This window comes from Thamnophis sirtalis, unplaced genomic scaffold (assembly GCF_051295495.1).
Source record: "Thamnophis sirtalis isolate CommonGarterSnake01/CBP01778 unplaced genomic scaffold, rThaSir2_p1.2 scaffold_1, whole genome shotgun sequence".
NCBI lineage: Eukaryota > Metazoa > Chordata > Lepidosauria > Squamata > Natricidae > Thamnophis > Thamnophis sirtalis.
This window is the reverse complement of record NW_028261381.1, coordinates 178,909,452-178,981,540: the sequence shown is the minus strand read 5'-3', so window position 1 is coordinate 178,981,540 and position 72,089 is coordinate 178,909,452. Positions and strand designations below refer to the sequence as shown.

Sequence of the window (72,089 nt, the reverse complement as noted above, 5' to 3'; positions counted from 1 at the left end):
TAATACAGAGATCCAGACCCTTCCCACTCTCTCGGCCTTCCAAAAGGCTACTAAAACCTGGCTTTTCCGGCAGGCCTGGGGCTGTTGACCTCATGAATGAGGTCCAACCCCACCTAGATTGAGTGCATGAAGTATTTTTTACTCTGCTTTTCTTCTCTATTTTTTTAACTTTTATCTTTTTTAGAGATGTATTCTGTAAACCGCCCGGAGTCCTTCGGGATTCGGCAGCATATAAATTCATTAAATTTGAATTTGAATTTTGATTCATACAGGGACTGGGAACTTTTGTTGTGAGTTTGGAACTTTTTTGTATTTGATGTGATTTATTCAAAGTAGAGAAATAAGTGAGGGCCATTTTCTTTTACTATTGGGAAATCAAGTGAAATGACTACTCACAAAATTCCTGTTAATCATCAATAATCACCCACACTTTCAATTTTGATAGATACCAATTGTCCCCAGTGAGGCCCCATGATCAACTTGGAAATTAGCTTTGATATCAAAGTTGTGGATAATAATTTGCTTTGCTTATTTTAATCAAAACAATCTTAACAATGTTTTGGGTTGAGTTCTCTATCAGGGTTTTTAACTATGTTTATAGAATTGTGTCATCAGCATATCAAAAGTTGGTAATGTTTCTTCCTTCAGTCTTTACTCTGATTTTTTATTCTTCAATTTCCAGCTTCCTCATGACCACTTTGACTTACAGGTTCATCAGGCATAATCACTTCAACATAAAATTGGAACACAACCTTGCCATGTTCCCTTCTCTGTCTTGAATAAACAGTGTGGTTATCAGGTCCATTATTGTGTCCTGCTATTATGTTCAAAAGGAAGGGGGGCTTGTTGCCTTTCTTCACATGTTTTTGCTTTTGCTGTAACCACTTGGGAATGAGGGAGGGGGATTGTCTTTGTAGACAGAGCAGACTCCCTCTCAGCCAATTCCAGCCTGGTTCCAAGGCCATCGTGCCCTGAAAGTGAACTATTATCTGCCTAATACCTCAGCATTCTCAAAACAATCTTGCATCATCATATTGGCTGCCAATGTCCTGGTCTTGGTGTTTGGGGTTTGGGGAAATGGAAGAATTGCTTTGTGCTTTGTGTGGGACCTTCGGATTCTTCAGATACTTTTCTGCAACCACTTTCTCTCAGTAAAATTTCTTTTGATTTAATGGAGTCAAGAGTTTTGCTTTCTAGATGGACCAACTGCGGAAGGTCCTTGCAATGGTATTTGCACAATGACTTTCCAATTTTTGTGCAGAATTGCACCAAGTTGACCAAATGTGTTAGCACCCCCAGACCTTTAAGGGGTCTCCACCACATGTCACAATCAACACAATTGAAGACTTTCCTGCAGATGTGGATATTCTTTTGATATTCTTGAGATTTTCCCATGAGCATAGATTTGCAATATGGTCATGGTTGTCATGACCACTTCTGAAGCCAGCTGGAAAATCTGGTAATTCCATTTCATTGGTCAATGCCAAACATTATTGTACGTTCTTAAGGAGCCTCTTCCAAATGTGAGGATCAGGATAATTGTGTGGTAATTGCAGCAGTCCTTGGAGTTGGCTTTTTTGGCCCTGGAATGGACACTGGTTGAAAAAACAAGAAAGTCCAGTTGTCTCTTGAAAAAAGCACCTTTGGGAACACCATGTGGACTGAATATTAAGACTTATCCTGTCCCTGCTATTATTTATCCTGTTAATTACTTTGAGGCTAGGTAGATAGGTGTTCATTGGAATAGAGAGGTTCAATCTTGAGTAGAGAGAAAGCAAGACAAAGTTGTATGATATGTGTTTCATGAACTTTCAAGAATGGTTAAGGGTAGGGAGATACCCAACCCTACAGCATCCCACAGACTTGAGCTCAGAGGTCAGACTTCTCATTTCCTGCCACAGTGGGCACTGCAGTGGACAGCAGGGTCTCCAATCCCCAACCTTCATAGGTGGCTCAGTAAGGTACCCCACATGATGCCAAGAATTCCTTATGGATGATAATGATGAGGAGGATGTAAAATTGGTCATCATCATGTCTTAGGGCAAGATTTGGTCTGCTAAGGTGATGAGTGGGTATTACCCTTGTCAGTCAAGAAAAGATAATTCATGCTGGTTCAAACCACAAAGGGTGGTGACTAAATAATGGTATAGAACAGAATGGAGCATCTGAGAGGAGCTCTGGATCCCGTCTTTAAGAATTCCTCCAACAGTCAAAGTGATTGGATTTGAATTACATTTAAAATATTGATGACCCACTAAAATAAGAGATAGACTGAACAGAATACAACTAAGTCATAAAGAAAAGAGAAAAGTGTCTGCTTATTTTTTTTAAAAAAAAAACCATCTAGGTCTCCCACAACTGAAATGCATCTCCATTGCCTGGGTATAACAACTGTTCCATGTATATTAACAGAGTTGGAAGGTACCTTGTAGATCATCAAGTCCAACCCCCAACCCACCCAAGCAGGAGACCCTACACCATTTCTGACAAATGACAGTACAGTCTCCTCTTGAAAGACTCCAGTGATGAAGTTCCTACAACTTCTGAACGCAATTTCTGTTCCATGGGTTGATTGTTCTCACTGCCAGAAACATTTCTCCTTATTTCTAGGTTGAATATCGACCTGTTCAGTTTCCTTCCATTATTCCTTATCTGGCCTACAGGTGCCTTGGAAAATAGGTTGACACCCCCCCCCCCTGTCTGTGACAACCCCTCAAACACTGAAAGGCTGCTATCCTGTGTCCCCCTGGTCATTCTCTTCACCAGACTCGCCATGCACACTTTCTGCAACTATTCATCATATGTTTTAGCTTCCAGTCCCCCAATCCTCCTGGTTGCTCTTCTCTGCACCTTTTCTAGAGTCTCAACATTTTATAGTGTAGTGACCAAAAATGGATGCAACATTCTAGGTGTGGTCTTACTAAGGCTTCATAGAGTGAATCAATACCTCACTTGAGCTTGATTGTATCCCTCTCATAATGCAACATAGGACTGTGTTGGCTTTTTTGGCTGACACCACACACTGCTGGTTCATATAAACCATATAAACATTGGTATGATTGTTCACACTTCCTAGGATACAACTGACTGCCACTGTATCCCTTTAGTACCCATTCTATCTGAAGATCCTTTATCACAGGCCAAACTCCATCTTTTGTGCAGCTGTTCATGTTCATGTAGAACAAAACCTCAACTCCCAAGTCCATCTGTTCTGTGGATTAGCAAGAAGAGATGTGTTTGAACTATCTGCGGTGCAAACAATATCTATTGCTCAGTGGATAGGACTATTGCTTTTCCTTGCAATTATTGGAAGAACAGTAATTCTCATTGAATTCCCTGTGGATTTGAACTTACAGAAATCTTCCAAGGTAAAAACCTGCTTCAAAAATATGTTCAGAGTCTCCCAGTAGTGTTTGAGGGGGAGAACCTTGCTTGGTCTAACAAAGAGCTAACTCTGTGGTTTGTTGAGACTTGGCTACCCTTCGTGTCAAAACCAAACACAGGTAAGAGAAAGCATGACTGATTTAAGGGGACTTTATTGATTGATTGTTGAACTCATTTCAGAATGAGATAGATGGGAGTGAATAAAGGGATAAATTGCAAGTGAGTTACTACAAAGAGACACTAATCAGATAAAGGAACCAGATCAATTTGCCCTGAGACCTTCCATATGCCATGACCAATTTCTGCTCTGCTAAAGAATCCACTTGCTACCTACAAGTTTCTGCACAAATCATGGTTTCTCATCCAGGAGAGAAGCTGACAGTGTCTGGGCTTTCTTTCCTGCTGCTGCTCTTCTGCCTCCTGTCTCTAATTACTGCTAAGAAAATTATATGTGTGTTAAAAGACATCCAGATTCAGGATAAATGGGAACATTACAGGCCTGGCGATCTCATTATTGGTGGGAATTTTCCCCTGGTAGCTCTTCTAGCTTCCAGAGTTCCAAACTTTCAAAAGGCCCCATTCAAGCTTCCTGTCCCAACTGTGTAAGTCTCACCTAGAGGGGGAAAGATGAAGATGACGGCATTCATTATTGTCTTCTTTGTTTTGGATTCAGGACCTCCTTTCAGAAGTGCTAGAGTGCTCTCTCCCTCCCTCCCCCCCTCTCTCTTCTCCTTTCTCCAAAGCCATAGATGTTTAATCAAGGCAGGTTGATTTAAAGTCCTCAATTGAAGGAAATAAATAAATAATAAGTTACTCTTTCATATAAAGTGTAAAATGTAACACAAAGGTGTAAGACTCTTGGCGCTGTAAATTAAGCACAAATATAAGCAGTAAAGAATAATACAGAATGACTTGCTAAAATTCCTTTGACACTGAAATACAGACAAGCCCACCAATTGGTGAGATGGTAACATCCACCACCTAAATTGAAATAAAAAAGAAGCCCAGATAAGAAAGGGTCTGCAAGAAAAGTCATGCTGTCCCCTTGAAATGTGAATTAACCTCAAGGAATGATCTTGGAAATGGGGAAGGCTTCTTCTTAGGCATCAAGCGTAATGAAGCAGAAACATATAAATTGTATTACTTGAAATCTGTCCTTGCGCTCCTTGTACTCAAGACATTGGGAAGAGTCTGGGAGGCCACACTTGAAACTGCTTTTTCAATTTCTTTGCAATAAAACTTTTGAATTGTGAACCAGACTTGCCTTTTGAATTGTGAGTATAAGAATTGGGTTTTCATATCTCATATCAATGAAACTTTGGATTTGATGTTGCAAAGAAAACCAAAAACATGTCAAGGGAAACTCCACCAGAAAACACTAATTTCCTTGTAATGTTCAGGCCCCATCACTGGAGGCTTCTAAGGAGAGATTGGACAGCCCCTTCTCTGAAATGGGATAAGTCCCCTTGATCCTTGAGGAAGGGGGCTGGACTAGAAGATCTTTAGGTCCCTTCCAGCTTTGTTATTCTATGTTCTATGTTCTTTCATTATAGGCCCATACTCAAGAATTACCAGCATTACCTGGCTTTGATGTTTGCCGTTACACAAGTCAACAAGGATCCGGCTCTCCTCCCCAACATCACCCTTGGCTTTATCATCAACAACAATAACCAGATGCAGAGGAAGATTTTGTTTTACAGCCTTTCCATGCTCTCCACAAGAGGCCAAATGGTTCCAGGTTATAAATGTGACAGGCAGGACACTCTTCTCTCTGTCACCGGAGGTCTCAACCCCGAATCCTCAAGGCAGATGGCCTCCATCCTCAGCATCTTCAAGGTCCCACAGGTAAGGGGGGATTCACTGGATGCAGTATGGAGTAGACAAAGAACAGAATCACACAAAGAAACTAAAGAAATTGGGAGCGGGGAAACATTGTGAGTATGTGACATAGACAGTCTCTCCTATAGTTGAATTCATTTTTATTTTTTATGCATGAAGATACATTTTATACAACCCCAAAGAGATAATGAGATAAGGCTGAAATGCTGTAAAGAAATCTCTTCATAATTTATTCTTCATAAAAGTGTAGTGACCTTTTCAGTACAGTTTATTCCCTGTATCAGGTTGATGGTTTCCTCCCTTCTGTTACAACAAAGTTAAATATGTAACTGGTGGCTCTTCCCAAGAAGGGAGGAAGATGAAGACTGTCACTCAATGTGAGTCAGCCTGACTGGTGGGGCAATAACCACACAATGGTGGCCTCCAAAGTCAGCACAAACTTTACTTTGTCTATGAATGAAGAGTCTCGCTTTCTTCAGCTTGGTGTTGGAAATGAGCTCCCTCAGGAAGACCCAAGAGTTTATCCTTCCTTCTTCCAGATTAATCCCAAGGAATTTGCTCAGTGTTTGGGTTTAGTCCAGCTGCTCCTGCATTTCCAGTGGAACTGGGTTGGGCTTCTGGCCACCGAAAGTGAGAGCGGAGACCATTTCATCTCAACTCTGATGCCAATGCTAAAGGAGAAGGAGATCTGCCTGGCCTTCGCTGAAATGCTGGTATCAGATCATTATCTTTTAAAGATGAAATTTATGTCTTCTACAGAAATGTGGTTGGAAATTGAAGTTATTATACTGTTTGGAAACTCTGGTGCAATTGGAAATTTGTTGGTGTGGCTGTATCTGTACCAAGATGAACTTAAGATATCATTTCACAATGTTTGGATTCTAACTTCTCATTGGAAATTTGTCGCATTTGGAAATGCTCTCAAAGCTAGGAAGGTCTTGGATAGGGCACTGCATTTTAGGGACCACATCAGGAATGTTTCAGAATTCAGACATTTCCTCCTGTCTTTAGACCCTTTGAACCCACAAGGGAATGTATTTCTTCCATTATGGTGGGAATTGGTCTTTGGCTGCTATCTCCGTAAACCAGGAGAAATCCCCCCAAAAGGAAAGAAACAATGCACAGGCAAGGAGAATTTACAGAGTCTTGCAGCTTTCCTTTTTGAAACAGGCATGACAGGTGAAAGTTACAACATCTACAATGCCGTTTATGCTGTGGCACATGCGCTACATGCCATGCATGGATCAGGAACCCCACCAGCTGTGCGGATGATTGGAAAGAAGATATCAAATATCCAGACGTGGCAGGTAATCTCTGTGTCTGGTCCACAGATCCTTAGAGAGGAAGCTTCCCATCTCCGAACAAATTAAATATTTGGAAACTAGTCAAAGAGAGAAACTACCTGGAATTAAGGAGAAATTTCCCAACAATGAGAACAATTGACCACTGGAACAGAAGTTGCCTCCAGAGGTTCTGGGTGCTTCATCACTGGAGGTTTTTAAAAAGTAACAGGACAGCCACTTGTGTGAAATGGTATAGGATCTCCTGCCAGAGTAGAGGGATAGACTGGAAGACCCCCAAAGTCCCCTCCAGCTCTATTCTATTCTTAAGCATCAATTGTTTTAAAAAAGAGTCACATGAATTAAGCATAATGTTTTGTTGAAAAGGGGGAGGGAAAAGAGAAGTAAACAAAACCTGTTGTCCATGCATTCTACAGAGGAAAGACCTTCCAATAAGGTCCTGAAAGGTCTTCCTTGGTTGACTGAGTTTCAAAGGGTGATCATTCTAGGGGAGACACGTCGGCCGGGAGTAAGATTACAATCTGGGTGTCTTTATGAATGGTCCTTCAACAGGTCAATGGGCCTATTTGCAGAACCAGCTCAGTTCCCCTCAGAATGTAGCTTGAACCCAACCTCTAGAGAGATACTTTTAAACCTTGATTTATGGTTCTATGGCTAAGTGGCGCCACCTTGTTCAGTTTGTCATCTTACATGCTTGTGTGTGACAGGAGCCTCTGTCAACTTCAGCACACAAAGTAGAACCAAAGTGATCCTAATGAGTTCCTCATAACATTCTGCCTCAAAGGCTAAACATTGGACCTGTCTGGACACTGAAGAGACAACCCAGGGCAGGCACTTCCCTCCACTTGACCACGCTTGCATTATTGTTCTCTCTGACAATCAGCTAGAGAAAGTCAGCAGAATTGTTCATTATTGTGATGTAAGTTGTTTAATCACTCAGAAAAAAAAATGCAAATTGCCGTGTGCAAGTTGGGCCAAAGTAAACATTTAACAATATATACATCCAAGTATCACAGGAGCAATAAACTTTGGAATGTGGATTTAAAGTAATTTGCATATGATAAATCTTTAATTCTATTAAAATTGGAGTTGAAATACCATACTACAAATCTTCAATGATAAAAAAAAATCTTTTCTAATGTCCAGGGAGGAATCAAATAATTGTTGTCAGAGTTTGAAGTAATAGACCTGTACCAAGCAAAACTGAAGCATATGAATTCCTCAAAGAATAGCTTTATTGAATATCTCGTATTGGCACAAATTTGGTGAAAACCGACTCTGAAGCTTCCTGCAGTTTTTCACCGATTTGAAAGTAAATGTTTTCCCTCAACCCAAAACAATCAGTAACATAGTCCAATCAAAGCTCTGCCTGGTTGCCTGGTGACATCACTCCTCCTTCCTCTGGCCAGGTGTGAGAATGTCCTTGGTTCCCAAGAGAAAGTATTTTATTTTGGCTACAAAATCCCAGCTATCTCGAATTCACCCCTCCCTATCCCTCAGCTCCAGTGTGGCAACACTGAAGCTCCAAGATGGCTTTGGTCAGGTCAGCTTGGAGGTAGACAGTTGTTACTTCTGATTGCTTAGATCTCCACAGTGGGAGCACCTTTGGTGACCATCTCAGAATGATAGAAGCCACGCTTCCTGGGGGCGTGGCCTGTTGCCGAGGAGGGCTCAACCGAGCTCCTCTCAGGGATCTGGGCTGTATATCTAAATAAGATCATAGATATCACCCCTTTTTGGCTAAGGAAGGGGCAGGGAGTAGCTCTGTATGCTAGGGTCTATTCGTAATCCACAGCCTTTTCTTTTTTTTTTGGCTGTGGACAGAGATTAGATCCAGCGGGAGCGGAGCTTTTATCTCCAGCCAGTTCTTCTCAGCTGCCTTTTTTGGCAGCCCCAGACAGGCTAGCCCCCCCCCCCCCCCAGGACAAAGCAAAGCTTTTTTCAAGCTAGGTTAATACGGGCGGGTCCCACTCCTGTGAGATTTATGCTTTTATTACTATCTTAAATACCAGCACCATTCGTCTTAGAGACTTCTTTGTCTAAATGGACTTCAAAATGGCGATTTCCCCCCGTTGGTGATTGATAGCGGATGTACTTAGCCGGTTTTACCTTCCTGCAGACCGCTCCTTAACAAAATAAACTCTTTTTCTTTGGAAACAGAGGGGAGCAAAAGCGCTGCTTATCTGTTTATTTATTATGGCACCCAGGTCAAAGAAGCGTCTTGCTACAAATGTGCCTAAAGAATCTAAAGAATTTATATTGGAACCACAGCCTTTGTCTCCTATGCCCTCTACTGGAGAATTTTTAACACAGGAATATTTCTTTAAAATGTTTAATGATTTTAAAAAAGAAATTAAGGAATTTGTATTGGAACTATATGATGATTTAAAGTCTAAAATTAACCAAATGAAGGCGAATACGTTCGCAGCCGTGTCTGCCCTGTCAGATTATTCTGCTGAAATAGAGAATAAATTGGAAAGCTTGGAGAAGGCTAATTTTAATTTGACTACTAATATTCAAATATTACAACAAAAAATTAGAGACACTGAAGAACAGCTCATGATGATAAATTTTAATAGGAAGGCATTTGCAATAAGAGTTAGATGATTCCGTGAAAAGGAGCAAGAGAATCTGAAACAGACCTTTGCTGAAGCCTTCAGCCATGCGGTGGGAAGCCCGGGACTTAACTTTGATTGGCAGATTTGGAAAATCTATCGCCAGAACTCATTGGTAGTGGAACAGCGACAGCTCCCGAGGGACATAATTATATATTTCTCCACAAAAGAATCCAGAAATGCGATTGTGCAAAAGTTTCATAATAACAGTCTCCGAGTTGATGACCAGGACCTGATTGTCTTCAAAGATATTCCTTTCCAGATGTTGAGAGCAAGAAGGGACTACACCTTTTTAACTAAAGAGCTTAGGAGTCAACAGATTCGATACAGATGGGAGGCCCCTGCCGGCATTACGGTCACATTTGAGAATCAAAGATTTCGTCTTAACTCTGTTTCGGAGGCCCGAGATTTCTATCGTAGGACTTTGAAGGCGGGACTTCCTGACTCACTTGGAAGAGAGGAGAGACAAGCGGAAGGAGAAGGCAAACGGCAGGCCGCGTGGCTGCAAGATGGAGGGGGTAGCCTTTCCTCCCTCGGAGAAGCAGTAAAACGGAGATCGAGAATTTAGACATTTTAAAATATTTGCCAAAGTTGTGGACCGAATGGGGGTTTGCGACCTCTCTCCGGTAGAAAAAGCGGATTAATTCTTATTAGAAGGGAAAGTTGGGTGAAATTACTTTGAGCTAGATCTTAAACTAATGTCAGCATAAATTTGATAGTGGTAAACATCAGACAAGCAAGGGATGAGGGTAAAATATATGCGGAATGATTTACGTTGTTTAAAGCTTATTAGAAGAGGAAAAGCCGGTTGGGATTATCTTAAGATAGATGTAAAATGAATGCGGAATGAATTATGTTGTTTAAATTTTGTTAGAAGGGACTATTTTAAAACAGAAGGTTAACTGACTTTTGTTGAAAGTATTATTTGAATATGTGGAATGATCCATGCTATTTAATTCTTATTAGAAGGGAAAGTTGGTTGAAATTACTTTGAGCTAGATCTTAAACAAATGTCTGCATAAATTTGATAGTGGTAAATACCAGACAAGCAAGGGATGAGGGTAAAATGCATGTGGAATGATTTACGTTATTTAAATCTTATTAGAAGAGAAAGTCGGTTGGGATTATCTTAAGATAGAAACTGATTTTTGTGTAAAGTAATACTTGATCTACGCTGCTTAAACTTTACTAAGAAGGGGAAGCTTGGTTAGATTATTTTGAATTATTGTTTGAAAAGGAGGTTAAGAAAGATTATTTACGCTGTTTAAATTTTATTAGAAGGGAAAGTTTGATTATTCTTCTGTAAAGTAATATTTGAATATGTGGCATGAACCACGTTGCTTAAATTTTATCGGAAGGGATCAATTTTGGTTAGACTGTATATTGATGCCTACACAAATTTGTATAAATGTTTACCTGAATATAAGGTTTAGGAAGAGGAACGGGAGAGTCTACAGAAGGTTGGGGTAAATAACAAAGAAGTAAGAGACGAGAATAAAATATAGATAGAATGACTTATACTATTTAAGCATAGATAAAGATGGGTGGCTGAGATCAACACAAAGAGTGGTTTCTTTTTTTTCTTTATTTTCTTTTCTCTTTTTTTTTCTTTGTTTTCTTGTTTTTCTTTCTTTTGACATATTACTTTTATTTTTAATCCATATGTATACAAGATATTTTAGACAGAAGGTAGTGCCAGGTGTGGGCCCTGGGAAGTCGGGAGGATTAGGGATGGGGATTTGTGGGGGGGGGTGGGGGGCGTTAAAATAGTCTCAATAAGAACAAGAATGTATTTATATACGGTGGTTTTTTTTTCTTTTTTCTTTTCTCTCTTTTTTCTTTCTTTATATATATATATATATATATATATATATATATATATATATATATATATATATATATATATATATATATATATATATATATATATATATATATATATATATATATATATATATATATATATATATATATATATATATATATATATATATATATATATATATATATATATATATATATATATATATATATATATATATACTTAAAGTCACAACCCCTGGTATGCCCAAGTGTGGGAGGAAGGTCACACTTCCACTCTCTGTCATTAGGCTCGTCACAAGAGTCCATCCAGACAGAAACCCAATATTTTTACTGTTGCCTTTTGTTATATTTGTGTTTTTATTTGTGCTGATAAATAAATAAAGGAAGACTAGTATAGATCTATTTCAAGCTATTTAGCTCTCATCAGCTAGCCATATCCTTACTGGGATTCGAACCTGTGCTCTATTGCCTTCCCAGGCAGGGAGTTAACCATTTGAGCTACAGAGAACGACTCCTTATCAGCCAGCCAGGGTGGGAGGTATATACTTAAAGTCACAACCCCTGGTATGCCCAAGTGTGGGAGGAAGGTCACACTTCCACTCTCTGTCATTAGGCTCGTCACAAGAGTCCATCCAGACAGAAACCCAATATTTTTACTGTTGCCTTTTGTTATATTTGTGTTTTTATTTGTGCTGATAAATAAATAAAGGAAGACTAGTATAGATCTATTTCAAGCTATTTAGCTCTCATCAGCTAGCCATATCCTTACTGGGATTCGAACCTGTGCTCTATTGCCTTCCCAGGCAGGGAGTTAACCATTTGAGCTACAGAGAACGACTCCTTATCAGCCAGCCAGGGTGGGAGGTATATACTTAAAGTCACAACCCCTGGTATGCCCAAGTGTGGGAGGAAGGTCACACTTCCACTCTCTGTCATTAGGCTCGTCACAAGAGTCCATCCAGACAGAAACCCAATATTTTTACTGTTGCCTTTTGTTATATTTGTGTTTTTATTTGTGCTGATAAATAAATAAAGGAAGACTAGTATAGATCTATTTCAAGCTATTTAGCTCTCATCAGCTAGCCATATCCTTACTGGGATTCGAACCTGTGCTCTATTGCCTTCCCAGGCAGGGAGTTAACCATTTGAGCTACAGAGAACGACTCCTTATCAGCCAGCCAGGGTGGGAGGTATATACTTAAAGTCACAACCCCTGGTATGCCCAAGTGTGGGAGGAAGGTCACACTTCCACTCTCTGTCATTAGGCTCGTCACAAGAGTCCATCCAGACAGAAACCCAATATTTTTACTGTTGCCTTTTGTTATATTTGTGTTTTTATTTGTGCTGATAAATAAATAAAGGAAGACTAGTATAGATCTATTTCAAGCTATTTAGCTCTCATCAGCTAGCCATATCCTTACTGGGATTCGAACCTGTGCTCTATTGCCTTCCCAGGCAGGGAGTTAACCATTTGAGCTACAGAGAACGACTCCTTATCAGCCAGCCAGGGTGGGAGGTATATACTTAAAGTCACAACCCCTGGTATGCCCATACCAGGGGTTGTGACTTTAAGTATATACCTCCCACCCTGGCTGGCTGATAAGGAGTCGTTCTCTGTAGCTCAAATGGTTAACTCCCTGCCTGGGAAGGCAATAGAGCACAGGTTCGAATCCCAGTAAGGATATGGCTAGCTGATGAGAGCTAAATAGCTTGAAATAGATCTATACTAGTCTTCCTTTATTTATTTATCAGCACAAATAAAAACACAAATATAACAAAAGGCAACAGTAAAAATATTGGGTTTCTGTCTGGATGGACTCTTGTGACGAGCCTAATGACAGAGAGTGGAAGTGTGACCTTCCTCCCACACTTGGGCATACCAGGGGTTGTGACTTTAAGTATATACCTCCCACCCTGGCTGGCTGATAAGGAGTCGTTCTCTGTAGCTCAAATGGTTAACTCCCTGCCTGGGAAGGCAATAGAGCACAGGTTCGAATCCCAGTAAGGATATGGCTAGCTGATGAGAGCTAAATAGCTTGAAATAGATCTATACTAGTCTTCCTTTATTTATTTATCAGCACAAATAAAAACACAAATATAACAAAAGGCAACAGTAAAAATATTGGGTTTCTGTCTGGATGGACTCTTGTGACGAGCCTAATGACAGAGAGTGGAAGTGTGACCTTCCTCCCACACTTGGGCATACCAGGGGTTGTGACTTTAAGTATATACCTCCCACCCTGGCTGGCTGATAAGGAGTCGTTCTCTGTAGCTCAAATGGTTAACTCCCTGCCTGGGAAGGCAATAGAGCACAGGTTCGAATCCCAGTAAGGATATGGCTAGCTGATGAGAGCTAAATAGCTTGAAATAGATCTATACTAGTCTTCCTTTATTTATTTATCAGCACAAATAAAAACACAAATATAACAAAAGGCAACAGTAAAAATATTGGGTTTCTGTCTGGATGGACTCTTGTGACGAGCCTAATGACAGAGAGTGGAAGTGTGACCTTCCTCCCACACTTGGGCATACCAGGGGTTGTGACTTTAAGTATATACCTCCCACCCTGGCTGGCTGATAAGGAGTCGTTCTCTGTAGCTCAAATGGTTAACTCCCTGCCTGGGAAGGCAATAGAGCACAGGTTCGAATCCCAGTAAGGATATGGCTAGCTGATGAGAGCTAAATAGCTTGAAATAGATCTATACTAGTCTTCCTTTATTTATTTATCAGCACAAATAAAAACACAAATATAACAAAAGGCAACAGTAAAAATATTGGGTTTCTGTCTGGATGGACTCTTGTGACGAGCCTAATGACAGAGAGTGGAAGTGTGACCTTCCTCCCACACTTGGGCATACCAGGGGTTGTGACTTTAAGTATATACCTCCCACCCTGGCTGGCTGATAAGGAGTCGTTCTCTGTAGCTCAAATGGTTAACTCCCTGCCTGGGAAGGCAATAGAGCACAGGTTCGAATCCCAGTAAGGATATGGCTAGCTGATGAGAGCTAAATAGCTTGAAATAGATCTATACTAGTCTTCCTTTATTTATTTATCAGCACAAATAAAAACACAAATATAACAAAAGGCAACAGTAAAAATATTGGGTTTCTGTCTGGATGGACTCTTGTGACGAGCCTAATGACAGAGAGTGGAAGTGTGACCTTCCTCCCACACTTGGGCATACCAGGGGTTGTGACTTTAAGTATATACCTCCCACCCTGGCTGGCTGATAAGGAGTCGTTCTCTGTAGCTCAAATGGTTAACTCCCTGCCTGGGAAGGCAATAGAGCACAGGTTCGAATCCCAGTAAGGATATGGCTAGCTGATGAGAGCTAAATAGCTTGAAATAGATCTATACTAGTCTTCCTTTATTTATTTATCAGCACAAATAAAAACACAAATATAACAAAAGGCAACAGTAAAAATATTGGGTTTCTGTCTGGATGGACTCTTGTGACGAGCCTAATGACAGAGAGTGGAAGTGTGACCTTCCTCCCACACTTGGGCATACCAGGGGTTGTGACTTTAAGTATATACCTCCCACCCTGGCTGGCTGATAAGGAGTCGTTCTCTGTAGCTCAAATGGTTAACTCCCTGCCTGGGAAGGCAATAGAGCACAGGTTCGAATCCCAGTAAGGATATGGCTAGCTGATGAGAGCTAAATAGCTTGAAATAGATCTATACTAGTCTTCCTTTATTTATTTATCAGCACAAATAAAAACACAAATATAACAAAAGGCAACAGTAAAAATATTGGGTTTCTGTCTGGATGGACTCTTGTGACGAGCCTAATGACAGAGAGTGGAAGTGTGACCTTCCTCCCACACTTGGGCATACCAGGGGTTGTGACTTTAAGTATATACCTCCCACCCTGGCTGGCTGATAAGGAGTCGTTCTCTGTAGCTCAAATGGTTAACTCCCTGCCTGGGAAGGCAATAGAGCACAGGTTCGAATCCCAGTAAGGATATGGCTAGCTGATGAGAGCTAAATAGCTTGAAATAGATCTATACTAGTCTTCCTTTATTTATTTATCAGCACAAATAAAAACACAAATATAACAAAAGGCAACAGTAAAAATATTGGGTTTCTGTCTGGATGGACTCTTGTGACGAGCCTAATGACAGAGAGTGGAAGTGTGACCTTCCTCCCACACTTGGGCATACCAGGGGTTGTGACTTTAAGTATATACCTCCCACCCTGGCTGGCTGATAAGGAGTCGTTCTCTGTAGCTCAAATGGTTAACTCCCTGCCTGGGAAGGCAATAGAGCACAGGTTCGAATCCCAGTAAGGATATGGCTAGCTGATGAGAGCTAAATAGCTTGAAATAGATCTATACTAGTCTTCCTTTATTTATTTATCAGCACAAATAAAAACACAAATATAACAAAAGGCAACAGTAAAAATATTGGGTTTCTGTCTGGATGGACTCTTGTGACGAGCCTAATGACAGAGAGTGGAAGTGTGACCTTCCTCCCACACTTGGGCATACCAGGGGTTGTGACTTTAAGTATATACCTCCCACCCTGGCTGGCTGATAAGGAGTCGTTCTCTGTAGCTCAAATGGTTAACTCCCTGCCTGGGAAGGCAATAGAGCACAGGTTCGAATCCCAGTAAGGATATGGCTAGCTGATGAGAGCTAAATAGCTTGAAATAGATCTATACTAGTCTTCCTTTATTTATTTATCAGCACAAATAAAAACACAAATATAACAAAAGGCAACAGTAAAAATATTGGGTTTCTGTCTGGATGGACTCTTGTGACGAGCCTAATGACAGAGAGTGGAAGTGTGACCTTCCTCCCACACTTGGGCATACCAGGGGTTGTGACTTTAAGTATATACCTCCCACCCTGGCTGGCTGATAAGGAGTCGTTCTCTGTAGCTCAAATGGTTAACTCCCTGCCTGGGAAGGCAATAGAGCACAGGTTCGAATCCCAGTAAGGATATGGCTAGCTGATGAGAGCTAAATAGCTTGAAATAGATCTATACTAGTCTTCCTTTATTTATTTATCAGCACAAATAAAAACACAAATATAACAAAAGGCAACAGTAAAAATATTGGGTTTCTGTCTGGATGGACTCTTGTGACGAGCCTAATGACAGAGAGTGGAAGTGTGACCTTCCTCCCACACTTGGGCATACCAGGGGTTGTGACTTTAAGTATATACCTCCCACCCTGGCTGGCTGATAAGGAGTCGTTCTCTGTAGCTCAAATGGTTAACTCCCTGCCTGGGAAGGCAATAGAGCACAGGTTCGAATCCCAGTAAGGATATGGCTAGCTGATGAGAGCTAAATAGCTTGAAATAGATCTATACTAGTCTTCCTTTATTTATTTATCAGCACAAATAAAAACACAAATATAACAAAAGGCAACAGTAAAAATATTGGGTTTCTGTCTGGATGGACTCTTGTGACGAGCCTAATGACAGAGAGTGGAAGTGTGACCTTCCTCCCACACTTGGGCATACCAGGGGTTGTGACTTTAAGTATATACCTCCCACCCTGGCTGGCTGATAAGGAGTCGTTCTCTGTAGCTCAAATGGTTAACTCCCTGCCTGGGAAGGCAATAGAGCACAGGTTCGAATCCCAGTAAGGATATGGCTAGCTGATGAGAGCTAAATAGCTTGAAATAGATCTATACTAGTCTTCCTTTATTTATTTATCAGCACAAATAAAAACACATATATATATATATATATATATATATATATATATATATATATATATATATATATATATATATATATATATATATATATATATATATATATATATATATATATATATATATATATATATATATATATATATATATATATATATTTCCTTGGTTTATTTTACTTTTATCAGATTAAACAACACTCAAATAAAGGCATACACCAAGGAGGGAGATAGAGGGAAAGAAGAGGGAGGAGTAAGGAAGGAGTAAGGGGAATGTAAGGAGGGCGTGTGGGGAGTAAGGGGAGAAGGAAGGTTTGAGGGGAAAGGGAAGTAGGAGGAGAGTGTTAGAGGGAGAAAGGAAAGTTGGAGGAGGTAGATGGGGTGTATGGAGGATGGAAGTGTTAGGTGGGGTTGTGAATGATGAGTTGTGTTCCTTTTTATTTTGTTTGTTTTATTTCTTTTTTTTTCTTTTTTTATAGTAAATACCCTGTGATTGCAAATGGAATGTGAAAATGAATAAAATATATTTAAAAAAAAAATGATAGAAGCCACAATGTCACATTTGTGGGTCTCAGTGAACTTCTCCCATTCAAGGAGGTCTCTTTTCTTTCAGATTCTTCCATATTTGAAGAATGCCCAGTTCAACAACAGTGCTGGAGATGAAATCTCCTTCTCAGGAAATGGACTGGGATCTCCTCGTTATGATCTCCTCAACTGGCTTTTCTTCCCCAATCAGTCTTTAGTCTCTGTGAAAATTGGAGAACTAGATCCCAGAGCTCCCCCAGGCCAGGATTTCACCATTAATTCTGACAAAATCACCTGGGCCTCAAAGGTGAGCTGGAAGAAAATCTTGAAGATTCAGGAAAAGGTTCGTTCCCTCATGAGGACACTAAACTAAACATTCTTCTAACTGGAAAATGGGTCTATTGAATAAAAAAAACAGGTCAGCCATTAACACATTGGCAGTCTGACTTGTGGCAGGTCAACCAATGTTTAGGGTTGTGAAGAACTCCTGCTTGAAATCCAGGATACCGTTGGAGCAGGCAACAGTGATTTCAAGGAGCCATTCCCATTCAGTCGGATCCTGAGGGGTTTTTGTTATAGAAAAGCTGTAATCAATGATATAAGAATTCCCTTGCATTCTGAGGTCCCAGATCCAATCTCCAGCTTCCCTTTGTGGGCCAGGAGTGTCCCTGGGTGATTTGAATCCTGGTCCTGGGGATTTGTCTTCAGAAGTTATAGGCACTTTACCACTGGAGGTTTTTAAGAAAAGACCAGACAGCATCCTATTTGAAATGGTGTAGGGTCTCCTGCTTAAGTGGAGAGTTGGACTAGAAGACCTCCAAGTTCCCTTCCAGCTCTTTTCGTATTGATTGATTGATTGATTGAATCTTTCTAGTCTGAGTCGGTGTTCTTTTACCACTTTCTTGCAAATTTTGTCTGGCGTTCCTATTCTGTATTTTACAATTCTGGTTTTGACCTGCTGGAGTATTTTATTTCTTTTTTTGTATAAGGATAGATTGCAAAGAATGAATCCAGCAGTTCTGCTTTTTCCTGCTGTTTCCTCCTTGCTATCTTCTCCCCTGTGAATCATTTGCCTTTTCTCTTTTAGAAGGTGCCCTTTGCCAGGTGTGGCATGAAGAGGTGCCAGGCAGGAGAGAGGAGGAGATTTCCAGAGGGCAAGGAGGTTTGCTGCTACCAATGTGCCCTTTGTCCAGAAGGCACCATTTCTAATCAGACAGGTAGAGTGCGCTTGAAATGTCGATAAACAAGGATTAAGGAAGCTATTCAGTAAATCAAATCTTTGTTGTTGTTATATTTGGTAAGATTGATATGCCTCAAAGTGTTCATAGTTTTCAGAAGTACCTTTCAGTTTGTGGATCTAAGCTGTCTTTCCCCCAAAGGCCACTGTTCCCATCCCACCTTCTCCATCCCTTAGAAATTTACAGCAGTGCAGTTTTAAGGAACAATTTTCTGGTTTCCTGCTAGCTTTTCTAAACCAATTGCCAAATCCAATTGGGAAAACCAGCTTCCAGTCTTTCCTTGAAGGGTTGTGCTTCAAGATATTTAAGTGTGCCTTCTTCTGTCAGCACTATTAAACTCCCAGGAAATTGATTGACCTATATAAGAAAGAGGACATTTGTCTATCTATGTCTTCCAACCCTTCCCTACAAAGAACAGATGAACAGATAGATATGAAGTACAAAGCAGAGATGTTGATTAAGAGGTAACCAAGAAATAATGTACATCAAAACAGAAAGGTTCATGGCTGACATATTTCTTTGTCTTCTTGAGGTCCCAGTATAAAGTGCTTTTCAAACGGAAAAGTCCATTAATAATGCAAGTTCCCAGTGACTGGACAGAGTGATTTCCTTCCCATAGCTAGGTGAAAAGGCCACCTGGAGCTGAACAGACTTTGGCCTCTTTGTAAAATCTCATCATCATGAATGAAAGATGATTTGACCTTTTTGATGAAATGAAATTCAATAGTGAAAAAAGTAAAGTTTTACATTTAGGCAAGAAAAACAAAATGCACAGGTGTAGTATATGTGGTATTTGGCTCAATAGTAGTAACTTTGAGAGGGAACTTGGAGTCTTAGTGGAACACTATTTAAATAGGATCCAGCCGTGTGGAGCAGCTGCCAAAAAAGCCAACACAGTTCTAGGCTGCATTAACAGAGGCATAGACTCAAGATCCCGTGAAGTGTTAGTACCACTTTATAATGCCTTGGTAAGGCCACACTTGGAATACTGCATCCAGTTTTGCTCGCCATGATATAAAAAAGATGTAGACACTCTAGAAAGAGTGCAGAGAAGAGCAGCAAAGATAATTAGGGGTCGGGAGGCTAAAACATTTTTATTTTATTTATTTATTTATTTGTTTGTTTTGTCAGCGTGTAAAAGATAATAGATTTAAGTACATACAAGATTATGAATACATGAAATGGATACAAATGAATGGAGTTGTTAGGACAGCGACAGTTAGGCACATTGGTGAACTTATGCAGGCCCCTTACAGACCTCTTAAGAATGGGGTGGAGGTCAACAAGTCTAAGGTTAAAGTTGCGGGGGTTTGGGGAAGAAACCACAGAGTCAGGTAGTGCATTCCAGGCATTGACCACTCTTGCTGAAGTCATATTTTCTGCAATAGAGTTTAGTACAGTTTACCTTAAGTTTGCATCTATTGTGTGCTCGTGTATTGTTGTGGTTGAAGATGTTGTCATTGACAGGTAGAACATTGTAGTAGATACTTTTATGTACTACACTTAGGTCAGGCCAGAGGTGGCATAGTTCTAAGTTGTCTAAGCCCAAAATTTCAAGCGGGTTGGCATAAGGGATTCCGTTGCGAGCAGAGGAGCGGAGGACTCTTCTCATGAAATATCTCTAGGCTCACTCAATTGTATAAATATCCAATATGCAGTGTGGGTTGCACACAAATGAGCTGTATTTGAGAATTGGTCTAGCAAATGGTTTGTTTACTCTGGTTAGTAGTACAGTGTTACCAGACAAGAAGCTACGCAGGATTAGGCTAACAACTCTTAGTACCTTTTTGGCAATGTTACAGTGAGCTCTGGCACTCAGATCATTAGAGATGAGTATTTCAAGGTCCTTGACAGAGTGGGGGGGGGGGGTCATCTATGAGGTATCTGGCTAGCTTATATTTTGTATTCTGATTTTATTTTTGCTGATGTGAAAGACAGGGCATTTTTATTGAGATTTGAAGTTGCAAATTGTTTGACCATTCTGACACATAGTCAAGGTCTTTCTCAAGAGTAGCAGTATTGTTGGTTGAATGGTTTTAAATCCTCAGTGAAGAGAATGCAGTTGCTTATATGATAGCAAAGGTCATTTATGTAAAGAACAGTTGCTGGAACTGGGTATGTCTAGCTTGATGAAAAGAAGGACCAGGGGAGACAAAACAGCAGTGTTCCAATAACTCATGGGTTGCCTCAAAGAAGAGGGAGTCAAGCTATTCCCCAAAGCACCTGAGGGTAGGACAAGAAGCAATGAGTGAAAACTAATCAAGGAGACAAGCAACTTAGAACTATGGAGAAATTTCCTGAAAGTTAGAACAATTAATCAGTGGAGCAACTTGCCTCCAGAAGTTGTGAATGCTCCAACACTGAAAGTTTTTAAGAAGAGATTGAATTACCATTTGTTTGAAATGGTATAGGGTTTCCTACCTAAGCAGGAGGTTGGACTATAAGCCCTCTAAGGTACCTTCCTGTTTATTATAAGGAAGTCATATGACCCATAAACTGCACACCTGATCATTCATCACTGTCTTTGTGGGTTATTCAAGGCAAAAATAGAAACTGATCATGGCAAATGCCACTGTAATCATTACACAAATATTCTTGATTTTAGATGCAGCCCACTGTGACCCTTGCCCAGAAGACCAATACCCCTTCAAGGACAAAGACCAATGCATTCCAAAGAAGATCCACTTCCTTGTCTATCAAGACACCCTGGGATACACTTTAACTCCTCTAATACTTTTACTTTCTCTGGTCACATTTGCAGTCCTGGTGATTTTCCTTAAGCATCGTGACACACCCATCGTCAAAGCCAACAACCAAGATCTCACCTACATCCTCCTGGTCTCCCTCCTTTTCTGCTTCCTCTGCTCCTTCCTCTTCATTGGTCGACCCGGAAAGCACATCTGTCTCTTCCGACAAACTGCCTTTGCCATTCTCTTTTCCCTTGCAGTTTCCTCTGTCTTGGCAAAAACTGTCATGGTGGTTCTGGCCTTCATGGCTACCAAACCAGGAAACAAAACAAGGAAATTTTTAGGAAAACCAGTGACCATCTCCATTGTCTTATGCTGTCCCATGGTTCAAATAGTTCTTTGTACCACCTGGTTGGTCACCTCTCCCCCATTTCCCAACTTTGACTTTCACTCATTGTTTGGAGAAATTATCTTGGAATGTAATGAAGGCTCAGCTTCCATGTTTTACACTGTTCTCGCCTACCTGGGTTTCTTGGCTCTCATCAGTTTCACTGTGGTCTTTCTGGCTAGGAAATTGCCTGATAGTTTTAATGAGGCCAAGTTCATTACTTTCAGCATGCTGGTCTTTTGCAGTGTTTGGATCTCCTTCCTCCCCACTTATCTGAGCACCAAAGGGAAGTCCATGGTGGCTGTGGAGATCTTCTCCATCTTAGCCTCTGGGGCTGGTCTCTTGGCTTGCATCTTTTTCCCCAAATGCTACATTATCCTACTTAGACCCAATCTGAATTGTAGAGAGAATATAATGAGACACAAGAATCTCTAATTGGAAACTTTTATTTTGACTTTGGGGCATTTTTTTTACTTTGTCTGATTTCTTAAAAATGATGAATATTGAGTAATTGGTATTCAGATAATTTGCTTGAACATAAAGTATCAGTTAATCATCAACAATCACCCATTGTTTTATTTTTCATTTAAACTTTTTGTCTCCAGTGAAACCCCAGAGATCAACTGAGAAGTACACCTTGATAGCAAAAATGTGGATATTAGTGATAAGGGTTTTAAGATTAAAATTATAACTTTGAAAGGCCTGCAGATTTTGTATATTTGATATCAGGAGATTTGAAAGCTCTATCAATTGCCAGTTCTGAAAATCCCATTGACAGTTGTGAAGATGACATGGTCTCGTATCATCAATTTTGTTGCTGAATTGTTTTTCCTAAAGCCTCTAACCCTGGTTGTGGGTTTCAGGTGGGTTACATGCAAGGGGGGAGTTGGTGAGGAGTTTTAAATGGTGGCCCCAGAAAAGTACCATATGGATGTGAGAACAGTGGGAAAAGACATTCTTGGAACATTCCCTCCCCCAACTTTGGAAAAGGCAAAGTTGCAGGAACTTCCTCCAGGAGTGGGGAGGGAATGGGGATTTTGCAGTCTCCTTCCTCCAAGAGTGGAGAGAGAATGGGAATCTTGCAGTATCCTTCCCCCAGGAGTGGGGAGGGAATGGGGATTTTGCAGTATCCTTCCCCCAGAAGTGGGGAGGAAATGGGGATTTTGCAGTCTCCTTCCTCCAGGAATGGGGAGGGAATGGGGATTTTGCAGTATCCTTCCCCCAGGAGTGGAGAGAGAATGGGGATTTTGCAGTATCTTTCCCCTGCCATGTCCACAAAGCCATGTCCACAAAGCTACACCACACCCACAAAGCCACACCCAAAGAACCATCAGTAAAAAAATTTGAATCCCACCACTGGTCAGTTTCTCTATCGACGCAGAAGACCTTTGAACCAGCTGGGATCAAAGGAAAGAATTCCTGGTTTTATGTGCTCCTCTCCTTTCTCTGAAGCTGTTCCCGGTCAGTGTGGGTTGGAGGGGAGAAACTGAGCCAAACCCCCTGCTTGTTTTTTTCCTTGTTTTTTTACAGTTTTATTGAGGTTTACTAGAACATAAACGACTGTGAAAATAAAAGATTTCAAAATGGGGGAATTGGAGAGAATGTAGGTGCTGGTGGTGGTTTGGAGAGGGGAAGAAGTCCCAGTGAATAAGTGATTGGACATTCTGATCAGCACACACTTTGTGACTGCGTGGTGACTTTGTAAGCATTAACTGCCCTGTGTCCCCAGAATTCTGGTTTCCCCAGGAGGTTGCCAAGGGGTATTGTATTCAGGTGATCATTTTCTCTGCCGTGGAGGATGGGCCTCAGCAGGAAGTGCCAATGTTTTTTGCAGGAAAGCCAAATTCCAGGGACCAACCATTGAGAAATCCATGGCCATTTTTTATTTTATTTCATATGAATATCAGAACTAGAGTTTTGCCCAACCATGGCAGAATGGTTGGCACACTATAAAAAAGAGGTTGAGACTCTAGAAAGAGTGCAGAGAAGAGCAACCAGGATGATGAGGGGACTGGAAGCTCAAACTTATGAAGAACAGTTGCAGGAACTGGGCATGGCTAGGCTAGGGAAGAGAAGGACCGGGGGAGACATGATAGCAGTGTTCCAATACCATAGAGAGGAGGGGAATCAAGCTATTCTCCAAAGCACCCGAAGGCCAGACAAGGAATAATGGATGGAAACTGATCAAGGAGAGATTCAACCTAGAAATTTTTCTGACTATGAGAACAATCCACCCATGGAACACGTCACCTTCCGAGCTTGTGGGAGCTTCATTACTGGAAGCTTTCAAGAAAACACTGGACTGCCCTCTGTCAGAAATGGTGTATGGTCTCCTGTTTGGGCAGGGGGTTGGACTAGATGACCTGCAAGGTCCCTTCCAACTCTGTTAATCAGAATGGAAGCAGTGGGATAGAATCCTTGCTATGCCATAGTTTTGTGGCTTCCGGTGAAATTATTATGATTTGTTTGGGGTAAAGTCCTTTCTTCTGTATTTACTCTGATTTTTTGATTTTTCAATTTCCAGCTTCCTCATGATCACTATGACATTCAGGTCAGAGGTGGGTTCCTAACCAGTTTACTACCAGTTTGCTGAGAGGGCATTTTGTGCACGTGCTGCTCACTTCTAGAATAGAATTCCATTCCATTCCATTCCATTCCATTCCATTCCATTCTATTCTATTCTATTCCATCCTAGCCATGCCCAGTTCCTGCAACCTTTCATCCTATGTTTTAGCCTCCAGTCCCCTAATCAACTTGGTTACTCTTCTCTGCACTTTTTCTAGAGTCTAAACATCTTTTTTATAGTGTAGTGAACTGGTGTATAGTGTAGTGAACTACAGTGTTCACTACTACACTTCACTATAGTGTAGTGAACTGGATGCAGTACTCTAGCTGTGGTCTTATTAAGGCTTTATAGAGTGGTATTAGTGCCTCATTTGAGCTTGATTGTATCCCTCTGTTAATGCAACATAGGATTGTGTTGGCTTTTTTGGCTGTCACTGCACACTGCTGGCTCATATAAAACATACGAACATTGATATGATTGCTCACACTTCCTAGGATGCAGCTGAATGCCACAGTATCCCATTAGCACCCATTCTATCTGAACATGCTTTCAGGGTTTCAAATAGCATCCAACATTAAATCAGAGTCCAAGGCAAACTATTGCTCAAAGTTCCAATTGATTAAGAGAGCCATGTTGGTACATCTGGGAAAACCCAAATCTAAAGCTTCTCGGTTTCCCCCACCCAGTTGAAAGTTCAAGATCTTGCCCCCACACCCACAAACCCACTACATGATCCAATCCATACTGGCAGTTGCACCCATCCAGTTCCGGTCAGGTGCAGAGACAAATGATGACCTTGGTTTTCTAGAAGGAATTTTGTTATGGCTACATAGCATCTAACTCCATACAATCCCCGCTCCCATTTTCCCATAATAGAAGAGGCATAGTAAAATAATAGAAAGTGTGGCAAGCAAAAGATCCAAAAGGAATATGGCTGCAGGCCTGACACATGCTATATCACAGGCCAAACTCTGTTCACTTCCATGTAGATCAAAGCCCCATTTCTCAAGTCCATCTGCTCTGAGGATTAGCAAGAAGAGGCACAAACATGTTTGAACCATCTGCTGTGCAAACAACACCTATTGCTCAGTGGGAGGGAAATTGCTTTTCCTTGCAATCATTATTGGAAGAACAGTAATTCTCATTGTATTCCCTGTGGATTTCAACACACAGAAATCTTCCAAGGTAAAACCTGCTTCAAAAAATATGTTCAGAGTTCTCCTAGTGGTGGTTGTGGCGGGGGGAGGACCTTGCTTGGTCTAACAAAGGGCTAATTCTGAGCTTTGGTGAGACTCAGCTGTCCTTTGTGTCAACGCCCAAACACAGGTAAGAGAAAGCATGTTTGATATAAGGGTAGTTTATTGATTGTTGATCTCATTTCAGAATGAGATACATGGGAGTGAATAAAGGGATAAATTGCAAATGAGTTACTACAAAGAAACACTAATCAGATAAATGAACCAGATCAATTTGATCTGAGACCTTCCACGTGGAGTGGCCAATTTCTGCTCTGCTAAAGAATCCACTTGCTACCTACAAGCTTCTGCACAAACCTTGATTTCTCATCCAGGAGAAAAGCTGAGAATGTCTGGGCTACCTTCCCTGCTGCTGCTCTTCAGCCTCCTGGTGCCAATCACTGCTAAGAAAATTCAATCTATGTGTGTGTTAAAAGACTCTTTCCAGATTCAGGATGGATTGGAACATTACAGGCCTGGGGATCTCATTATTGGTGGGAATTTTCCCCAGCTAACTCTTATTGTTTCCATAGTTCCAGACTTTCAAAAGGACCCATTCAGGCTCTCTCCTTCAGTTTAGTAAGTCTCACCTAGAGGGGGAAAGATGTAGATGATTGCATTCATTGTTGTGCCTGTTGTCTTGAACTCAGGGCCTCCTTTCAGAAATGCTTGTTCAAGTCAGGTTCAGATCTTTGTCCTTTCCTCAATAAAGAGGAAAACTCAAGAAATAGGTTGTCTTTACATCAAGTTGATTATCAACCATAAAAAAGTGGGGAGGGACAACACTTTAGACACTCTGCTGGCCTAATGAAGGAGTTAATCTTAATTTGAACAGAAAGTCATGGTGGAAAACTCAAATAAAAGCTCAGTCCTTCTCCAAGATGTGGTATTGTAAAAATAAAATCTCAGTATTGTTCATAAATTGATGTCCTATCCTTCCCACCCACACCACTCCCCAGTGTCTTCTGCTCAGTAATGGTTACCAGACCTAAAGAAGCTGCTTCAAGAGAGAACCACTATCAGGGTTCCAAGTTATAGACTCGTACCAAGCAAAACTCCAAGGCAGGTAGGTTCCTCAAAGAATAGCTTTATTGGATATATCTTATTGGCACAGATCTGGTGAAAACCGACTCTGAAGGTTCCCGCAGTTTTCACCAAATTAAAAGTAAAAGTTTATCACTTCTCAAAACAATCAGTCCCATGGTCCAATCTGGGCACTGTCTGGTTGTCTGGTGGCATCTCTCCACTTTCCTTTGACCAGGTGTGAGAATGTCCTTGGTTTCCAAGAGAAAGTATTTTGTTTTGGCTATCTTTTGCCACTCCCATCCCTCATCTTCAGTGTGGCAACAGTGAAGCTTACAAAATAGCTTCAGTCAAGTCAGCTTCAGGGTTGACAACCACAATGGATTGGGTGGAAGAGGAGTAATGTTGAAGGATAAAAGTCACTAAGGCAAAGTGAAAAAGGGATAGAAATGATAGAAAAGTGTAAAATGGTCAGAGATACAGAGAGAGAATCTTTTCTCCTTTCTCCAAAGCCATAGATGTTTAATCAAGGCAGGTTGATTTAAATTCCTCAATGAAACTTGGGATTTGCTGTTGCAAACAAAACCAAAAATACGGCAAGGGAAACTCCACCAGCAGACACTAGTTTCCTTGTAATTTTCAGGTCCCGTCCCTGGAGGCTTTTAAGAAGAGATTTGACAGCCACTTCTTTGAAATGGGATAGGGTCTCCTGCTTGAGCAGGGGGCTGAATTAGCTCTCCAAGTTCTCTTCCAGCTCTGTTATTCTATGTTCTCTCATTATAGCCCCGTACTCAAGAATTACCAGCACATCCTGGCTTTGATGTTTGCAGTTACAGAAGTCAACAAGGATCTGGCTCTCCTCCCTAACATCACACTTGGCTACCATACCTATGAAAATAGCCAGATTCAGCGGAAGTTTTGCTTCTTCAGTCTCTCCCTGCTGTCCACTCGAGGCCAAATGGTTCCAGGTTATAAATGTGACTGGAAGGATACCTTATTCTCTGTCATTGGAGGTGACAATCCCAAATCCTCAAGGCAGATGGCCTCCATCTTCAGCATCTTCAAGGTCCCACAGGTAAGGGGGGGAAGCTCCTCTGGATGCAGTATGGAGTAGACAAATAACAGAAGCACACACAGAAACTATAGGCATTGGGGGTGGGCAACGCATTGGGAGTATATGATTTAGACAGCCCCTCCTATAGTTGAATTAATTTTTATTTTTTATGTGCAAAGATGCATTTTATACAAGCACAAAGAGACAATAAGATAATGCCGAAATGCTGTAAAGCAATCCCTTCATAATTTATTTTTCACTAGCTGATAACCTGGCATTGCCCAGGTATTGATTTATAGGGGAGAAATGTTGGGACCAAATGTAATTTCTAATGTTGGGTTTTCCCCCTTACCAGAGGGAGTCTCCTTGTGCAGTACTGTGAAGCTGTTACTTCGCAACTTCACTGGCTATACAGTAGAAGCCATTTTAAGGCATAACAGACTGTATCTTAACAGAACACACACACCAAGGGGTGTTAGGGGTGTCTTATTCCCACAATATTTTTTTCCAGAAAGTAAGTTGTCTGTGTACCATGTTTGGTTGAAATTGCTCAAGGTGTTCCAGGGGAAGCAGTATGCTCCGTCCCATATTTCGGCATACTAGGTGCTTTGACAAAACACTTAATCATTCCCCAGCCTCAGCTGATAAGGGAGGAGAGCTTGTGGCTTGGAGGTTAATATAACTGCTTAATATGCAAAAACAGCCTAAGTTTGAATCCCAGCAAAGGTATGGTTAGCTGATGAGAGCTAAATAGCTTGAAATAAATCTATACTAGTCTCCCTTCATTTATTTATCAGCAAAAATGCAACACACAAACACACACACATAGATAGATAGAAAGAGGGGGAGATCAAGCCTGTCACTCAATGTGAGTCAGCCTGACTGGTGTGGCAATAACCACACAAAGGTGGCCTCCAAAGTCATCATAAACTTTACTTTGTCTATGAATGAAGATTCTCCCTTTTTCCAGCTTGGTGTTGGATTTGAGTTCCCTCAGGAAGACCGAAGAGCTTATCCTTCCTTCTTTCGGATTAATCCCAAGGAATTTGCTCAGTGTTTGGGTTTAGTCCAGCTATTCCTGCATTTCCAGTGGAATTGGGTTGGGCTTCTGGCCTCTGAAAGTGAGAGCGGAGACCATTTTATCTCAACTCTGATGCCAATGCTGAAGGAGAAAGAGATCTGCCTGGCCTTCACTGAAATACTGGTATCGGATCTTGATAGTATTAGAGAGAAATTCTTTCCTTTTACCAAAAAATTGCTGGAAGTTGAAGTGATTATTCTATTTGGAAACTCTGGTGATATTGTACATTGGTTGGTGCCTCTGTATAGACATCAAGATGTTTTTAAGACGTCATTTCACAATGTTTGGATTCTAACTTCTCATTGGAAATTTATCGGAATGGAAAATGAACTCAAAGCTATGAAGCTCTTGGATAGGGCACTGCATTTTAGGGACCACACTGGAGATGTCTCAGAATTCAGACATTTCCTCCAGTCTTTAGACCCTTTGAACCCGCAAGGAGATGTCTTTCTCCCTCATTGGTGGGAATGGGTCTTTGGCTGCAATATCCTTTACCGAGGAAAAATCCCCCTAAAAGCAAAGAAACAATGTACAGGCAAGGAGAATTTAGAGGACCTTCCAGCTTTCATTTTTGAAACAAGCATGACAGGTGAAAGTTACAACATCTACAATGCCGTTTATGCTGTGGCACATGGACTACATGCCATGCATGGATCAGGAAACCCACCAGCCATGCGGAGGATTGGAAAGAAGATATCAAATATCCAGGCATGGCAGGTAATCTCTGTGATTGCTTGACAGATTCTTAGAAAGGAAGCTTCCCATCACAGAACAAATTACTGTGTTTCCTTGAAAATAAGACAGGGTCTTATTTTCTTTTGGCCCCACAAAATAAGTGCTTGGCCTTATTTTCCAGGAAGTCTTATTATTTTTGAGGTGTATGAGGCGGCGAGCATGGTCATCTAATGGCTGCTTCTGTGTTGCAATATTTTTGGGGAGGGCTTATTTTCAGGGGAGGGCATATAAATTTAGCACATGCGCTCAAAAGCCTGATGGCTTATTATTCAGGGAGATCTTATTTTGGGGGAAACAGGGTAAATAGCTGGAAACTAGTCAAAGAGAGAAGCTACCTGGAATTAAGGAGAAACTTCCTAACAGTGAGGACTACATTCTACACTGAAACTCAATGTAGAGAAAAGTAAACTCTTACACTTAGGAAAAAGTATACAAATAGACTGGGTGAAGCCAGGTTTAATAGCAATAACTGTGTTTGAGATATTGGCGTCTTAGTGGACAACCAACTAAATATGAGTGTATGGTGGTAGCCAAAAAAGCCAATGCAATCCTAAATTGAACTAACAGAGGGATACAATCAAGCTCAAGGGAGGTACTAATACCACTCTATAAAGGCTTAGTAAGACCTCACCTTACAAAAAAGATGTTGAGACTCTAGAAAAGGTGCAGAGAAGAACAACCAGGATGAAAAGGGACTGGAGGCTAAAACATATGAAGAATGGTTGCAGGAACTGGGCATGGCTAGTCTAGTTAAGAGAAGGACCACGGGAGACAGGAGATCATTGTTCCAATACTTGAACGTCTGTCCCAGAGGGGAAGGGGCTAAGCTATTTTCCAAAGCACCTGAAGGCCAGACAAGGAATAAGGGGTGGAAACTGATCAAGGAGAGATTCAACCTGGATATAAAGAGGAACTTTCTGACAGTGAGAACAATCAACTCATGTAAGAGAAGTTGCCTTCAGAGGTTGTGGGAGCTTCATCACTGGAGGTTTTTAAGAAGAGACAGGACAGCCACTTATCTCAAATGGTATAGGGACTTCTGCCAGAGTAGGGGGCTAGACTACAAGACCTCCAAGGTCCCTTCCAGCTCTATTCTATTCTAAATCATCAATTATTTAAAAAACAGGCATATAATGTTTTGTTGAAAGGGGGTAGAGGAGAGAAAAGAGAAGTAAACAAAACCTGTTGTCCATGCATTCTACAGAGGAAAGACCTTCCAATAAGGTCCTGAAAGGTCTTCCTTGGTTGATTGAGTTTCAAAGGGTGATCATTCTAGGGGAGACATGTCGGCCAGGAGTAAGATTACAATCTGGGTGTCTTTATGAATGGTCCTTCAACAGGTCAGGGTGCCTATTTGCAGAACTAGCTCAGTTTCCCTCAGAATGTAGCTTGACCCCAACCTCTAGAAAGATACTTTTCTAATCTTGGTTTATGGTTCTATGGTTGAGTGGCCCCACCTTGTTCAGTTTGTCATCTTACATGCTTATGTGTGACAGGAGCCTCTGTCAACTTCAGCACACAAAGAAGGAATCAAAGTGATCCTAACGAATTCCTCCAAACATTCTGCCTCAAAGGCTAAACATTGGACCTCTCTGGACACTGAAGAGACAACCCAGGGCAGGCACTTCCCTCTGCTTGACCACGCTTGCATTATTGTTCTCTCTGACAATCAGCTAGGGAAAATCAGCAGAATTGTTCATTATTCTGATGTAAGTTATCTGATTACTCAAAAGATGCAAATTGTCATGTACAAGTTGGGCCAAAGTAAACATTTAACAATATATACATCCAAGTATCAAAGGAGCAATAAACTTTGGAATATGGCTCAAAAGTAATGTATGTGTCAGCGTTCCAGTATCATGTAGAATTAAATCAGAGTCCAAGACAAAACGATCCTTAAAAGTTCCAATTTAATAAAGCAGACATTTTAGCACATCTGTGTAAATCCCAATTCTGGAAATTACATCAGAATCCCACCCAGTTAAAAGTTCATGATCTTATCCCCACACCCAAAATCCATGGTCCAATCTTCTTCTTCCACCCTGGCGTCTCCACCCAGCTCCTTCCGGTCAGGTGTAACAGTGTGGACACAAAAGATGACCTTGGCTTCTAGAAAAGAATGACAATAAGACATTCCACAATCCTACTCCTTTCTATTCCCCCTCCCATCAACTATACTAAAGAAACAGCATAATGAAATAAGAGAAAGTGTGGCAGGCCAAAATTCTAAAAGGAATTTTTTTGCAGGCCTGACAATAGGCATATAGGTAAATCTGTAATTCCATTAAAATTGGAGTTGGAATGCCAAAGTACAAATCTTCAGTGATAAAGAAAATCTTTTGTATGTTCAAGAAGGAGTCAAATAATTGGTGTTGTCAGAGTTCCAAGTAATAGACCCGTACCAAGCAAAGCTCCGAGGCATATGAATTCCTCAAAGAATAGCTTTATTGGATATATCATATTGGCACAAATCTGGTGAAAACCGACTCTGAAGGTTTTCGCAGTTCTTCACCGAATTAAAAATAAAAGTTTTCCTTCAACCCGAAACAATCAGTAACATGGTCCAATCAAAGTGCTGCCTGGTTGCCCGGTGACATCACTCCTCCTTCCTCTGGCCAGGTGTGAGAATGTCCTTGGTTCCCAAGAGAAAGTATTTTATTTTTGCTGCAAAACCCCAGCTATCTTGAATCCCCCTCCCTATCTCTCAGCTCCAATGTGGCAACACTGAAGCTCCAAGATGGCTTTGGTCAGGTCAGCTTCAGGGTTGACAGACGTTACTTCTGATTGCTCAGATCTCCACTGAGGGAGCACCCTTGATGTCCATCTCAGAATGATAGAAGCCATGATGTCACATTTGTGGGTCTCAGTGAACTTCTCCCATTCCTGGAGGTCTCTTTTCTTTCAGATTCTTCCTTATTTGGAGAAGGTCCAGTTCAACAATAGTGCTGGAAGTGAAATCTCCTTCTCAGGAAATGGACTGGGATCTCCTCATTATGATCTCCTCAACTGGATTTTCTTTCCCAATCAGTCTTTCGTCCACGTGAAAGTTGGACAAATAGATCCCAGAGCTTCCCCAGGCCAGGATTTCACCTTTAACTCTGATGCAATCATCTGGGCCTCAAAGGTGAGCTGGAAGGAACTCTTGAAGATTCAGGGAAGGTTTCGTTCTCTCCTGGGAACACCAAACATCCTTCTAACTGGAAAATGGGTCTATTGAATCAAAAAAGAGGGCAGCCATTTGGTGAAAATGCTGATTTTCATATAACACATTGGAGGTCTGAGTTGTAGCAGGTCCACCAATGTTTGTGAAGAACTCCTGCTTGAAATCCAGGATACCATTGGAGCAGGCAACAATGGTTTCAAGGAACCGTTCCCATTTAGTCAGATCCTGATGGCTTTTTGTTATAAAAAAGCTCTAATCAATGAGGTAAGAATTCCCTTGGATGCTGAGGTCCCAGTTCCAATCTCCAGCTTCCCTTTGTGGGCCAGGAGTGCCCCTTGGTGATTTGAATGGTCCTGATGATTTCCCTTCAGAAGTTATAGGCACTTTATTAAGAGCCAAGGTGGCGCAGTGGTTAAAAAAGCAGCACTGCAGGCTACTGCTAGATCAGCAGGTCAGCGGTTCAAATCTCACTGGCTCAGGGTTGACTCAGCCTTCCATCCTTCCGAGGTGGGTAAAATGAGGACCCAGATTGTTGGGGGCAATATGCTGACTCTCTGTAAACCGCTTAGAGAGGCCTGAAAGGCCTATGAAGCGGTATATAAGTCTACTACTGCTATTGCTATCACTGGAAGTTTTTAAGAAAAGACCAGACAGCTTTCCATTTGAAATGATGTAGGGTCTCCTGATTAAGCAGAGGGTTTGACTAGAAGACCTCCAAGGTCCCTTCCAGCTCTATTCTGATTGATTGATTTATCTAGTCTGGGTAGGTGTTCTTTTACCATTTTCTGGAAAATTTTGTCTTGCATTCCTATTCCCTATTTTACAGTTCTGGTTTTGACCTACTTGACTATTTTTTTCTTTTTTGTATAAGGATATATTGCAAAGAATGAATCAAGCAGTTCTGCTATTTGCTACTGTCACCTCCTTGCCATCTTCTCCCATGCGAAGCATTTGTCTTTTCTCTTTTAGAAGGTGCCCTTTGCCAGGTGTGGCATGAAGAGGTGCCAGGCAGGAGAGAGGAGAAGAGTTCCAGAGGGCAAGGACGTTTGCTGCTACCAATGTGCCCCTTGTCCAGAAGGCACCATTTCTAATCAGACAGGTAGAGTAAACTTGAAATGTTGATAATCCAGGATTAAGGAAGCTATTCAGTAGATCAAAATCTTTATTGTTGTTATATTTGGTAAGATTGATATGCTTCAAAGTGTTTGTAGTTTTCAGAAGAACCTTTCAATTTATGGATCTAAGCTGTCTTTACCCCAGAGGCCACTGTTCCCATCCCACCTTCCCCGTCCCTTACAAATTACTGCAGTGTAGTTTTAGGGCACAATTTTCAGGCTCATTGCTAGCTTTTCAGAACCCATTGTCAAATCCAATTGGGAAAACAAGCTTTCCCTGAAGAACTGAGAGTTGTGCTTCAAGATATTTAAGTGTGCTACTTCTGTCAGCCCTATTAAACTCCCAGGAAATTGATTGACCTCTATAATAAAGAGGATAATTGTCCATCTATGTCTTCTAAGTCTTTATTTTTTAAATTTTTATTTATTTCATCAAATATGTATTAGATAACATATAAACATATAAACATGATTTTGAATAACTGAAATGTATATGAATAAACATTAGGACAGGGATGGTGGGCACGTTGGTGTGCTTAGCATGCCCCTTACAGACCTCTTAGGAATGGGGTGGGGTCGATAGTAAACAGTTTAAAGTTAAAGTTGGGGGGTTTGAGGATGTAACAATGGAGTCAGGTAGAGCATTCCAGGCATTGACCACTCGGTTGCTGAAGTCGTATTTTCTGCAATCAAGTTTGGAGCGGTTTACCTTAAGTTTCTATGTATTGTGTGCTTGTGTATTGTTTTAGTTCAAGCTGAAATTGATAGTTAGAACATTGTAATAAATAATTTTATGTACTACACTTAGGTCAGGCCAAAGGTGGCATAGTTCTAAGTTGTCTAAGCCCAAAATTTCAAGCCTGATGGCATAAGGGATTCTATTGTGTGCAGAGGAGCAGAGGACTCTTCTCATGAAATATCTCTGGACTGATTCAATTGTATTAATTTCCGATATGCAGTGCTGGTTCCAGACAGATCAGTAATTGTATTTGAGAATTGGTCTAGCAAATGTTTTGTATGCTCTGGTTAGCAGTGCTATATTACCAGAGAAGAAGCTACACAAGATTAGGTTAACAACTCTTAGTGCCTTTTTGGCAATGTTGTTACAGTGAGCTCTGGCCCTTGGATCATTTGAGATGAGTACTCCAAGGTCCTTGACAGAGTGAGGGTCGCCTACAAGGTCGTATCCGGCCAGCTTATATTTTATGTTCTGATTTTTTTTGCCAATGTGTAAGACAGAGCATTTGTTGTTTGAGATGTGAAGTTGCCAATTGTTTGACCATTCTGACACACAGTCAAAGGTCTTTCTGAAGAGTAGTTTTGTTGATGGTGTTGAATAGTTTTACATCATCAGCGAAGAGAATGCAGTTGCTTATAATATGATTGCAAAGGTCATTTGTGTAAAGAACAGTTGCTGGAACTGCTTGATAAAAAGATGGACCACAGGGACATGATAGCAATGTTCCAATATCCAAGGGGCTGCCACAAAGAAGAGGGAGTCAAGCTATTCTCCAAAGCACCTGAGGGTGGGACAAGAAGCAATGGGTGGAAACTAATCAAGGAGAGAAACAACTTAGAACTGAGGAGAAATTTCCTGACAGTTAGAACAATTTATCAGTGGAACAATTTGCCTCAGAAGTTATGAATGCTCCAACATTGAAAAATTTTAAAAAGAGATTGGACAACCATTTGTTTGGAATAGTATAGGGCTTCCTACCTAAGCATGGGGTTGGACTAGAAGCCCTCAAAGGTCCCTTCCAACTCTCTTTATTCTAAGGAAGTCATATGCCCCATAAAGTGCAGACCTAATTATCCATCACTATCTTTTTAGGTTAATCAAAGCAAAAAGTCAGAACACCTCTGAGAGAGGGATAATGCTCATGGCAAATGCCACTGTAATCATTATACAAATATTCTTGATTTCAGATGCAGCCCACTGTGACCCTTGCCCAGAAGACCAATATCCCAACAAGGACAATGACCGCTGCATTGCAAAGAAGATCCATTTCCTTTCCTATCAAGACACCCTGGGATACACTTTAGTGTCTCTAGTACTTTTACTTTCTCTAAACACATCTGCAGTCCTGGCAATTTTCCTTAAGCATCGTGACACACCCATCGTCAAAGCCAACAACCGAGATCTTACCTACATTCTCCTGGTCTCTCTCCTTCTCTGCTTCCTCTGCTCCTTCCTCTTCATCGGTCAACCTGGAAAACACATCTGTCTCTTCCGACAAACTTCCTTTGCCATTCTCTTTTCCCTTGCAGTTTCCTCTGTGTTGGCAAAAACTGTCATGGTGGTTCTGGCCTTCATGGCTACCAAACCAGGAAACAAAACAAGGAAATTCCTAGGAAAACCACTGACCAACTCCATTGTCTTAGCCTGTCCCCTGATCCAAGGAGTTCTTTGTGCCATCTGGTTGGTAACCTCTCCCCCATTTCCCAACATGGACTTCCACTCCTTGCTTGGAGAAACCATCCTGGAATGTAATGAAGGCTCAGATTTGATGTTTTACACTGCCCTTGCCTACCTGGGGTTTTTGGCCCTTGTCAGTTTCACGGTGGCTTTTCTGGCTAGGAAATTGCCTGACAGCTTTAATGAAGCCAAGTTCATTACTTTTAGTATGCTGGTCTTTTGCAGTGTTTGGATCAGCTTCCTCCCCACCTATTTGAGCACCAAAGGGAAGTCCATGGTAGCTGTGGAGATCTTCTCCATCTTGGCCTCTGGGGCTGGTCTCTTGGCTTGCATCTTTTTCCCCAAATGCTACATTATCCTACTGAGGCCCCATCTTAATTGTAGAGGGAATATAATGAGACACAAGAATCTCTGATTGGAAACTATTATCTTGACTTTGGGACATTTTTTTTATTTAGTTTAATTTCTTATAAATGATGAATATTATATAATTTAATTTGTCTGACCGTAAAGTATCAGTTAATCATCAACAATCAAACATTGTTTTATTTTTCATTTAACCTTCTTGTCCCCAATGAGATCCCAGCGATCAACTCAGAAGTAAACCTTGATAGCAAAGATCTGGATATTAGCGATAAGGGCTTTAAGATTAAAATTATGACTTTGAAAGGCCTTCTGATTTTGTATTTCTATTATCATCAGATTTGAGAGCTCTATCAATTGTCAATTCTGAAAATCCCATTGAAAGTTGTGAAGATGACAGGGTCTCATATTGTCAATTTTGTTGCTGAATGCTTTTTCCTAAAGCTTCTAACCCTGGTTGTGGGCTGCAGGTGGATCAGATGCAAGGGAGGAATTTGTTGAGGAGTTTTAAAGGGTGGCCCCAGATAAGTACCATGTGAATGTGAGAACAGTGGGAAAAGACATTCTTGGAGCATTCCCTCCCCCAACTTTGCAAAAGACAAACTGCACGGAAACTTTTAGAGTCGGTTTTCACCACTTGTGCCAATATATAATGTACCCAATAAACCTATTCTTTGAGGAATCTATCTGCCCTGGAGTTCTGCTTTCAATGGATGCTTTTCTTGGAACTGAGTTTTAGACAGAAATTCCTTTCTAAAGGGAATAAAATCTTAAGACACACCCATCTTAATATATTCACATAAAACTACTTCAGCAGAAAAGAAGAATTGCACATTTCATAGAAGCTGAAGTGTAGGAATGAAAGAGTGAAGGTGAGATTAGAAGATTAAGGTGGAGGGAAAGAAAAGGGAAGAACCACTTGGAAAACTGAACTCAACATTAGCCATAAAAATATTTAGATGTTCCTGATTTCAGCAGGAGAAAATGAAGAGTTCAATAATATTTTATTTTATACAATACAATAGCAGAATTGGAAGGGACCTTGGAGGACTTCTAGTCCAATCCCTGCCTAAGCAGGAAACCCTATACCATTTCAGACAAATGGCTGTCTACCATCTTCTTAAAGACTTCCAGTGTTGGGGCATTCACAACTTCTGGAGGCAACTTCTATTCCACTGATTAATTGTCCTAACTGTCAGGAAATTTCTCCTCAGTTCTAAGTTGCTTAGCTCCTTGATTAGTTTCCACACATTGTTTCTTGTTCTACACTCAGGTGCCTTGGAGAATAGTTTGACTCTCTCTTCTTTGTAGCAATCCCTGAGATATTGGAAGACTGCTATCATGTCTCCCCTGGTCCTTCTTTTCATTAAACTAGACATACCCAGTTCCTGCAACCGTTCTTCATATGTTTTAGTCTCCAGTCCCCTAATCATCTTTGTCGCTCTTCTCTGCACTCTTTGTATGTTTTTTTTTCATAAACAGGTATTCCAAAAGCCATTCCCCTTATAAATTATATAATGTAGTTCATATAATTAACATATAATGATTATGGGGCCTGACATTTTATTTCAAGTAGACATTAAACAGGAGAAGAGAAAATACTGAATCCTCTTCCATCCCACGCAATGGGGGCCAAGGACTTCTCACTCCCAATTCAACACTGACTGGTACCTTGTAGAAAGGGAAAAATCAGCTCATTACAGAACTACCCACTCTTGTTCCATGGAACCAATATAAAACGATACTATGGTTGAACATCTGTAGAGATTCTCCATCCTCCAGGTCATGGTTGTCCTAAAGGTGCTTTTTCTAAGGGGCAACTGGGCTTTCTTGTTTTTTCTTTTGAGGACATTTTTCTTCTCATCCGAGAAGCTTCTTCAGTTCTGACTGGATGGTGGGGAAGGGGAGGATTTATACTCCTTGCAGACAGCTGGTCATTTGCATCCTTTTAGAGGGTCATTGAGGTTACTTGGAGGTTTATCTGTGTCCTCAGGGTCCCTCCAAGTAGTGCTAATGACTCTTGAAGGCTGCAATTTTTCCTCTGGAAATCCATTCCTACTCACACACCTGGACCACCACTCAAACACCATCAGTATCAATCAATTTCCAAAGGCGGCTTTACTCAGAACAACTTACAACATTTCTGGCTTTGCAGTCTGGGGTGGGTGGGAGAAGAGGAGATGGTGCAGCACAAGTGGTCAGCAAGCGTGCAAGCGCATGTGCAGGTCCATTTGCATTTGTGGCATGCACACACGCCTGCTGCTTAGGAAATAGAGCTTGTGCTCACCTGCTGCTCGCAAAAGTGGGGATGCACGCACACTCATGCACGCTCGCCAGCTGTTTGCACAGCCTGGTTGCAAACCCCCACAGCCCACATCCACATCTGCCTGTACTTGGGAAGGACTCAGTGGGTGGATAAAAGTGTCAAATCCAGTTTGCACATCTGGCTGACTGTGTGATGAACCATAATAATAGTAAGTAAGTAAGTAAGTAAGTAAGTAAGTAAGTAAGTAAGTAAGTAAGTAAGTAAGTAAGTAAGTAAGTAAATAAATAAATAAATAAATAAATATAAATAATTAATTAATTCAACAAAAAACAAAGTTAGAGAGAACCAGTTTATTCTAGTGGTTAAGGCACCAGGCTAGATGGTGAGTTCGTCCCGCTTTGGCCATGGAAGCCAGCTGGGTGACTTTGGGCCAGTCACTCTCTCTCCACCCATCCAGAAATTGAAAATGGCATAAAGATAATAGAACTTATATTATTATGATTATATTATATTAATTGACTTTTTAAATTAGTTGTATTGTTTTAAAGGTGGTTTTATATTCGGTAAGCTGCCTCAAGTGTCCATGGGCAAATAGGCGGCAATATAAATTAAACAAATAAACAAACAAACAAGGTAAAGGTTCCCCTCACACATGTGTGCTAATCGTTTTGGATTCTAGGGGGTGGTGCTCATCTCCATTTCAAAGCCAAACAGCCAGTGCTGTCCGAAGATGTCTCCATGATCATGTGGCTTGCATGACTAAATACCGAAGGTGACGGAATGCTGTGACCTTCCCATCAAAGGTGGTTCCTATTTTTCTACTTGCCTTTTTTATGTGCTTTTGAACTGCTAGGTTGGCAGAAGCTGGGACAAGTAACGGGAGCTCACTCCATTATGTGGCGCTAGGGATTTGAACCACTGAACCACTGAACCACCAACCTTTCGGATTGACAAGCTCAGCATCTTAGCCACATGTGCAACTTCTTATTTATTATTGAATTTTGTGTGTGGAAATGGTGCCTTTTCATATTTCCCAATAGATCCTGCAGGAGGCCCTTGTGCATTTGGGCTTTAAGCATCATTTCATGCGATCCCAGTTGTCCAAAACTACATTCACCATAAGGTCAAGAAAGTAAACAGAAACTGGTATCAGTCTTGCAAAACAGGCATGCCCATTAACTTGATGCTGTTCAAAATGGGCCATTGCTGTAAGGAATTTCCAGATTTGTGTTGCTTCAACCTTACTGTTGTGGCCTGCTGGAAACCAGCAAAGCTAGAGTTAGACAGTGAGGAGGTTGGAAAGGAACATGGGCTAGTCCTGGGGGCTGAGAAAAGCTCAGATGAGGGCTCTGCATCGGAGGCAGAAAGGGAGCTAGACAGCAGCGAGGCAGAGGAACAGCTGGAGGCTGTTCCCAATGTGTGCATGCACAGAGCTGCCAGAAGACAAGAACAACTAAGAAAGCAGGGTCAGCTTGGGAGTAAAGTCACACCTTGGAGGTGATTGGCTCCTCCCATAGGAAGGAAAAGAGGAATGAATGGGGAGTGGTCTTTTGAAGAAAACAATTCATTCATTCGGTCATGTCAAGAGTGGAAAGTTCTGTTTGTGACTATAAGAGACTCTGTGCCTTGCCCTGCATTTGGAAACTAGTTATCTGGCAGTTCTCCAATTGAGATAAGGTATGTGTAGATAAACATTCCTCTGTAAGACTGTTTGCTAAGCCTTGCTGACTCCGAAGGAAAAGAATTCACAGTCGTATAAATAAAAGAAGTTTTGCCAGGACTAAGACTTTGCTTCTTGCTTTCGAAGGAAGTCTGGGTCAGAACACTTACTGACAATTCCTGGCAAGTAAAGCAGTGTGCATGATGTAAGGCAGAGTTCCACAACTTTCAGGAGAAAGAAGGAATTATTTTGTGGGAGGGGCAAACACAGGTTCACAAGCATGTGTGCATATGAGACCCCATGATTTTTGCTGTGGTGCTCGCATGAACAAGGCTGTGAGCACCTCAATAACACTAGCGCAAGTGGGACCACTAGTGTGAGTGGGGTCACATCAGGGGTGGGTTCCTGCCAGTTCTAACCTCTTCTATAGAAGAGGTTCCACAAATCTACAGTGCCTTTTAGAACCGATTCCAGCTCCCTCCCCCCGCCCATCTGCACATCATTAAGATGAAGAGTGAGAGGAGGAATTCTGGGAGTTGAAGTCCACAAGTCTTAAAGCTGTCAAGTTTGAACACCCTTGGTTTTTTTTATTAAAGGGTTAGGGGTGCAAGGGTCTTGTAACTTGACAGCTTTAAGACTTACATGCTTCAAATGCCAGAGTTTCTGAGCCAACATTTTGGTTGCTAAGCAAGAGTGTTGTTAAGTGAGTTTCACTACATTTTACAAGTTAGCCATGCTCACCCAGTCACATGGCTGGCAAGCCACTCCCACCCAGTCACATGACTAGCAAGCCACTCCCACAAAGCAGGCCACACCTACAGAAGAGGTTCTAAAAATTTTTGAAACCCACTACTGGGCCACATACACCCATAGCAAGAGTGAGTGGGGCCACAATCACGTAGAAAGCTTGTAGGCCCGTGGTGATACTTGTATGAATGAAGCCGCCACCCCCCCCCAAGATAATATTGAAGATAATATTGAACGGTAATATTGAACTGCAAACTAGGGCACACAAAACTTTTGCTAGACCAATTCTTGAATACAGCTCATCTGTGGGGAACCCACACTGTATATCAGACATTAATACAATCGAATGAGTCCAGAGATATTTCACAAGAAGAGTCCTCTGCTCCTCTGCTCACAACAGAATACCTTATGCCACCAGATTTGAAATCTTGGGCTTAGACAATTTAGAACTATGCCGCCATCGATCCGACCTAAGCGTAGTGCATAAAATTATCTGCTACAATGTCCTACCTGTCAATGAATACTTCAGCTTCAACCACAACAACATATGAGCACACAATAGATACAAACTCAAGGTAAACCACTTCAAACTTGATTGCAAAAAATATGACTTCAGCAGCAGAGTGGTCAATGCCTGGAATGCTCTTCCTGATACTGTGGTTTCTTTCCCAAATCCCCAAAACTTTAACCTTAGACTGTCTACTGTCAATCTCACCCCATTCTTAAGAGATCTTTAAGGGGTGGGCATAAGTGCACCAGTGTGCCTACTGTCCCTGTTCTAATATTCCCTTGTATTCATATTCATTTCATGTATTCATAATCATATCTATACTTATATCTATTATCTTATTCATGCTTGATGAAATAAATTAATGAATAAATAAGGAAGGAAGGAAGGAAGGGAGGGAGGGAGGGAGGAAGGAAGGAAGGAAGGAAGGAAGGAAAGAAATAAAGATATGGCTTGTGCGAGTGTTGTTGCAACTACCTGTGGCGACACTGACATGAGTGGGGTGGTGCATGAATGCAGATGCATGTTCCAGTGGTAGGTTTGTTCCAGTTTGGACCAGTTTGGCAGAACCGGTAGTGATTTGGCAGGCTAGGTCAGTGGAACTGGCAATGACCCAGGCCTGACACGCCCTTGAACCAGTTCTCCGGGGGGGGGGGGGCACTATTGGCGCCACCATCATATTTTTTGCTTCTGCACAGGCACAGAACAATTTTTATTGCAATGTGCATGTGCACGCAGCACGCATGAGCGAACTGGCAGTAGTCCCTGCTGGAACCCATGCCTGACATGTGCTCCAGCTGGCCACTCATGCCATCCAATGGCAATTAGTCCATGGCATGGTAGTGGACAGTGGCCGACAGTTTGGGGGCCCCTGCTTTAAGGGATCAGGTAGAAGGAGCTACAGAACAAGCTTCAGTCATCCATGAAATTGGCTTTCCTTGTGGGTACCTGGGACAGGCTGATTGCAAAATTTGGTTCTCGATTGCCTAGCTCTTCTGCTTGGCTTTAGGTCTTTTCAAGCATTGTTTCTGGAAGAGAAAGAGGCTATATCCTGTCCTATAAGACACATATTTTGTCCTCCAAGAGCTGAGGAAAAAAAAGTCATTCGAGGAATGAGAGCCTGTTAGCAAGACAGAAGCATAGAAGGAAGGTTTGCATTTTTGGAACCCTCAACTCTTTGCTTCTCAGTACATATCAAAAATTGCTACTGCAAAACAACTGATTATATTTCTTTTTATTAAGGCAATAACTTGAGGATACTAAGAGTAGATGGGTGGGAAAGTATCCTGAGGATTGCTGTTTATGGATATTTGTGCTTACATCATTTATTGTATTTTTGATATGTATGGTCATCATTTTACACTGTTTTCTAGGTTTGCCCTGTTGGAAAATGTTAGAAGTCAAAATACTTCCAACTCACATAGCTACATTTCTTCTGCTCGTAAGATGCTCCTTTGTATTCAGGTCTGGCCTCAGAATAATAATATAGCACTTGGGAATGAAGACGCAACCAAGCAGACCAGCACTGGAGGCCAGTATGGAGAAGACCTGCACAGCCACCATGTATTTCCCTTTGGTGCTCAGGTAGGTGGGCACAAAAGTCACCCAGACACTGCAGAAGACCAGCATGCTGAAGGTGATCAGCTTGGCTTCGTTGAAGGCCCCTGGGAGATTTCTGGCCAGGAAAGCAACTGTGAAGCAGATGGCAGCCAGGAAGCCCATGTAGCTGAGGGTGATGCAGAACATGACAACAGCCCCTTCGTTGCATTGCAGGATGATCTCTCCAGGCTGGGAGTGGAGGTCAGAGTCAGGGAATGGGGGAGAAACTCCCAGCCAAATGGAGCAGATGATAATTTGGACAGCAGAACAAGAAAGGATGATGGAGTTGGCCAAACTCTTCCCCAACCATCTCTTCATTTGGTTTCCTGGTTTTGTGGCCAGGAAAGCCAGCACCACTGTGATTGTTTTGGCCAAGAGAGAAGAAACAGCAACTGAGAAGACAATGCTGAAAACCATTTGTCGGAGAAGGCAGGTGGCTTTTCTTGGTTGACCAATGAAGAGAAAATTAGACAAGAAACATAGCAGGAGGGAGACCAGGAGGGTGTAGGAGAGGTCCCGGTTGTTGGCTTTGACAATGGGAGTTTCTTGGTATTTAATGAATACGAGTAAGACAAAGCCCGTGGTTAGGGAAAAGAGTAGAGCAAATGATACCAGGATGTTGCCCAGATATTCTTCATAAGACAAGAAGGTTATAAATTTGGGGATACATTGGATTCTGTCCTTATTTGGATATTTATCATCTGGACACTTGGTGCATTTTTCTGTATCTGAGGGGGGAAAAACAATATTTCTTTACATACTATCCTTTCATCTTCAAAAAAAATACATTCTTGGGCCAAATGCATTTCTTACCATCTTCTCTACAGAAAGATCATAAAAAGCAATAATGATTTTCTGTGTAATATGAGAATCTTCACAAGAACTACATTGTTAAAGGTAAATAATAAATAAGTTAATCTTTCCAGACAAACTTCCTGAGTCCTTCACATGGCACTTCTTCATACACTGGACTCAGAAGATGCTAACTTTTGGAATTTGGTTTGCTGACAGGGAAACCTAGTCTTGCAAGTAATAAAGAATGACTACTGAGAGCAGTGGTACAAATATATTTGTCACAAGGTGGACCCACAACTATCCACACCCCCTCAGTGTGGACCAGAAACACCTTCTTGGTGATCCTCAGGTGGAGAGCTGCATAGAATGTGTTGCAATCCCAAAGAAGTTTTTCCCAAAAGGCACCTGGACTTTTTGTGTGGCTTTTCCCCTCTTTGACAGCATTTTGCTAGATTGGCCAAAATGTTTCCAAATCGCTCACCTGAATGCTGGAGATGCAACTATAAACAGGGAACTTTCTTCCATATGTGGTGGATGTGCCCTAAAGCTAGAAAGTATTGGCTTAAAATAAAGGAATGTTGGAAGAAATCACAAAACAAAAAATTAAACTGAAACCGGAAACATTCTTACTGGGCATATTAGGTGGAAATATATGTAAAAATTTCAATATACATATAACATCACATATACTAGAATCATCTTTGCTCAAAATTGGAAGCAGAATAACATCCCTTCAGATGCAATGATTATAAGAAAGGTATTTGAGTGTGTAGAGATGGATAGGTTGCCCATGGAGCAGAAAGACAGAGAAGAATTGGAATATTACAAAGTGTGGAGTAGATGGTATAAATGGCAGAAGATACATTAAACTACTGTATATAAGAAGTATGTAATATCTACAATAACATGACAATACTGTATATATTTGTAAATATTAGTACAATCTAAATGATTATATGATTTATAATAGGTGAATTACAGAAATAGAACTTATGTAAATATGAATGATATGGGGATACCAATATGGAAATGCTGTAATGAGCGGAAATTTCTGTTTTGTTTTTTAATGTGTAAATATGTTAAATAAATTATTTTTTAAAAAAAAATGTGTTGCAATCCCAAAGATGTTTTTTTCCAAAAGGCAACTGGACTTTTTTTGTGTGCTTTTTGTCTTTGAAAGCATTTGTTCTGACCCAAGCAAGAAGTGGAGTGTTGGTTCCGGCAAAACCCCTTTTATTTACACGACTGTGAATTCCTTTTCTTCACAGTCTACAAGGCTCCAAACAGCCTTTCAGAGGGTTGTTAATCAAATACGAACCTTATCTCATTTGGCCAGCTGCCAAATAACTAGTTCCAAGGCAGGGCATGGCAAAACTTGGCACAGAATCTCTTATACTTACAAACAGACTTTTTCTCTCTTGACACGACTGAAGCTCTGCGCTTGCACACACTGGGAACAGTCTCCAGCTGTTCCTCTGCCTTGCTGCTGTCTAGTTTCCTCTCTGCTTCTGATGCAGAGCCCTCGTCTGAGCTTTCCTCAGCCCTCAGGACTGGCCCCTGTTCCTCCCCAACCTCCTCAATGTCGGACTCTGCTGCCAGCTCAGCAGGCCAGTGGTGGGCCAGCATTTAGCTTCCCAGATGTCTGCAGAGATTATCAATCATCCAGGCCATGGTTGTCTAACCGTCAAACTGATCAAGGAGAGAAGCAACCTAGAACTAAGAAGAAGAAAATTCTTGACGGAACAATTAATCAGTGGAACAACTTGCCTTCAGAAGTTGTGAATGCTCCAAGTTGGAAGTTTTTAAGAAGAGATTAGACAACCATTTATCTGAAATGGAATAGGGTTTTCCTGCCTGAACATAGGGTTGGACTAGAAGACCTCCACAGTCCCTTCCAACTCTGTTATTCTGGTCTGCCCAAAGGTGTTTTTCAAAAGGCCACTAGACTTTCTTTGTTTTTTTTCCCTTGAAGGCATTTCTCTTAGAACCGAAGAAGCTTCTTGGATGAAACATTTTCAAAGCAAAATAACAGGAAAAACCAGTTGCTTTTTTGGGGGGAAATCACCTTTTGCGATAACCATGACCTGGATGATTGAGAACCTCCATAGACAAGGCATTGCAATAATACTTCCAGGAGATGGACCTAAGACAATTCCTCAAGTTTCAAAGAATTCAGATTCTTCCTAGAAGGGTTAAAAACTATAAGGACACCTCTCAATTGAAAAGCAGAAATGAGATTTTCTCTGAGAGTATCAAAGCTTGCGCAATATGTCAAATCCTCCTATCTGTTCCCAGCCCTTCCTTCAAGGTCTCTCTCTTGTCACCCCTTAGATAAGAAATGGTGCAGTTTGAAAACAAAAGTGAAAATGGTTGGTCTTCGATCTTTTAACTTGGACTTCCATGAAGATGTTCTGCATGAACCCATTTCCACAAGGCCTGCTTTTTTCTTTGATGTCACCCACCTTCCTGAGTGGAGATGGTCCCCTCTGGACAGCGAATGCAGTCGTAGCAGCAAATTGGCTCTCCTTCTCGAGCCCTCTTGACAAATCCAGGATGGCAATTTTCCACACATTTGGACTGAGGCAAAGACTAAGCAGAAAAGAAGGATGCCAAAGTAAAACCTGAGAGTTAACCATCCATGGAGAATGGAGATAGACATAACCCTTAGTGAAGTAGTTAAATAAATATGAAATATTAGCAACAGCACTTAGACTGATATGCCACTTTCCAGTGCTTTCCAGCCCTCTCTAAGTGGTTTACAGAGTCAGCCTCTTGCCCTCTCAATAATCTGGGTACTCATTTTTCCCATCTTGGAAGGACAGAAAGGCTGAGTCAACCATGAACCTGGTGAGAATCGAACTGCCATATTGCAGGCCTCTGGCAGTCAGCAGAAGTAGCCTGCAGTACTGCATTCTAACCACTGTGGCACTGTGGCTGATATATTACCTGATGTTCCATTCACTTGGATCTATCAAAGAATGGTGGTTTGTGGGCTCCAGGGGAAGAGCCTGTTCTGCTGTGGCCCGCACTCTCTGGAATATTCTGCCATTTGGAAGTGAGGTTTGATCCCCACAATCCTGGCCTTCCAGAAGAACCTTAAAACCTGACTTTGCTGACTAACCTGGGAACACTGTAGAAGAGTTCTATTCTTGTTGTGGCTAACAGGGTAGAGAGAAGATCCTCACCCCTATGTTGCCTGTCTTCTTGGTTTTTAGCTACTGAGTTAATGATCTTAGTATTGATCATATTGTATTAACTTTTTAAGCTTTCTATCACTTTGTAAGCTGCAACAGTGAGATAGATGGCATATAAGTGTAGTAGATGATGGATGGATGGATGGATGGATGGATGGATGGATGGATGGATGGATGGATGGATGGAAGCAGAGAGATACAGAGAGAAGAGAGACAGACAAACAGAGAGAGAGAGAGAGATAATAGATAGATAGATAGATAGATAGATAGATAGATAGATAGATAGATAGATAGATAGATAGATAGATAGATAGATAGGCAGGCAGGCAGGCAGGCAGGCAGGCAGGCAGGCAGGCAGGCAGGCAGGCAGGCAGGCAGGCAGGCAGGCAGGCAGGCAGACAGACAGACAGACAGACAGACAGACAGACCGACAGATGATAGAATATGGAAAAAATAAACATCTTTATTGCTTAGGCCATCACAAGCATTTCTCTTTCCTTCTTAATTCTAAGGAGGAACAAAGGAGAAAGTTAGATCCAAAACTAAATAGAAATTTCCTGATAGTGAGAACAATTAATCAGTGGAACGACTTGCCTCCAGAAGTTGTGAATGCTCCAACACTGGAAGTTTTTAAGAAGAGATTGAACAGACATTTGTCCAGAATGCTATAAGCCTAAGGGTTGGACTTGAAGACCTCCAAGGTCCCTTCCAACTCTGTTATTCTATTCTATTCTATTCTATTCTATTCTATTCTATTCTATTCTATTCTATTCTATTCTATTCTATTCTATTCTATTCTATTCTATTCTATTCTATCCTATCCTATCCTAGCCCAGCCCAGCCCAGTCCAGCCCAGCCCACCCCACCTCACTTCACTCTACCTTACCCTATTTCTATTTCTATTCCTACCCCTACCCTACCCTACCCTACCCTACCCTACCCTACCCTACCCTACCCTACCCTACCCCACTCCACTCCACTCCACTCCACTCCACTCCACTCCACTCCACTCCACTCCACTCCACTCCACTCCACTCCACTCCACTCCACTCTACTCTACTCTATTCTATTCTATTCTATTCTATTCTCACTTGCTCCAAAGGGTTGTAGGAGATGAAACTACTGGTATATTTTCCATTTAGTTCCTTCCTTTTGCTTCTGGCATCTTACATTGAAACAAAGCTCATTTCTATCTGCTAAAAGTCTGGAGTGATGGAACTCAGTAAAGATTTCAACATTCAGTGACAAACAGTGACTTTCTCCTATGGCCATAATAACATGGATTCCCCCATCCTACCTATAGACATGATTTCCAAGGATGATGATCTATTCATTAAATTCTATAACAACATTTATTCTAAAGGATTTATTAATGCTTATTTTACTAGGATTTTTTTTAAAAAATAAGTAGAATAAAACAGTGATGAAGAAATAAACTCTGCCCAGTAGGATACTAAATTGCAGAGGAACATAAAGGGGCCATGATCTTTGTCATCAAATTTAGTCATAGAACATCCCATTTCGGGCGTGGCTGAATCAGCTGAAAACACTGTTCCTTGTTAGAGCATCTGAAGGACACCTTGGTCAATAGTACTGAGCTTCCCAAGCCATCTAACAAAATTATCAATTATTCCCCACATTCAATTCTCATTGAAAATCATCCATCTTGCTGACTAGGCTTAGCCCACTTAAATGCGTTCTAGGGCTTTGGAAATCAGAAAAGTCTCCAATATTTTCCCCACCTTGTTGAGCATCTTTAGTCTTGACAGAGCATCTTGGTTGATAATTGCTCTCTGTCTTTCCAAGTTTCCAAGTTTCAGATTGATGGGATCTTCCTTGGAGAGAATTAACAAGCATCCAAAGTCCAGATCAGCTGTTATGCCTCCATTTTGGTCCAAGTACAGTTTATAGTGGGAAGTATTACAAATTTCATTCTTCTCAAAGAAGGGGTGGAACTGGAATAAATTCAACCCCAGATTTTAAAAGTAGAACCCTTGGTTTCTTATCCCATATGATCTTTTAACATTTGCATTTTTCTACAACAGTGGTCTAACTTTGCAAATATGCTTGGTTGGGGGAACAAGTGTTACCAGTATCTTCAAAAGTGAAAAAAAGTTTAAGCAACATTTGTCAACCATATCATCCTCATTTAATGACCCCATAATCCCTTGAGGGGTAGAATCGGGGCACCTGAAAGGAGCTGAGTATTTATTGGCCAGATGCCCTTCCTGTCACTGATGCAGAGTTTTGTTCAGCAGGTAGATTCTCATCGTGCCCAGAGAGAAAGAAATATCTGCCTCTTTCTAGTATCAAACTCACGGCCTCCTGATTATGCGGCAAGAGCCGCATCTAGTGATCTAGGGCACTGCACCACTCAAACATCTGCCAACTATATGTTGAGAAAATATAGATTGAGAAAATAAATAATTCGGCAGGTCACAAATAAATTAACAAACAAAGAGATTATGTATATCTCCCTGAAAACAACAGGGTGACTACAAGAAATCAGGGATTTGTCAAGAAGAAAGGTGCCAATTAATGTCTAGGTTGGCAGAAGCTGGAACAAGTACCGGGAGCTCACTCTTATGCAGTGCTTGGGATTCAAATCATCAAACTGCTGACCTTTCTGATCGACAAGCTCGGCATCTTAGCCACTGAGCCACCATGTCCCTTTGACATGTCATTGCACTTCTTTAATGAAATATGAGATGGTGGTAATAAAATTTGATTTTAGCAAAGTACCAACAAATTACTTCCTGATGTTATGATTCGATAGCTGATTATGTAAGATTTGGATTGTGAAAAATTAAATGAATAAAAAGTAAAATTGTGCCAAACAACTTTCAATGTTCATCATAAACTGTAGTTATGGAAAGCAATTAGGCATTTGTTATCAATTCATATATTTTCAGTAGTAAAGACATGCAGAGCTTCTATGAGGTGAGGGACCCAGAAGGAAAGGGAAAAGCTAATGACTCATCATACCTTCTACAGACACAGCTACAAGGTCAACCCAGCTGGGAATGGCATGCAGTTTCATCCTGCCCAGTCTACAGTTGAAGAGACCATTTCCAAAACAATTTATCTGAATATGATTGAACAATGAGAGACCAGCAATGGGAATGTTAACTGTGAATGTTTTGGCACACGAACCTCAGTTCTGGCTTTGCTATAATGAATCAACTTGGCCTTTAGTAAAGTAAACCTTTCACACCAAATGGAATCAAGGGTCATTCTTGCTTAAAAGACCAAGTTAGGGCAGGACTACCATCATGTTTTTGTGATACAAGATTTATCCCAACTCAGAGACAAAGATATTTTGGTCTATTTTAAAATAATAGCAAGCTTCCAGAAAAATATCTAAGATTTCCCAAAAGAGAGAGGTGCATAAGTTAAATCCAGCAGAAAAATTTCTGATTTTCAGAAACTATGAAGAGAAAAAAATATATTTCATATAAGAATAAATGGATGCCACAATGTAGGCCTTTTGTTAATTTTTTGTTTCTACTTTTTCTATGCTATTATATATCGCTACTGAACACAAATTATAATAAATTAATAATGGTGGTAGTGTTTTAAAGATTTGATGATAATTATTTAATTAGGTAATAATATTAACTCATATGAAGAAGCATGATGGGTATCAAACATCATTAGAGTATTTATGAAAAAGACCTCAGAATAGTAATTGATTGCAATCCAAAAGTGAGTCGGCAGTGTAACTTTCATGGGAAAAAAGGCAAATGAAACCATTATAATCTTAGGAAGTGAATGTTCTGATTTGGGGAGACCCCAACTCAACTACCAGATTCCCCTTGCAGACACAAAGCTCAAAAAGACATTGCCAAAAATTGATATCAAAATTGATCTACCATGATATAGACTTTTTGGATTATCAACCCCCAGTTGATTAGACTGGCCCAAAGTTTTGGACTTGTAGCATAATTAAGTTGAAATGGTTCCTCTCCTTCTCCATTGGTCTTCTTCTCAAAGAGAACTGAGATTAATAGATACTTGGCAGGGCCCCATACCTGCCATGGTTGCAACCTTGGAGCTTCCAAATTCTCTCCGCCCTCCTTCCTTCTCCTCCTGTATCTGGAGGAATATGCAGCATTCAAGACATGCACCAGAGTCTTAACGATACTGTAAACATGTTTCTTATTTGAGATCCGTAAACTGTTCCTTCCCTGTTGGGCCTCCATTGATGCTTTCTGGGTGCATCTTCTCCGACCATTGGCAGACGAGTCACGGTTTGAAAAGGAACAGTGAAAATACTGGTCTTCATACTGGACATCTACAAACAAATATGGTTCAAATGCGTCATCTTTTGGGCTTTGTTTCCCCTGAAGATGAAAGGACCAAATACTATGGACATATTTGAGAAGTCCCTGTTTTTTCAATGAATATGCTCCCAAATTTGTGGTGATCCAGACTTTCCCTTCAATGGGTCCTGGCAAACCTTCAAGTGTTAAATGGAAAGGAAGGATTCTGCCTGAAATGGAAACGTATTCTAAGAAGTGGACAAAGACATTGACTTGTCTCCACTTAGAGATGGCCTCTCTGAGGAGTGCCGGCTGTCTAGTCATTGAGATTCGTTGCGATATAACAACACAGATTCCATTCCTGACAAGCATACGAGGCACAATCCTCATGAAACTCTCTCCCTTTTCTGTGTCTGAAGCGAAGAGACCAATCAAGGTCCACCTGAAATGGAGAAGGAGGTGGACAATTGCTGGGTTCTGAAACCCTTCTTTGGGGAGCATCCAGTGGAAAAAAGGGAATTGACTTTTATCACTCAGAGCCTCTGAAGGAGTTAGATAACTGATCTGAAAAGACAATGAAGAATGCTTATATTTAGGTTTGGACCATATCCGAAAGATTTTTATACCAATAATTATACATCCCAATTTTAGACAAAGAACAAGTCATATAATTTCCCAATTCAGGCCTGAGGGTGGAAGAGACCCACAAGATTATTAGATTGTGTGCTTAATTGAGTGATGATATATGTCTTAAGCTTCAAATCTCAACTCCATATAGGATCTTAGGGGCCATCTTGGCATTATGTACTTTAATAAATGAGGCTAAAGAAGTTGGATCTCTATGATTTTTTTAAAGTTTAAGTAGTAGGTTCACTCATGTCCTTGCTCTGAGATCCTTTGATGTAGAGTGAGCAAAGATCCAATCTCCAAGAAAACTACCTCTAGATAAGGAAAGATTTACGTGCTCTATTGGCTTATCACTGAATAGCCACATATGGACATGATGTCATTTTAAAAAATCATAACTGTTGACTTTGATTTATTAATAATCAAATAATGACTGTGGGAGTTGGAGCTAAGTCTTCTTAATAGCACATGGAACTCAACTTGAGTGAGTCCTTGGTGCTCTCTGAGCTTGCTTGTTTTCTTGCAGATGTTTCATGACCCAACTAGGTAGCATCATCAGTGCTAGTCGTCATCATTATCACTAGCATTGATGATGGTACCTAGTTTGGGTCATGAAACATCTGCAAGAAAACAAGCAAGTTCAGAGAGCACCAAGGACCCCACAGTCCTCTCCTCCTCTCTTCCTCCCCCTCCTCTTCTTCTCTACAAACTCCATTCCCTTCCAGCATTGATGATGGTACCTAGTTTGTTTAATAAAACATCTGCAAGAAAACAAGCAAGCTCACAGACCACCAAGGACCCTTCATTTTAACCCTGAGCTACAAATATTCTCCTTTATTACAACTCAACTTGCAAGTATAATAATAAGAATATCATCCTCAGTATATAAAAAATGATAAAATATGTATTTAGTGCCTCAGGCATGTGTACATGAGGGTCCTTTATTAGTCCTGGAATATCATTCATGTCTAGACTGAATAATAATGGTGAACGTATGCCCCCTTCATGAGTTTTGATCCTATTTGCTACCAATAATTTTCTAATGGTGAGAACAATCTACCAATGAACAGAAGTTGCCTTTGGAAGTTGTGGAAATTTTCAAGAAGAAACCGGACTGCCATCTGTCAGAAAGGGTGTAGGGTCTGCTTAAGTGTGTGGGGGGGGTGGGGTGAACTAGATGACATAAGCTCCTTTCCAACTCTGTTAATCTGTAGATGTAAGTGTCCAGCAGATGACGATCTTGACATGAGAGGAAAGAGCTGCTTTAATGATTGCCTCCTTCTCAATATGGATCCTAGTTACCAGCCATGGCACCTACTGTACAATGGCTATGGTGAAAAGCAACTCCCGAATTCCATAGAGAAGATATAAGTGGATATATTGATCACTGACCACCTCTATGCTCACTTTACCAGAAGCAGAAACACACACATACACAAACCTGTGGGACTTTGTAGATGCCTACTAAAGTTGACATCTGGATGGAGATGTCCCTTCTAGCTGCGTCAAGAAGTATCAAAAGACTGTCCTCCTTTCCACAGCTGTAGTTGGGAACATTAGCTTCTCCAGTAGAGAGTATGTCCAGCAAAGCATCTGAAGTGGCAAGTGTGCTCAGCGAGTTGTCATGGATGTTGTAGCCAAGGGTGAGATTGTGCAGGAGCTGTGGATTCTTGTTAGCCACGTGAATGGCAGAAATGAATCGGACAATTCTAAACTTATCAGAGGTTAACCCACCAGAAGGTGCCCACCTGTAGAAAAATATCCATATTATCAATACCACCATCGAAAGCAATGGCCGAATATTGTTACTCTTTGTCACCACAACCTTATGGAGTCTTAAGCCAATACTGATCCAAAAGCAGAGGCAACAATTAAACCATTCAATGAGCATTTATAGATAGATACAGATACAGATTAACAGAGTTGGAGAGGACACTACACCATTTCCAACAGTGGGCAGTTCAGTCGCTCCTTGAAAGCTTCCAAGGATAGGCTCAACATAGGAAATTGCAACCTTTTCAATAGTTACTTTAAACAAAAGTCAGTTTTCAATAGATGTACTCAGGACTGGATGGGGAGGAAGAAATAATCTGGAGTTCTTTTAGCTGTTTCTCCATCTTTGGATTTGAGTCTCCTCCAGGAAATTGGGTGGGTCCTGCAATACAGGAGTAAGTGAAATATGGAGGGAAAAAAGGGAATATTACAACTGCAAATGGAAGGAGGGCAACTCCATCATCCTTAACGACTTACGAGTGAAACTGACTAGAAGGAATCATGTTGAAAGGCAACGTTATATTTGAGCTTAATGTTGCCGTGGTGACTATGCTAATGAAATGGTCTCCTGGCCTGTAATAGCTTGGTGGGTTTTTTCCATCCCGGTACTCCAAATTCATCAGGCACTTCCTCCTAAGCTTTCCAGAGACTGGCTGGAAGACAGGCAGCATAAGAAGCACCAGGAGCAGAATCAGGAGGTCCATAATTCCTTGGGATGAATCAACCCTTTTCTAAACAAGGACACCAGGAAGAGGTAGAAGAATTCCAGGCCAAGATGGAAAGGATAGTGGTTCTCCTGATTCAGACAGAGACAAGCCGAGCTTCATCTGGAAAGGAAAGTACATTCAAGAGAAGAGCTCCTACCTGTCCCAAAACCTGTGTCATACAGAGCATCACCTGAGGCATTTATCCTTTTCTGATGCAAGATCCCTTCCATGCTGCTTCAGGCTGATGTTTACATCAAGGCAGTCGCTGGAGAAGTGACAGAAGAGGTCAACAAAGAACAAGATGGCGATAATTACACTCTGAAGCAACTTCTCCTCTGAGAACCCTGGAGTTTTTCCAGAGCTCCATATCAGGAGGGATGGCTGGAGAAAAGCATGCAAGTGCAAAATCACAGGTAGACTCCTGGGAACATTATTCTGTAGTGGTTGTGGTCCTTCCTATCCAGGCATGCCCAGAAAATGTTGCTGGATGAAGGAAATTGATTTCTGCTGTCCTTCAACTCGGCATCCTGTCTCCAGAGGTCACTGGGGAGGTGACCATAGCTATAGGTTGACTCAGCCTTCCGTCCTTCCAAGGTTGGTAAATTGAGGACCCAGATTGTTGGAGACAATATGCTGACTCTGTAAACTGCTTAGAGAGGGCTGTAAAGCACCGTGAAGTGATTTATAAGTCTAAGTGCTATTGCTAAGGAGGTAGATCCTGGTTGAGTTGTAGGAATGTCAGCTAAGCAATAAAAGAGGTGAACGAACTGTGATGGTGCAGTGGTTAGAATGCAGCATTGTAGGCTAACTCTGCCCACAGCCAGGAGTTCAATTGTCACCGGCTCAAGGTTGACTCAGTTTTCCATCCTTCCAAGGTGGGTAAAATGAGGAGCCAGATTGTTGCAGGCCCAAAACGCCGTCTCCATGGTCATGGGACTGGTATGACTAAATGCCAAAGGGGCATGAAATGCTGTTACCTTCCCACCAAAGATGGTCCCTATTTTTCTACTTGCATTTTTATGTGCTTTCGAACTGCTAGGTTGACAGAAGCTATGACAAGTAATGGGAGCTCACTCCGTTATGCTGTGCTAGGGATTCAAACCGCCAAACAACCGACATTTCTGATCGACAAGCTCAGCGTCTTAGCCACTGATCCATTGCATCCCTTTGCTAGTAGTATTAGATCTCCATATATTAATCTTAAATGGGAGCTCATTTTAAAATTACTTATACCTGAAATTTCATTTCTCCACTCTTCTAGAAATGCCAATTTTTCAATGAGATCTAACAGACTGGAAAGTGACTATTTGAGGAGTGCATTGTTGGGCAAATAGGAAGAAGTTTACATGATGGATACAGCATAAAAACCTACATCCATTCACACTCATTCATTCAGCTGGAAGGGACCTTAGAGGTCTTCTAGTCCAACCCCCTGTTCAAGCAGGAGATCCTATACTCGTGATGGTGAACCTATGACCAGATCTTGAACTTTCAACTGAGTGGGGAAAACCGGGAAGCTTTCAGATTTGGGTTTTCCCAGATGTGCCAACATGGCTCTCTTAATAAATTAGAACTTTGAGCAATACTTTGCCTTGAATTCTGATTTTATTTTGGATGCTATTTGGAACCCTGACAAATGGGCCATGCAGAGGCATTTTTGGCCACCAACATGCCCCCCTCACCCTCTGCCCCCACAGCCTTCAGAAGTCAAATACAACCCTGATGTGGCTCTCAATGAAATTGAGTTTGACACCCCTGTGTTTAGAGGCACAGATGTATCCCTGTATGCTTTGTTTTGCCTTTTGTTGGTTTCATAATTGTTTGTATTTCTTTATTTAATAACTGACAAAATTGGAAGGCCCAGTCACAGTCCCAGCAAGGAATTCATGGTGATGGTGGTGGTGGTGATGATGATGATGATGATGATGATGTGGAAGGTAGAAGTGTTGACAGGCTATAAATAATATTTGTGTTTTTATTTTTAATCCATGACATGGGCCATTAGGGCATGGAGAGGAAAGAGGCAGATTTCATCCCTAATAATGATAAATTTTGTTTATGTCCCTTCTCTCATGGGTGATATCCTATCAGTGGATTTTATGGTGAGTCCTCTATTTGGTTTTCTCTTGTCCAAAGAACCCAATTGCTCTCCCTCCATGGTCCTCCCAGTTAGATCTTCTTCTTTATTTGACTCTATGATCTTAACAAAGATTGACTGGTTTATTCATTGATTGATGTATCTTTTTAAGGAATGTAAATTTGGTTTGGGTATTCAAAAGCCATTGATGTGAAACTGTGTCTCCAGTTTCAAAGAATTCAGGTGTTCCTAGCAAAGATAAATACAGAAGGACACTTTCAAACTGGCATGAAGAAGTGATGGGACTGGACCATCAATGGCAAGGTTTGAGCAAGGGTAAATGGAGCCTGGATGCATTTGGCAAGAACTCACCAGTGTGCTATGTGACAGAAAAATGCCAACCTGTCTTAAATCTAAGATTCACAAGGCAACCATCCAAAGAAATTTAGTTTGGCGGATCCTCGTTGGGCCTGCAGCCATCTTTTCTGTTGGGTCTTTGGCCTTCCATACTTTCCATTATTCTGCTATGCATTTTCTATTGTGGGAAAATGAGAGGGGGGATTGTATATAGTTAGATGCTATGTAGCCATATCAAAATTCTTTCTAGAAAGCCAAGCTCATCCTTTGTTTTCATACCTCTGCACCTGACCAGAACTGGATGGATGCAACTGCCAGCATGGTAGTGGAAGATTGGAACATGGGGTGGACTTGTGAGTGTTGGGGGAAGATCTTGAACTTTCAACTGGGTGGGGAAAACTGGGAAGTTTTCAGATTCGGGTTTCCCCAGATGTGTCAACATGGCTCTCTTCATAATTTGGAACTTTGAGGAATCCTTTGCCTTGGACTCTGATTTACTTTTGGATGCTATTGGGAACCCTGACATTAACCCAAATCTGCAAGCTTCCCTGACAACTGGTCTTTTCTTGTTCTTTTCCTTAAAAACATTTTGCTTCTCATCCTTGGAACAAAATTCAACAGTAAAAATGATTTTTTTTAAAAATAAATATTTGTGGTTCCAGCAAACACATTTCACCAAGGAAGCTTGGTGCTTACCTAAGGATTGGACTGGAGTGATATCTTAAATTCTTGATAGAACATCCAGAACGGAGGTAAAAAGTTCTACCACATGCCTTTTTTTGAGTGGATGGACATTTGAATGCTAGTTGACTCTTGGAAGCAGAAAAATGGACTGGCTAGAACATCCCCCCCGTCAAGACCAACATCATTTTCAAGAATCAATATGAAAAATGGATTTCCATGAATTTAGCTAACTGTAACTTCAAACACAGACATGTTATAAAGTAGCTCTTGAATTCTGTAGAGAAGATAGGGTTGGTTCTATCACTATCACCACCTCAGTCACTTTACCAGATAGATACACATATAGACACACACACCGGTGTGACTTTGTAGGTGCTTACTAAAGTTGACACCTGGATGGAGATGTCACTGTTGGCCGCATTAAGAACAACTAAAAGGTTTTCCTTCCTTCCGCAGCTGTAATTGGGAATGTTTGCTTCTCCAGCGTATCCAGTAAACCACCTGAGGTATGAAGGGTGCTCAGATAGTTGTCGTAGATGTGGTAGCCCAATGTGTTATTGTGCAGGAACTGGGGATTCTTGTTGATCCCTTGAATGGCTAAAATGAATTGTAAGTTTCTTCCAATAGAAAAAATTAACTTGCTGTAAAAAAAATATTCAAGTTATTATCATCCACATCAAAAACATCATTTTTTTTCATTTATTCACTTTGACTTCCCACTGAGTCTTCAGCTAATACTGACCCAAATCTGATGTCAGGGTTCCAAATAACATCCAAAAGTAAATCAGAGTCTGAGGCAAAGAATTCCTCAAAGTTCCAAGTTATTAAGAGAGCCATGTTGGTACATCTGGGAAAACCCGAATCTGAAAGTTTCCAGGTTTTCCCGACCTAATTGAAAGTTCAAGATCTTTCCCCCATACCCACAAGACCATCACAGGGTCCAATCTCCCACTGCCCTGCTGGCAGCTTCTACCCATCCAGTTCCGGTCAGGTGCAGAGACGCAGAGACAAAGGATGACCTTGGCTTTCTAGAAAGAATTTTGTTATGGCTACATATCATCTAGCTCTGTACAATCCCCACAGTCCCATTTTCCCACCATAGAAAATGCAAAGCAGAATAATAGAAAGTGTGGCAGGCCAAAGACCCAAAAGAAAAGATGGCTACAGGCCTGACATCAATCTCTGAACAGTCCAACATTTTCTGAATGATGCTTTCATCTGATGAGGTGTTCTAATTTTTTCAATATTGTGCAAATACAATTCTATCCACTGTCAATACATGTAGCAATAAGTATATAGTCCCTTTATTATAGCTTTCTGGTATTATATATAGCAGAAATATTTCTTGTTTTAAATCTATATGCTGCTGAGTCATCTTTTCCAACCACGTATGTATTTTTGTCCAGTATTTTCTTGCCTTCATACATGTCCACCACATATGATGATAAGTACCTGGCATTTGGGTACATTTCCAACATTTAGCAGACATGTTTTTAAACATTTTTGCTAGTCTTGCCAGTGCCACCTATAGAACATTTTATAAAGGTTTTCCTTATAAGCAGTAGTCATTGTCAGTTTATAGTTTCTATCCCAAAGTTTTTGCCATTTATCTAGTTCTATAGCATAGCCAAAGTCTTTTGCCCATACTATTCTAGGAGAGGGGTGGATGCTAACTTTCTACAATGGGTTGGAAACCCGCCATCCTGGGCCCAACGTTTGGGAAGCCAGGCTCTGCCTGTCACAAGCCAGGACAAAGGGTGAGTGATGGAGGAGTAACACCTCCTTCAAAAACCTTGGCCTGGCTGGTAGCACCTCGTAAAGGCCCCTTTCCAGGTTACAAGAGAAGACGGTCAACGGTTTTGAAGGGGGAAGAGGGCTCTACGCCCCAATGGCAGATCAAGAGGCTCAGCCATCTTCTAGGAGAAGGGAAACCCTGATTACACACCTCCACTGCCTGGTGGCTATAACCGCTACTGGAAAAGAATTCAGGAGTCAACCTCCAGGCAAAATCCAGAGCCGGAGTCCCAGAAGCAGTTCGTGACTGTGCACAACCAATGTTCTGGTGACTCCTGCAACACAGCTGGAACCAATCGTATCAGCTTTGCTGTTCCATTGGACTATTTCAGTGACATGGAGAGCGGGGGATCTGCTACTTGGGTAACAGTGGATCCTCCATATTAATCTATCCAGGCCTCGTGCTCTGGAGAGGACACTCCAGCTTTGACCTCTTTCCAGAGCATGATACCATAGTCTTTTTAGACTGAAGGATGCCAATAATGAAGGAAACAATGGTTGGGATGGAGATAGTCCCCCACCAGTGTTATATATCATCAGTAGTGCTGATTTTCATTTGTCCTATTAGTAAGATTCGAAACCATTCACTCATTAAAGCAGAACCATCATAAAAGCAAAAACATGTGTTAATAGATGGGTAAGCAAAGCAATTCTAAAAAACACTTTGTCCTTTATTTCCATAAGGAGAGGGCATTTAAATTATACTAGGGTGAACCAACTACTCTCCTTTCTGTAACTATATGAATAAAAAGTCAGTATTCAAGGAATGAAATCAGGACTGGAAGGAGAGGGGAAGATCCCCTGGACTTTTGCCTTTTTCTTTCTCAGGTTCTTTCGGGATTTCTTCTCCCCATCCTTCAATTTGAGTCTCTCCCACACGACAAGACAAAAGAAGGAGCCTTAGAAATCACAATGACCCAAGATTTCCTGTAGGAATAAGTGGAAGAAGAATGGAATGGAATAGGATAGGATAGGATAGGATACCAGTAGAATGAATATAGAAGAGTAGAGTACAGTAGAATAGAATAGAATATAGAATGGAACAATAGAATAGAATATAGAATAGGGAATGGAATGGAATAGGATAGGATAGGATAGGATAGGATAGGATAGAATAGAATAGAATAGAATAGAATAGATGCTGGAAGGGACCTTGGAGGTCTTCTCGTCCAACTCCCAGATTAAGCAGGAGACCCTATACTATTTCAGACAAATAACTATCCAGTCCCTTCTTAAAAACCATCAGTGATGAAGCACCCACAACCTCTGGTGGCAAGGTGTTCCACTGGTTAATTGTCCTCACTGTTTGGAGGTTTAATTCCAGTTTGCTTCTTTCTTTGATGAGTTTCCATCCATTGTTTCTTGATTTGCCTTCTTTGGTGCTTCGGATAATAATTTGACCCCTCTTCTTTGTGGCATCCCCTCAAATACTGGACTCCTTATATCATGCTCCCCCTTCTTTTCTCTAAACTAACCAAACCCAAATCCTGTAGCAGTTCTTCATATGTTTTAATCTCCAGGCCCTTAATCATCAGTTGCTCTTCTCTGAACTTTTTCCAAAGTCTCAAAAACCTTTTTGCAGTATGGTGACCAACATTGGTTGCAATATTCCTGGTGTGGCATTACTATGGTTTTATAAAGTGGCACTAATACTTCATGTAATCTTGATTCTAAAGGCTACTGCTAGAAATATAAGGGACGGGATATAAATCCATCTCACTGAATGACTTACCGAGGCGGAGGAGAAATATAATGAGCACCATTGAACTGTAACAGCTCAGATGAAGTTATTGATGCAATGACAAATGCACTAATAATGTGGTCACCTGACCTGCAATAACTCTCTGGATATTCTCTGTCCTTCCATCTTAAAGTCGAGGGGCATTTGGGTCTGAGCCGCCCCAAGTTTCTGGGTCAGAACAAGCAGCATCAGCAGCGAAGCAGAAGGTCCATTTTGCTTTAAGATGAATCAGCCACTTCTCTCTTTCTAAATCACAGGGGGTTAGTAGAATTCAAAGTGCTCTTGCAAGATGGAAACGCCAGGGGCTTCCCCAATTCAGACAAAGACAAACCGAGTTTCCCTTGGAAAGGAATAGAAACACATGGTCGGCAGCATAACCATAGCCTGCCTATCCTCAATACTCTCCAGACTGGAGGCATTTATCCTTTTCTGAGATCCCTTACCTGTTGATTCAGATTGATGTTTACATCCAAGGCAGTCGTTGGAGGAGTAGCAGAGGAGGAGTCAAAGACCCGGACGGTGATAATTAAAGTGAGGAGCAATGATACAGAATAACAGAGTTGGAAGGTAGACCTCGTAGGTCATCTAGTCCACTCCACCCACCCCCATCCAAGCAGGAGACCCTACACCATTTAGCAGATTAACAACAGTTGGTAGGGACCTTGTAGGTCATCTAGTCCAACCCTCCAGCCCACATAGGAGACCCTACACCATTTCTGACAGTTGGAAGTCCAGTCTCTTCTTGAAAGCTTCCAGGGATGAAGCTCCCACAACTTCTGAAGGCAACTTCTGTTCCAGGGGTTGATTGCTTTCCCTGTCAGGAAATCCCTCCTTATTTCCAGGTTGAATCTCTCCTTGTTCAGTTCCCATCTATTATTCCTTGACTGGCCTTGAATGGTTTGTAAGAAGGAACTGCAGAGTCACATGTGCTTTCAGCAACAATAATGCAACCACTTACATCCCACTTCTTCCAGGTGTTCATATTGAGACCCAGTGTCAGGGTTCCAACAGATGCCCTAATTAACTCATGAGCTCATTAACTTCAGCCAAGTTACAAAAGAAATCCAGTTATTTATTAGGAACAACATGTCATCACGTTCTACGCGCCACTTTCATGGGTTGTAGAAAACACACCTCTCTGGCTGTCTCTGGTAGCCTGGGATACAAGCCTTGAGAAAGGTGTGCGTGGAATGTGCTTTTGGTCGTGGCTGCCAAGCTGCTCTGTCAGTTCTCCCCCCCTCCTGCCTATGACAACTCAAGAGCAGGCCAGGAATGCTATACAAGTCAACACCCAGGGCCTTACATAGAAAGAAAGCTTGATGTTAAAGATATGTTCATTATTTCAAGAAAGACATTTTCCAATTTTATTCCTTTTTATTAGATATTGTACTATTGTCATGTTTTGAAAGGTTGGTTCCCTATTAGCATTTCTGTTGTGTATATTTGTTTTCCATAGCCTTCCAACACTGTAGAAATTTCTGCTTCTATTCCTCTTTTTAATGGTAGATTTGAAATTCCCAATTTCCTACCCAATTCTGCTGTGTGGCCTCATCCATGTGGTGGGAATTTGTGGTCAGGATTAGAAGGTAATATCACTATGTACACTTATTTTAACAATCCCTTGTGACATGTCATATCTCAGAGCTTCTAGTTAAACATGATGTTTTATGATAATTATGTCCCCTTAGAGGACAAGAAATGCACTGACATTTATACATTTCAGAAAGGAGGAAATGGTGTAAGAAAGGAAGGGGAAATGATACTTGCAAACATATTCAAAAGTAATATTGTAATGAATCTTGGGTTATTCCCTGCCCTTCTCTTATTTACAGAGAACAGTGGACTTAATTAGAACAAACATTGGCATCTGGGGATTCAGAGGCTGCTGTAGGAACGTTCCGAGAAAAACTACAATGGGCCTCTGGGAGATGCAAGAACACATTTTTTTTATTTCTCAATTTGTATATTATCTACTCCTATTAAACTAAAAACTAATTTTCCTGACCATCTTTTTGTTTCATTTAACCTCTCAGAGGTCAAATTCCGCAGAGCTGTGGCCCTTTTTAAATAATGCAAGTCAACGACTCCATTAGTTTTACAAGATTGCTTTTGTTGGCTCTCATCAGCTAGCCATACCTTTGCTGGGATTTTTGCTTGGGCTGCTAACTTATTAGGCAGTTGTATTAACCTCTAAGCCACAAGTTCTCTTCCCTTCATCATCTGAACCAGGGGAGAGATTAAATGTTTTTTTCTTCTTCTGTCAAAGCACCTGGTCTATCCAAATAATCTCTCCCCTGGTTCAGCTGATAAAGGTAGGAGAACTTGGAGGTTAATACAACTGCCTAATATGTTACTAGCCAAAGTTCAAATCCCAGCAAGGGTATGGCTAGCTGATGAGAGCTAAACAGCTTGAAATAGATCTATACTAGTCTTCCTTCATTCTTTATCAGCAAAAATGTAACACAAAGTAGTTTGTTGTGAAAGAGACTGACTGGAAGGCATAAGAATTATGGTGCACCAATTATGGAAATAGTAAGCCCATAAATGTCTCTGATATTTTGCAGTTTTCAACATTAAGCGTTTTAAAGAAGAGATTGGACAACCACTTGTCTGAAATTGTACAGTGTGTCAGGGTTGGAAGTAAAACACCCGTAGAAAATGGAAGTCCGAGGCAGGCAAATTCCTCACAGAACAGTTTTATTGGATACATCATATTGGCACGACTGTTGAAAGCGGACTCTAAAAGTGGCCAGGGCTTTCACCTACTTAAAAGTACAGGTTTCCTCTTTTCCCCCAAGTCACAGATCACGTTGTCCAATCCAGGTGCTGGCTGGTCATTTGGTTACTTGGCTCCTCTTCTGGCCAGCCACCTGTGAGAACGTCCTTGGTTCCCACAGGAAAGCTACAAAACCCCATCTAACTATTTTACCCCTCCCTCCATTGTGTGGTAACTCTGAAGCCTCCAAGATGGCTTCTGCCATGCTCATTAGAGCCGAGGTGGTTCAGTGGTTAAAGTGCAGTTATGCAGGCTACTTCAGCTGACTGCTAGCTGCAGTTTGGCAGTTCAAATCTCACTGGCTCAATGTTGACTCAGCCTTCCATTCTTCCGGGATGGGTAAAATGAGGGTTCAGATTGTTGGGGGCAAGAGGTGGACTCTGTAAACCACTTAGAGAGAGTTGTGAAAGCACTATGAAGTGGGATATAAATCTAAGTGCTATTGCTGTTCATTTCAGGGTTGACACAGGTTCCTGCAGGAGCAAGAGCCTGGACTGTGAAGGTTCCTTCATATTCTGTTTTTCTATTTTTCTGTTACTCCAACATGGTGATCATAGCTACTATCAAATGGGGAGCACTCAATGAGGTACTGACTTCAGTCCACTTGCTTGGACTTGTGATGAATGCAGTTTTGGACAACTGGAACTGAATGAAATATACTTAAATTCCCCATGGCTCAACAGCTTCCTGCGCCATGTGCTGGAAAGTATGAAAAGGCACAATTTCCATACAATAAATACTATCTCTACCACAGGAGAGTTTGAACGTAGCCAATCTTGATGTGGTAGATTATCGGCTGGAGGAGAAGGGGCACCTCTAGGGGAATAAATAGACATTGCAATGTGGAGTCAGTTTGAAGGAGAAAGATCTTCATTCAGACCCTTAGTTCTATATCTGCTTTTTCCTAAAGGAAGGCAGACAGTTTGACCAGTTTCTTGTAATATGGATGATCGGCCATAAAGTATCTACTTGAGTGTCAAAGGTGCTTTTTCAAGGGGCAACTGGACTTTTCTTTGAAGACATTTCATTTCTCATCCAAGAAGCTTCTTCATCTATGGTTCTAGCATATATGGCCGTCTTCTAGTTGCCAATGATTTTTTAAAAAATTTGGGGCAGACTCCCAGAATTGGGAATATTCAATATAAATGAGTGAAGATGGAGGTGGGGTGGTGATGTCTCTTTTCCAAGACCTGAAAGGCTAACACAGAGAAGGCCAAGACTTGTTCTCTGTTGTTCTAGAAAGTAGGAGATGGAGTTACTGACTTAAGTTCTAGGAGGCAGCTCTGACTGCCATTGCAAAACCCTTCCTAGATGTCTCTGCAGCCCAACAATGGAACCACTTCCCCAGACAGGTGGTGATCTAAAACTTCCAGACATGCATTTGCTCATTCAGCAAGAGCTGACAGTCTAGTGAGACCCTCATAGTGCACAGCAGTCCCAAGAATGGTAGTGCAATGTCATGCAGGACCAAAGATGGAAGGTCCCCAGTACTGAGAAGACAAATCATCCACAGCTACTTGGCTTTGTTGGGGTTGAAACCGAGATCATTCCTCTCCTGTCAATGGTCTTTGGGCACTGGGAGAAATCCTTGAGAGCATTGCTTGGTCAAACAATGGTAGAATAATTAAACATCATCAGAATATGGATGATGCTTGACCTTGAGCTGGGAAGGCCTCACTGTGACACCCTGAGAGACAGGTTTTGGCCTAATTTCTCCTTCCCAACCAATGGGAACCAGCTTTAGTGAAATATCAACCAGTACCGTGCAGTCATTCCTGTTAGGAATATAATTCTAATGGTTGGGTTGGCAATATATAAGTCATATAGCGATGCTGTACCTGTTTCTTTAAATCATACTGTAAAATGTGATTGGTTGCTGTTTCCCACAATCGGCCATAAGAGGGAGCCAGAATGATTGTTAGCTCTCTGTTCTTTAGATGCTGGGCTGATCTGATCTGAGTGTCGTGAGCTATTGTAAGTTTTGCAACTGCTAGCAAAGTTTGAGTACTGAACTGTTTGTATGATACTGGACTATGTTATTTGGATTATCCCTTAACTGAAAGATGTTGATGACTGACTGACTTATCCGTGTATGACTTGGACTGTTTGATGGGCTCTGATACCTCTATTTCCACAAAAGTAAAAGCCTATTTAAACTGCAGTGTCTCTGTATGCTAGTTGTGTGTTCTCCAACACAACTTTCACAATGCTTCACTGAACATACTCACTCTCCCAACGGGGAGCTTACATAACAATTCCTATTAGCTCAGCTTGTTCAGAGGTAGCAGTATCCTTTCCTCATCAATTGACAATTCTGAAGACATGCTTCCCAAGACAGCAGACACTTTTCTGATCTCAGATAGTTGTTATACAACCTTCCTGTAGAGCAGGTGTGTCAATGTGTGGCTCGTATGCGTCATGTGCTGGCAACACCCTCCCTCAGTTTAGCAAAGGGGAAAAAGTCACGATATGTCACGTGAGGATAACATGACTCCATGGGTTTGATACCCCTGCTATAGAGTTTAAATTAGTCTAACACAGTGATGGTGAACCTTTTTGGCACCAAAAAGGGAACATGTGCGCATACACACTCATCAGGGTCACAACCCCGAAGTGGAGTGGCCCAGAGGGCATGCGCGCAACAGGAAATGAGCTTCCAATTTCTGGCACACACCAGCGACTTACATTGTCAAATAAATTTTGCTAAACCTTATTGAAAGCCAGAGAATTTGATTTTGCTATTTTGTGGGACAATTTGCACCTATCTCCTATGTTTCTATTTCTCACACGAGAGGCCACCTGATGGAAATGGAGATGTTATCACCAAGATACCATTTGTGCTCTACCCAGGATTTAATGACATGTCACAGAACTCTGATTGATAACTCCCTCCTGACTTTGATGATTGTCATTCCTTGTCACACCTTGAATGACATTGCTGGGAACTTGTCCTCATTAAAGAAATGTGATTGTGATGTTGGGCATGGATAGAAGGATTCCTGTGGAGACCTGTTGTGCATACAGATCTCATAGAACAGTGTAATTTTCCATGGAGGTCCAGGAGGTGAAATGTCACAAGAGATGATTAACATACTGCATACAAGGATGATATTCTTTGCTCATTCCTTTCAGGGAACTTCTGCCCAACCATGATGAGGCAGCACTGCAGATGTGGATGTGAGGGGGAATTAAACTCTGCTATTTCAAAAACAATTGAATAGTGATAGGGAAGTTCTATAAAGCCCCAAACATCAAAGGAAACAGCCACATATGAATAGAAACACTGATATTGAGTACAATCATTTAATGCACTACCTTAATAATAAACTAAATAAAGTAAGGAACAAAATAAAATAAAAATCCTCTTTGAAATAATAAATTCCAGTTTTACATGTTTCTTAAAATGTTTTATTAAAAATAAAATATATTTATATTTTTGTGCCTATAATAGTCTTCCTGCTGTCAACATATATAAGATTTTTTTCTCCATGCCTTTTTCCATTCAACCAAAAGGAAAAATTTGTGGTTTCGTTTTTATTTTCATTTGAAGAATATTTTGTATTATAATATGAATCTTACTCCAAAATTTCTTTGCTTTATCACATGTCCACCATAAAGGGGTAAAAAGTTCCATCTTTCTTTTACATTTCCAACATTCATTTGAAATACCTTTATACATTCTGGATAACTTATCCGGAGTTAAATGCCAGTGATACATCATCTTATAAAAATTTTCTTTTATAATTTAGTGTCAATTTTAAATTTTTCATCCACATAGTTTCCCATTGTTCAAGCATCACATTATGTCAAAAAATCTTTGCCCACTGAATCATGCAATGTTTATTTATCATATCATAAATAACCAATTCATTTTTAGCAAAATCAAACCCACAATTCTTTTTATTTGACTTTCAGTTGTTGATATGTAAACCAATGGTAATAATTTGTTTACATAAAACCAACATAATTCAAGTTCTCCCCTCAACTTTAATGTAGGTTCACTAGAGTTGAAAGATAATATTTTCCCACACGTCCAGCAGTCTGGCTTTGCCATCATTTCTTTTCTTTAAAAAGTTCTTAGGGAAAAAACCAAAGAGGCAACTTCATATAGAACTTATTCCAAACTCTTATATTAGCACATCTAGCAAACTGATTATTAAAATCAACATTAACTTTAACTTTATCATACCATAAATAACTAGTGCCATCCAAACCTTAATTCATGCCCCCCTAATTCAAGTAGCTTCTTATTCTGGAGCTTCACCCACTCTTTTAACCAGGCCAAACAACATGGCTCAAAATATAATTTAAAGTCTGGTAAACCAAACCCCCTTTTTCCTTAGCATCTTGCAGTAGTTCGTATCTAATTTTGGATATTTTTTCTCTTGACATATTAACTTAAAAATATATGAAATAAATAAACATGTCTTTAATAACAAGTTTTCCTTCCATACAGGGCACTGGACCTCACTAAGGACACTTTGAAAACATGATAAACAAAAAAATGACTACAGGAATATTGTGACCAGTTGCAGAACTACATAAGGAATTATTTTTTATGGACAAATTCTTCCTTCACTAAATCATTTATTAGACATCTTACCACATTCTAAACATGGCACAAAGACAAATCTAAATGAGGAAATGCCTCACATTTGTTAGAAATTCTTGTTTCTTACTATGTTTTCTCTACAATTCAGATCAGGCCTCAGTAGAATAATATAGCATTTGGGGGAAAACATGCAAGCCAAGAGACCAGCCCCAGATGCCAAAATGGAGAAGATCTCCACAGCCACCATGGACTTCCCTCTGGCACTCAAATAGGTGGGGAGGCAGGAGATCCAAACACTGCAAAAGACCAGCATGCTAAAAGTAATGAACTTGGCTTCATTAAAACTATCAGGCAATTTCCTAGCTAGAAATGCCACTGTGAAACTAACAAGGGCCAAAAGTCCTAGATAAGAGAGGACACCATAAAACATTACAGCTGAGCCCTGCTTACATTCCCAGATGATCTCTCCAAATAAGGAGTGGAAGTCCAAGTTGGGAAATGGAGGAGAAGTTCTCAGCCAGGTGGCACAAAGAAGGGCTTGGACCAGAGGACAGGCTATGACAATGGTGTTGGTCAGTGGTTTTCCCAAGAGTTTCCTTGTCTTGTTCCCTGGCTTGGTGGCCATGAAAGCCAGAATCACCATGACAGTTTTTGCCACAGAAGAAACCGCAAGTGCAAAGAGAATGGCAAAGGCAGATTGTTGGAAGAGACAGTTGATCTTCCCTGGTTCACCAATGAAGAGGAAGGAACAGAGGAAGCAGAGCAGAAGGGAGACCAGGAGGATGTAGGTGAGATCTCCATTGTTGGCCTTGACAATTGGTGTGTCATGGTGTTTATAGAAAATCACCAGGACTGCTGAAGTGATCACTGAGAGAAAAAGAGCAAGAAAAACTAAGGTGTATCCCAGGGTGTCTTGATAGGAGAGGAAGTGGATCTTCTTGGCAATGCATTGGTCCTTGTCCTTGTTGGGAAATTGGCCTTCTGGGCATGGTTCACAGTGAGCTGCATCTGAAATCAAAAGTCTTTGTCTAAGGATTTCTTGAGCAACTACCAAGCACATTATCCCTCCTGCCTAAATGGTATGAGGGTTTCCTTTCTGCTATTGACCTACCTACAAAGAGAGTAATTAAATCTCTATAATATAACAACAGTAGTATTAACACATAATATTATTAATGATTTATATCACCATATATTTACATTCTCTACTGTACCACTGTTGTCATATTATAGGACAAGATAAAAGCAATAGGAAGACAAACTATGCTTGCCAAGGATTGAGAAAGTTGGCCTCTGTGGCCAGAGCAGTTTGGATCTTTAATCTGAAAGGTTCTATTGAAAAGAATAACTGCATGTCAATCTTATCAAAAATGACACAACAACAAAAATATATTGATTTAATGAATGTCTTCCTTGATACCTGAAGATTTAGATTTGAAGTATGGTCTACCTGTTTTATTAGAAATGGTCCCTTCTGGACAAGTGTCACAGTTGTAGCAGCAAACCTGCTTGCCCTCTGGAACTCTTCTCCTCTCTCCTGCATGGCACCTCTTCCTTCCACACCTGGCAATGGGGATTGTCTGAAAGACAAGCATTTGAAATTGCTTAAGGAATCAACCTGCTGTATTCATTATTTTCCCTATTCCTACTTCTATGTTCAGCTTTTCTTTTAAAGAGATGCATTGCCATGGTCTATCAGAAATATAGAACAACTATATTTCTTGAGAGATTCAGGCCACTTGCATTTCCGAGACATCAATAGATTCTGGAGATTGGAACTGGGGTTTCCTCCTGCAGAGGAAGGCTTGTGACTGAACCACAGCATTTCTAAAAGAAACAACCATGAGGATAAAACTGAGCAGAAATAGTCCTTGGAAATCACTGTTGCTTGGTGTAAATTGCATCCTGTGTTTGAAGCAGTCGTTGTTCCCAATCCTAACCCTTTGTGCAATGACAGAAACCAGTCCTCAAAGGTGTTACATGGAAAGCAGATTTTTCACCAAATGACTGCCATGATTTCTGACTCAATTGATTATTTTTTCTAATTAGAAAGATGTTTTGCATCTCAGGAAGAAAATGAATTATTCCTTGTCTGGCTTTCAGATACCTTGGAAAATAGCTTGACCTCCTCCTCTCTGTGGCAGCCCCTCAAATATTGGAACAGTGCTATTGTGTCTTCCCTGGTCCTTTTTTTTTTACTACACTAGCCATGTCCAGTTCCTTCAACCATTCATTGTATGTTTTTGCCTCCTAATCATCTTTTTTTTTGCTCTTCTGTGTACTTTTTCAAGTCTCAACATCTCTTTCATAGTGTGGTGACCAAACCTGGATGCAGTATTCTAGGTGTGGCCTTACTAAGGCTTTATAGAGTGGTATTAGTACCTGACTTGATCTAGATTGCATCTCACGATTAATGCAATTTAGGATTGCATTGGCTTTTTTGGCTGCTACCACACATGACTGGCTCATATTTAGCTGGTTGTCCCTCTCACATACTGCTATTTAGACAGGTTTCACTCACTTTATACTGTATGTATACTTTTGGTTTTTCTTCCTTAAGTGTAAGACTTTATTTTTCTCTATATTGAATTTCATTTTGTTAGATAGGGGCCAGTGTTCAAATCTGTGGAGATCCATCTGGATCTTGAGCCTATCTTCTAGGATGTTGGCTATTCCTACCAGCTTAGTGTCATCTGAAAATTTGTTAAGTTCACCTTCTATTCCCTCATCGAAGTCATTTATGATGATGATGAACAGTACGAGGCCTAAGAGGGAACACTGCTCACTTCCCTTTATGTAGATGTAGTACCATTAAGCAATATTCATGGAGTATGGTTTGTCAGGCAGTTGCAAATCCATTTGATGGTGATGTTATCTATCCCATTTTTTTCTAGCTTACCAAGAAGTAGGTTGTAGTCTACTTTGTCGAATGCCTTGCTGAATTCTAAGTATATTATGTCGACAGTATTTCGCTGGTTTCTAGTTTAGTCTAATTTAATCTAATTTAGATCTCAGGAACTGTATATGTCTCGTCTAACAGAGATGGACCAGGGGTGACATGATAACAGTCTTCCAATATTTGAGGGACTGTCACAGAGAAAAGGGGGGTCAACCTATTCTGCAAAGCAGCTGAAGGCAGGACAAGAAGTAAAAGTGGAATTTTATCAACGAGTGGTTCAACTAGAATTAAGGAGAAATTTCTTAACAATGAGGACAATTAATCAGTGGAGGGGGTTGCCTCCAGAAGTTGTGAGTGCCCCAACACTGGAATCTTTTAAGAAGGGACTGCTCTTTAGAAGGCCAGATCCTGAAGATGTAACTCAAATACTTTGGCCATCTAATGAGAAGGAAGGACTCGCTGGAGAAGAGCCTAACACTGGGAACGATTGAGGGCAAAAGAAGAAGGGGATGACAGAGAATGAGGTGGCTGGATAGAGTCACTGAAGCAGTAGGTGGGAGCTTAAATGGACTCCAGAGGATGGTAGAGGACAGGAAGGCCTGGAGGAATGTTGTCCATGGGATCGCAATGGGTCAGACATGACTTCACAACTAACAACAATAGAAATTTCTCTTTATTTTTGGGTATCATGGTTTCTTCAACTTCAGTTTTATTAAAATAAAATATATACAGAAATGTTAGTGACACATTCCATCCCAGTTGGACATTGTTTTGGAAAAATACGAAACCCTTATTCATAGTTGGGAAGGGAAAGCCCAGGAATTTTAGTACTGGCTTTTCACCAGTTCGTGCCAAGATGG

At 41.0% G+C, this 72,089-nt stretch overlaps 1 protein-coding gene across 1 annotated transcript; it reads right to left on the bottom strand.

Moving 5' to 3' along the window:
• Positions 1 to 42,808: 42,808 nt before the first annotated feature.
• On the bottom strand, positions 42,809 to 57,104 carry LOC148049932 (vomeronasal type-2 receptor 26-like). The gene is made up of 6 exons (XM_087705528.1): positions 57,063 to 57,104; positions 54,540 to 54,730; positions 53,311 to 53,617; positions 51,256 to 51,323; positions 43,805 to 43,812; positions 42,809 to 43,623 (listed from the first exon to the last, which is right to left on the bottom strand). Exons 1-6 carry the CDS (start codon positions 57,102 to 57,104, stop codon positions 42,809 to 42,811), a joined length of 1,431 nt encoding a protein of 476 aa, XP_087561654.1.
• Positions 57,105 to 72,089: the final 14,985 nt, after the last annotated feature.

Excerpts from the sequence above, each read along its gene's own strand:
- LOC148049932 (XM_087705528.1), bottom strand. The coding sequence starts at position 57,104 with ATGCTGGCAGTTGCATCCATCCAGTTCTGGTCAGGTGCAGAG. Across the intron at positions 54,731-57,062 it reads AGTTCTGGTCAGGTGCAGAG|CCATCCCTCCTGATATGGAG; the intron begins GTATGAAAACAA and ends GCTTTTCTCCAG. Across the intron at positions 53,618-54,539 it reads GAAAAGGATAAATGCCTCAG|GTGGGCACCTTCTGGTGGGT; the intron begins GTGATGCTCTGT and ends ATTTTTCTACAG.